Here is a 65,441-nt window from a genome sequence, read left to right on the forward strand (position 1 = left end):
ACTATCTTAGAGCCCCATCCTTGTACAAAAAAGGCCAATGTGAGCTATTTTTATGAGCTACAGGAGAGGGTGTTGGGCATTTTAGTGATTTGAATTCATACCCCATGCTGAAAGACTGTGATGTGCTGCTTTCAGACACTATGGAGAACTGGGATGAGAAGAAACTAGAGGAAGTCGTCAACAAAAAACACGGAGAAGCTGAGAAGAAGAAAGCCAAAACACAAATCGTAAGTCTGTTAATTAGTGAATGAAGACAAGGAGCTAGATATTTGCTGGTCGTCTGTGTTTTCATCAGGTGGTTTAATGAGAGTGTGGGAAACGGACTTGTTTGTGTGGTAAGGTGAAATGCAGGGAGTTCAGGGTGTTTGCTGGATAAAGAAGAAGCAGAGAAAACCAAATCTAGGGAAAAAAATGTGCTTTTTTCCTCTCAGTTTGTTCCCAAGAGTCTTTTGGCTCTAAACAAAATTCCTCAAAGACAGTCCATCTAACAGTTCAGTCAACTAATACCAATAATAATACACGATTTTGTCTGCTTTACTGTTGCTAACTCACACTTGTTTGTCTGCAGGTGTGTAAGTACTTCTTGGAGGCCATAGAAAACAATAAGTACGGCTGGTTCTGGGTGTGTCCCGCAGGGGGCGACAATTGTATGTACCGGCATGCTCTGCCTCCCGGTTTTGTACTGAAAAAAGACAAGAAGAAGGAGGAGACAGAGGAAGAGATCTCGTTGGAGGAACTTATAGAGAGTGAGGTAAGGATAACTACAACAGCGTGCTTTAGGGAACCTTTGAGGTGAGTAACAGCAGCACAGAGTTCAACTATTGAATGAGATGGACTGGAAGGTGTAAAAGTGAGGCTGCTGTCTTGGGTATTGCTGATATGCAAACCGTTTTTACCATAGACAACTTTGCACTTTTCTCCTTTAACTTCAAAAGGCTGGCTCAGCCTGGTGTGGAGGTTCACGTACCAAACCAAACAGAAGCTGTGAAACCTTTATGTGGGTGCTGAATGATTAAATGCCTCAACTAATGCTCCAAGTAGGCAGGTCAATAGGAGAGCGGTAGTCCCAGGGTCCACTGGTCAGTTGTTGCTCGATATGGTCCCATTAGACCAAATTGTCATTGGTTATACAATTACTAGTGTTACTTACAATATAAGAAACAAATCGTCTGGGATTGAGCCATTGTATTTTTTGCAGCTAGAGGAACAGACTGGAACCACTTTGATCCAGACTGATTGACACCATGTTGAAGAAGTCACTGCATTTTGTTAAAACTTTATAGCAGTTTCTGTTGAAATCATGTTGGACAGTTTAACTATTAAAAAAATGCCATCTGAAACAGAAAGCTAAGTTGTCTGTGTTTAGAGCTTCTGCAAACATTCACGTCTCCAGCTTAAAGCTTTACGTGTGAATGTTATCACTACTGGTGTTTCTGTAATGGCACACACATCACAACCAATAGCAGCAGCCTCACCTAGTCCAAGCTGAGTGCAAACATGTATCTGAATCGGTTATGATTTCTTAAGAAAAGTACGTTTCAAATAGTTTAGTCCAGACAGATGAGATTACGTATCATTGCAGACATCTAGACATTTAGTGACAGCAGTGCTAATAAATGTGAGCAAACTATGTGACCTCTGCAGGGTAGTGGAACGATGTTTAAACATGAATACAAAACTGCTTAATATAAATTGGTGTCGCGGTCAGTGCTGCTGTTTTGGATTATTTTTGAATGTGTTACTTAGGATGTTTGCTAACAATTCAACATATGTAATTATGAAAGTAAACTATTTCTACTCAGTATTGAAAAACAGCAAAACTTGCTGTTAAGAGAGGACATAAGCTAAGACTGAGATATTATAATTGAATGCTAAGAAATGTCTCTGTCTTCAGATGTTGTGGCCTCATGCTGTTACCTCAAATTAATTAATTTAAGTGCGGAAACTGAGATTTCTTTCTTTGTCTCTCTCCAGCGTGCAGCTCTGGGTCCAAATGTCACTCGGATAACTCTGGAGACTTTCCTGGCTTGGAAGAAAAGGAAAAGGCAGGAGAAGGTTGGACACATTCAAACATTGTAGTAGCATCAGGTTGTCAGAGCCAAGTCCCCACTTTTTCCCTGATATTATTAAAGACTTGATTCCTCGGGGGGTTTTCAATGACTGAAATCATTAAAGCTTTTTCAAATATTTTTGTCAAGATATACTTGATGCTTTTGTTTTATCAGGTGGACAAAGCAAGGGAGGAAATGGAGAAGAAGAAGGCTGACTTTAAGGCTGGCAAATCTCTGGTGGTGAGTGCAGTGGTTGTGAAATTTCACCTTGGCAGCGGTGCCGAAGCAAAAATGTCCAAACGCAATTTGTATTATTATCTGTATTAATTATCTGCAGGTGAGCGGCCGTGAGGTGTTCGAATTCCGCCCAGAGCTGGTTGATGATGACGATGATGAAGCTGACGACACTAGATATGCCGACGAAGAAGAAGAGGAGGAGGAAGAGGTAATTGTGAAATTTCCAGCAATTGCATAATGCAATAAACTCACAGATTTGGTTGGAGGCAGTTTGAAAGAAGCTCTGTGTTTTAGAATAGACAAAAACCTCCCACAGTCTTGTTTTTCTGTAGTCTGTGAGTTTATATTGATTTCAGCTCTGTGGCTCTCACACTTGAAATGAGATGTCCCCGCACAATAACCTGTGTTTGGTGTCTAATATAGTTTGCGTTGTTGGTATGAAATATAAATGTTTTGATGTTGGCATGCAGTGTGTTGGTGTTACCACTTCAAGCGATTTATTTTAGTTTCTCTGTGAGGTCAGTGTAGTCAGGCAGATATGTTAAGGTACTGATTTATACTGGAGAACAAGCATTCAAATATGAAGCCAGTATTTCAGTATTTTATAGCTGGTGAAAAAAGACTTATAGGTGAATAAATATTAATATTACTGATAGTATTAATGATAGTTGAACCTTCTTACCAGTGATTGGTTGAGCCATGCACATCTGTACCACATATCGAGACAATGTCAGTGTTTTCTTTAGTTAAATCCACACATGCAAGTCTCCCAAAATTCCCTTTTTGACAGTTGTCTTATTGTTGCTTTTCCAATGTAGTCACAATGGTTTATGCTTCCTAGCTAGACTAGTATTCAGATATTTTCTAATTTTATGGAAAAGGAAAAATGTATACATCAAAGATAAGAATTTTAATATTACTTTTTTTTCTTGCAATTTTATTTGGACACTAGAGTTTTTTAAAATTCACATACATTTCCAGCCCTTCCACGTTTTTTCTTTTCTTTCTTTCTTTTTTTAAATTTCAGATTGATACTACAGACATCCAGGACATAGACTTATCTCGCTTTGTTCCACAAGAGGTCGACAACACAGGTATTACTGTAGCATCCATGGACCGGTTCACCTCTAGGAATAAGACAGAGACGACGGAATCAGACGACGGTGAGAGAAAAAACACACTGGTCAAAGTTTATCCCTTTTTTGTAAGAGAACAAACACAGTACTTCTGATGAACAAACGTCAGCTGTGTGAGTAGCATTTTTTTCCCCTCCTGCTTGCAGAGGAACAGCTGAACGGAGCTTGTGGTGGCGCCGAGGCCAACGGGCTTTCAGAGGAAGAGGGCGGAGGGGAGGATGGAGGAGGGGAGGATGAAGAGGAAGAGGAAGTACCGGTAGATGAAAACCTGTTCACGGGAGAAGATCTGGAGGAGCTCGATGAAGAACTCAACACACTGGCGCTGGAAGACTGATGAGGAGGGAGCAGGAGGTAGAAGTCAGATGGACTAAGTGGCAAAGGGATGGACTGATGGATGCATGGAGCTAAACATCAAAGAGACCAGACGTTTGAATGATTTTAAGTTTCAGAGACTCCAGTAATAAAGCCTGACTATATCTTGACATCACTGCCTGTCTCTGCCCTCTGTTTTCACCGTACATCATTCTGTCCTCTGGGTGTCCAAATTTCCACGGCAGGGCCAACTCCACGCATCTCTGCTGAGGAGAACTTTGCTGTGGTTGCACACTTTTTGTTGCTTTACAAACTTGATGGCTTACACTGACATTTGGTAAATTAGGCTTCAAGTGTTTCTCTACTTGATCAGTAAAATATTGAATATATTGATTTAAGGGAAGTGTATCAGATTTAAAATTAAAGAGCTATACCTGTTAGACTGTATTATTAAACCAGACTTCAGTGGCGAAGAAGTTATACAAGTGGAAGGTGAACACAACTCACCTGCTCTCATGCCAAAAAGCTTTAGTTAGGAGATGCACTTTTGTGATTAAAGTAGATTCAAGATTTCAAGATTGTTTTCCCTTCAACAGATCCACTATTTCATTTAGCTGAGGTCACAGCTCTGCTGAAAAAATCTCTTATTTTTAGTAAAAAAAATGTTTGAAGGAAAGGTCCAAACTGAGCTTCTTAAATGTCAGCTCCCTGATCTGAGACCAGATTTGTTCCCAGTGCCAGCCTGGTATTGTAAATAATGTTCTCATGAGTTGCCTAAAAATAAAATAAAATTACTGTACATCCAGTGTCCGTCTCTTTTTGGATGCCATTGCTAAATAGCTTGATGCTGTCCCTTTTCTGTTTAACACCCATATTTCAGTGATTGTTGTCTGCTCCCCTCCTGTTGTGTACCATAAAATAAAAGCAGTGTATTTTCAGTGATTCAGGGTCAGCTTTACCTTTTTAGACCCTCTCTCTGGGCTAGGACCGGGATAACACACAACCAGCGCCAATGCTGAGAAGAAAAAAAGATTTGGAGCTCTGTAAACCAACCACCTCCACTCTCAAAGTCTGTGGCCCCAACCAGTGGTTTTAAAGTTGATTAGTAGAGTTATACTTTATGCCAAACCCACTCAGTTATTTATAATATCTATATGTTGAAATCCAAGCTTGCTCTTAAGCCAGAACAGGAGACTAGATAAAGCGCTAATTAAGAAAACATGTATTTCTGAAAATGCAACCTAAGTAAAAATCCACCCAGGTTTTTAGTGTCAGATATATGCACATGGGTGAATAGCCAAGTCAAACAGGGCTTCCCCCTTTAGAGCATCAGAGGGACACTGCAGGACAAAGACAAGTACAACAGAAGGAAATGAAGACCCAGTATCCAGATGGTCTCTGGGTCATCATCACATATTTTTTTAAAAACTACAAACTGAATGCATGACCTTTTAATTTAGCAAGCTTCTTAGCATAACAGGAGAAATGATGGTTTTATAATTTATTTTTTATTAGCTGTTCAGTTAATATGTTGTAAAAGAAGAGATGAGACAGACAATGTGTTCAACTATATTTTTATTGACAAAAAAAAAAAGTTTCACAGTCATTCAAATCACCACCTTTTAACCGAGACCTGCACAGGCTACAGAGCGTACCATCAGACAAATAAGGAGGACCAGATGTGAACTACAAACTGTCCACATCCAGCTTTATAAAGCCTGTTTTTCACAGCTTATCAGTAAACTGCAGCCTCCTGCCTGCAGATTTTCATAAAGTAAAATGCTGCACACTGCCCGAACCATGAGACTTCTCACGTCAGCGTTTCTTAAATAATCTGTTAAATCAAAGAGCAGTGTCGAGGCTGACATTTTGCACTTAGAAAGCACGAAAGTATGACACTGACCACAAACTACACAATTGCTATTCACAGACTGTTTACGATTAAGACTTCAGTTTATTAGTGTTATAACACTGGAGCGTCCTATCAGTGAGTCGCTGCAAGGTCACTGACCAGGAGTAAGGTCAGACAGGTGTCAAAGGTCGTGTCAGAGGTCGGGAGAAGGTCTTGATATCGGTCTGTCAGGTCAGGTGTCATTGTGTCATGGCAACAGTCGCCTGGGGAACAAGAAGCTGCAGTGTTATTCACAGGAAGAGAAACGACTGTCATCAGAAACTTCTTGACATCTTGTTAGAGTGTCGCTTTTGTGACTCATGAGGAGAGAGCTTCACAGGAGTGCACAGGTGGGTGACGTGAAGGAGCTCTCTTTTAGCTTATAATCAGGCTTTGAAAGCCTTCAACACAATTTGAAGACTCTGATCTGTGTTTTTTTGCTTTACTGACCAGACTTAGTATTGCAAGAACACTTATGTACAACACGTGCTGTGACATTGCTAATATATCAGGAAAAATCCAGAAAGTTGGTGTTTCCTAGTGTTTTATTTCATAAATACTTTGTTGTCTGTGTAGTGCTTCCTAACGTTTTCTTTTTGCACGTCTACCTGCCTCCATGATACCACCTGTTGGATCAGACATCACAGCACTGCAGAACTTTCTTCCTTGTGAACTGATGAAGTAGCACTGGTCCTTTGTAGTTGGTTAGCCTGCCTACACACTGAGCCTTTCTTGTCGCTGAACAGACCCTGACAGGTGATGTAGAAAGCCAAGAGTTACGCTTGTTTCCCACTATTACGCAGCTGAGATTTGAACTCCCAGATTACTTCAAGCCGTCACCTCACACTGTCCCTGATCCTTTCCCTTTTTGTACTTATTGTGTTTATAGGTTTCATTTTTGATCTTTTGTCGACGTTTGTTAAGAGCGTCTTTACTTTGTGGTCAGTCAACACATATACCCGAAGCATCTGACACTAGAGCGCACACACACACACACACACACACACACACACACGTGTTGGATTAAATAAATCAGAATTCCTAATCAAAAATATAAGAAATTATTCTCGTTGGCAGTGTGTCTGATATTTTCTTAAACAAACATGTAAACAGACAAATTACGTGTACAGTGTATATATTTTGTTTCCAAAATACTTCCAATTGCACATACTGGTGAGCCTGCAGTAGAAGACTGCACACTTACCACTGGTTCGTGTCATGTAGGCTTCAGTAGGTACGAGGACGTTTATGAGATTCCTCTCTGGGAGGATCAGCCAGCATCACCTTCATCTTTACCCCGTTAACGACGCGTCCGTGGAGCGCTGCCATGGCCTCGTCCGCACACTGACAGAGATGAACACAGTGATGAAGAAGAGTTTGAAGTTTACTTACATTCTATTCCTTCATTAATAAAACCCACAAGTTTATCCTCAATCTGAGCTTTACCTGTTTATCTGCATACTTCATGTATCCAACTTTCCTCCCTGGAACCAAGTGGACTTCAATGAGGGAGCCAAAGCGACTAGACAGACAGACACAGGGAGGCACAGACGAACAAATAACATTTAATTGTAAAGCAGGAACATTTGCTAATTCTGTCTGTTTGGTTTAATAGCAGCTTTACTCTGTTATTTAAGAGCACTTAGCCTGATGTTATCATCCACAGCAGTTTGCACTGATTGAGCCAAGAGTCGTGATCAAGCAGACCTTTAACCGTCCCGGTAATGCACTGGTTTTTTTTGTTTTGTTTGTTTTTTACTTTTAGTGATTGAGTCAGACCACAGGGCACTTACCAAAAAACATCCTCCAACACATCGGGGGGCAGCGGGGAGGGGCTGAACACGACAAACAGCCGCTCCTTGGTTTTGCTCTCAGGCGGAGCAAGCTTCTTCAGCGACGGCAGGTTGGCGTCGGTCTGAATTCGAGAAACTGACGAGACAACAGAGAAGCCCTGGTACATACCAACACAGAGAACACAGGATCAGTAATTTAAATGTCACATACTGTTCACACACTGCATATCCCTCAGAAAAGGAGATTCTAGGTTTGATCTGTTGAACTACTTTTAATCTTTATGTGAGCACAGATTTTTAAAAGATCAGCTAATAAGAATTAAAATATAGCTTTTTTAGAAATTTTCTTATTATCATTGCTAAAAAAAACCATCTGAAATGTAAATAAAATGTGCAGAGTAACAAGACGATGACCTGACACAATTTTGTAAATCAGATGTTGAATTAATGACTCACAGGTTTCATCACTTGGCTGCTGGATGGTCCGTTCCAGACCGCTGACATCATCTGTGCTGCAACAAACTGCATGGCCATCCGACCTACAGGACTACACACAACAGCAAACATACAGGCTGTTTCCAGCTGTGGACACGATGGGAAAATTAAGTCTGCCTCAAGCACCCAGCACAGAGGTGCACTGGTCGCTTGTAGGGCTTCGTCTACATGTTATAGCTAAATATAATCACAAGGGGGCAGTGTTAAAACTCTGTGCAGCAACTATAATGAGAGCGACTCTTTTTCATGTTTGTGATGTTAAAGACAGAAGGTGTTTAGAAGAAGAGTGTTTAAAACACTGTGTACTGTGTAGTAGTGCATGCTACTTTAATCTCTGATGGCTTTTTGTGCTTCTTCCTGTGTTGCGCTGTATTCTACTGATGTGTAATTTTCATGTTCAAGCCAACTTGAACAGGAAAGGAAACACTGGTCCTACATTGCATAGTTAGAGACGCTGAGGCATAGCATATTGAGAAACAGCAGGGGGAATGACAGCTGTGCATCTCAGCCCCAGTTCACTGTCACTATATAGTCCACAAGCACCAAATTTAATATCCTGGCCAAGTTAACTAGATCCATATTGTTCAGGATCGTCTTCTGCCTGTTCTTCTGATGTCTTTTACTAGAGAGAGTGTGAAGTTCATGAATAATGTGAGTGTGTATCGCTAACAGCTTTGAGATCACGTAATATTTAAAAAGGCAGTCACGGCACTCTGAAAAAACACTGCCCGGTCACTACAACCCACAGGGGACAACTTTCACCTGTGAATATTTAACAACAAATAAAATGTGGCCAAGAAGGCATGCAGACAAGGTCGCAGTTAATTATCAGTGGCATTTTCGTTCCTATCTTTTAATTTATGGATATATTAACTTTAAAGGGTTTTTCTTCTCTGAGGCTCCAGTAATTTGTGACCCTTCTGCAGGCTCAAAGTTAAACATATACTGTTGTGTAGTTATGTGTGCATTGTGTGTATACCTGCCGCGGTCCTCGCCGTCGTCAACAAAATTTACAACCAGTCTGTTTCCAGGTGGATATTCAAAGCCATTTAGCTTTTCTCTGGCATAAAGTGCTGACCCAAGATTGCTGTAGCGAATCAAAGCATGGCCTGGAGGCAGGTGACACACAGCAAAGAAAAGGTCAGAGTGGAATATTTTACAGTCATCAAAATAGAATGGACCACATCAACATCCACAGAGAACCGATACTGCAAACTAGAGTAAAGCTGATGTAGTGTGTAAAATAACCATCAGCTCCATCCAGTTTTTCAAATGTGAGGGTTTGCTCCTTTTAGCCATCTCATATAATCACAAATACAATATTTTTAGTCACTCTGTCACACTAAGAAAACATTCATGATTAAAATCTTGTCACATCTGTAGAGGATTAAATTGATAACATTGGTGGCTCTATGTTCTGTAAGAGCTTACTTTGAGGTTACTGTTCCCAACAATCTGCTCAGTGTTTAGTGATTCCTTGGCCCAACAGGTGAAGTTGGACAGTTACCGTCCCTGAGCCTCATTCTGCAGATGGTTCGTGTTAAAAGGGTTTTTTTTCTCCTCAATGCAACAGATTCTGACTGGTGTAACATGTTGGAGGTATATAAATAACATTGAACTGTTAACCTTTGTTCATTCCATAGGCATCCCTCTGCAGCTCGCAGTACTCCATGCCAGGTATAATGTCAAAAAGAGAAAAAATCTGCTCTTGATTGAGTGCAATGCGCGTGGACACAATGAGACAGCGTGTGAAATCACCGTGGCGGTAATCTATGACTGTGTAGTTCCCAGGGTCGCCTATACAGAGAAGAAGGACACCAGGGTCAGTACCAAGACAGAGGATAATACTAAGACCTTTACCCTTTCCTTCCTGTGGTAGTAAATTCTGATGACAAAGAAACTCATACCCAACGTGTACTGGTTCATGGATTCAGAGCCGCCAGCATAATCATTTCTGGCTGCTGCTCCTCCAGAGCTGTAATCTTCTGTTGCTGTCGATTTGCTTCGAGGCTCAGCCAGAATGGCCCTGTAGGCTAATAACATCATTTCCACAGTTTTAAATCATAAACATAACCTTTACTAAGTGTTAACAGAAGTGAGAAGTCACCACAGCTGTAACCGTTCACCAACCATTCTGTATATTTGATGTTCATACAGCTGCTTCTACCAGGATTAATGAACAAGTAAATGAGTTTGGCAGACCTACCTTTGTCGCAGTTCTCTATGGCGAGGGCAGCTTGGGAGGGTTTGTAGTACCTTACGTAGCCGAGGCCTTTACTTTCTCCTGTAAACTTGTTTTTGATGATCACACAATACTCAATATCCCCATACTCCTGCAAAACAGAAAACAGAAAGAATCTAAATGAGCATTTAGGGGTGTCAGTGAGTTCTAGAGAGCCTCAATTAAGATGGCCTAAAAGAACACACTATATACGCTAAGCATAAGTGGTCTGTATATAGTTAAAGCATGTTTTTTGTTCTTACTTAACAGAAGTTTATGCATTTTTAGGCCATTTGATAGACAAATATAAATATATTTAGCTTAGAGCAAAATACTTTAATCACAGTCCTGGTGTAGGTTCTTTGGTAGATGGCCAAAACCTCTGTGCGTGAGCACAAAAATATTTTTCATAAAGGAAACACAATACTGACATTAAAACACAGGCAAACATAGAGCTGCAGAACCACAAAAGAAGAAGTATTACTTTGAATGTTTCTTTGAGGTCCTCTTCTGAGAAGGATTTGGGGATCATGACAAAAATCCTGGTCAGCTCCTCATCCTCAACATCTCTGTGTCTCGTTGATGACCGTGACTGGGCTATAAATACCTGAAGAGCCAACATTTGCAAACAAAGAGACACAAATTATGCATTAAAATAGCGGACGATACACGTTAATTGTATATTTTCGAAGAAGAATCGCAACTATGATATTTTCTTATGTAAAGTTAAGAATAAGATTTATCCCTCGCCAATAAATATTCCATGTTTTGTCTTCTCAGTTCCAAATATTTAAAATTTAAACAGCATTTTGCACAGAAGAGTGAGATTGTAGATAATTAAGGTTCCGTGAACTGAAAGCAGCTAACGATCACGCCCCTTTAGCTTGCTAGCTATACGCATATTATAAATCGACCGTCTGAACTGAAGCAGACAAAATATAATCTTTTTGGAGACCTAACCATTGACATTACCTTCACAGGTTTAGTCCCTTCCACCAGGACTTTTCCGTGCATTTCTTCCATGGCCAAGCAGGCCTGAGAAGACTTGGCAAACTTTATGTAGGCAATGCCTTTGGACTCCTTTGTCTGCTTGTCTTTGACAACCCAGACCCCCTGAATGTCCCCAAACACGTAGAAGCTTTCCCGCAGCTCATCTTCAGTGATGGACCGACTCGTCACCACGAACAGTCGGCTGTTGGGAGGATCGTCGAGGTTTTCGGGCACCTGTTTGGAGGGATACTCCTCCATCTTCGCTTCCCTGTAAACACTAGTGATGTGTCGGTCGCGAACGAAATGGCTCTTAGATCCGAATCTTTGACGTGAACGACGCGAGACGGCTCCTTATCGCGAGCCATGTTTTTTTTTCCTTCTCTCATCCTCTCTGGAATTTTTTTCCGCTTCACTCCACATGCCAGCCTTGTGTTTTGCGCTGGGAGGAGGGGGGAGGGGCGGTAGTTACACAGTAGCACAGGAACAGAGCTTGAGGGAGAGACAGAGAAAGAAAGCCAGGGACAACAACTCACATTAGAAAGGTATAGTAGTCATCCACAACTATTTTCAGTTGCGGATGATAAAGGATTCAGAAGGTTTATTCATGCAGGCCTATATGACAGAGAATGTGCATCTTCTTTTTGTTTTCACATTTTAATTTATATTTAATTGTGTTGTGGTTTGCAGTGTTTTGTGTTGTTTCATTTTAAATTTGTTTGAAAGGAAAGGGCTGAAAATTTAAATAGTTAAAAGTTGAACTGTGACTAGTTGGTTTTTGTATTATATGATTTATTTATTACATTTTATGTGAAGTGAATAAATAAAAGTATATTTACGGTGGCCCCTAGAGACAAAGCATGTACAAACTTCAAAACACGTACAAACCCTGAAGCGCATACAAACTCCAAAACACGTAAAAACTCAGAAGCACGTAAAAACTCCAAAACACGTACAAAACACAACAAAAGTGCTCCAGAATGCTAGGCGCAGTGTTGAGCTTTTGTTACCTAGAGGCTACACAAGCCAGCAAGTACTAACGACCGGATTTGGTGTGTGGTAGTAACAGGTTAATGAACTTTTTTTTTTAATTATTTGAATATATATGAGTGCTTGTGTATAAATACACAAACAATACACATATGCTTTCAATTGTGTAATTTAAGTGATCTAGGTAGCTCAGTTAACGCTAGAAATGTGTTTTGGAGTTTGTACGTGTTTTGTCTCTAGGGGCCACTGTATATATTTATATATAAACATATATAAATAAAAACCACTTTTTTTTACATTAGTAATTCTTTTTGTGCATAATTTTATATTATTGTTAATAATAAATAAATTAAAGCAACAAAACAACCTGAAGAGCCGGTTGGGAGCCGAAAGAGCCGACTCTTTTTAGTGAGGCGAGCCGAAAGAGCCGGTTCTCTAAAATGATCCGGAAATTCCATCGCTGGTAAACACAGCAGCGTTTCCTTGCAGTTGTTAGTGCTGCCTTCATGTGCTCCGCGGCAATTTTTAAGTAAAATATAACGCTCTCGTTATCTACGTGTTTTGAAAAAGAAACTTTTGGAAAAGTAAATTCCTTCATTAACATTATTTAGATTGAGACTTAAAAATTCACGACTTACCGCTTGTAGTAGCCATTTGCAAGCATTTGAAAACGTTATGAATCAGAGAAGCAATGAAATTGAATCGTGCATAGAGAATGTTTATAAGGCATGAGATTAAATTTTGTTTTAGTACTTTTTGTTTTAAATCTTTAAGTATTTAGAAAGTGAATTGCTTTGTTCGCTGTCAAATGAGAACTTTAGAGAATTAATTGTAGAAATTCCGATAGTTTTAAATGCATCCGCGGCGCTGATGACACGTATTTGCGTTTACTGCCCTCTGCAGCATGGGAAGGAGAAATGCAGGTGTTACAAAATACCCTGGTGTTACGAAAAGATGCTGCAGAGAGGTTTTGTAACTAACACGTTAATTAACATGAGTAATGGGACTTATCACCAAACGAGAAGCCCTGATGGTTTATTAATCCTATTAATCGTGTTCTATAAATACCTGACACAGGATTACACTCATCAGGGATCAGCTGTGAAATAGTTACCTGAGCTCTTACTGTCTGCCTCTGTGTGTGTTTGTGTCAGAGTATTTTTGTTTTTAAAGGTTTTATTATTCATATAATAATCAACTAAGAGTGTTTATATTTCTCTTCTGTACTGTTTTTGAGAAACCACACCTGCGTTCTTGACAAGATAAGGATGATATTTCCTTTTTTGTATGCTTCATGATGTGTATAAATAAAGCCAGACTGCACCAAGGAGGTGTGTGAGTCTCTCCCTGAGTCTCTCACCCGTGCACGTTTAAAACTGCTCTAGGTGTCTGAGTGATATTTCATTGCATCTGAGTACTTGATAATAGAATATCTTTAACAGTTTGTTTAAAGAAATAAGAGGGAGCTAGCCCTTCGTTACAGATGATAGAGTTAGTCACATTCGTGCTGGGGACAGGCGACCAGAAAAGTTGAGGGGTTATATCTATAATGTAAGACCATGATTTTTAAATTAAACACGTGCTGTTAAAATATGATGTGCTGTACAGGTAGATTATTATTTTTGAACGCATCTTAGTTTGCATGTGTGTGCGCGCGCGCGATCGCTGGTGTCTAGGTGTATTTTTAGGCGCTTACGGGTCACGTGCTGAATGACCCTTCTGAGCACAAACGTTTAGATTTTATAGCCACTTTCTGTCATATTCCAGTTTCACATGTTGTGAATGTTGATCGCTATATTTCCTTGTGTTTAATAAAACAAGTCTTTTTTACTATCCTGGGGACACATAGGGTTACCTTGAGAAAACACTCAAGGGTTACCACTTAACCTTTTTATTTATTTATTTTTTTTCATTTTCTTTTGTCTTTCATATTTAATATAAATATCATTTAGGCACATAAATTTCACTTCGCGAGTGAGGGTTCATTTTGGGATAAGGATGTAGAGTGCAAAAGGCAATGTAAGAAACTACAAGTAGAAGACATAAAAAGAAGAAAATATAATTTATTTAATAATTTGTAAACATTATGCGCACATTTTCTATTCGTAATTGGTTTGTGGAGAGTAAATGTACCTAAGTGTGTACGATCATTGAGTGACTTATTAAATTACGTGTCAGTTTTGTTAAATTAAAAGGCTATCTTTGGTTACCAAGTTAAACGTGGAGTACTTTCGGTTGCCAAAATCCTTCACGAAACTTCTCCAGAAAAGCAGGTTCAGTTTGCCCCATAAAGGCTCTGGAGGAAATGCGACAAGATTCTTGGGACCTGTGCTAAAACTCCCTTTCGTGTTCTTGCTCTCAGCCTCGTCGCCTTGCGTGTACACACATAACAAGACTTAGTAAAACCTTACATATAGACACGAAATTAGTGTTTCTGTGTTTAAATTGTATTTTTTTCATAAAAAGTAAACGACTTCTTTATACAAAATTAAAGCTATGACATGGATGAGGATACATATTGATATTTTGCTCTTTTCTATTTATTTTTTATTTATTTATTTTTCTTCTACTGTACCTTTCTGCTGAGTGACTGTCTTCTGCTCGTCAAATACATTTCATTGCGATGTTGACTTTGTGCTAACTTGCATATGACAAATAAAACTGAAAACAAAAAAACATAGAAATGATACTACACGACACGTAATGGTTAAGCGGTAATCTCGCGGCACGTGATTGGCTGTGATGACGTCGAAAGGCGGTGCCTTTAAAGTGAAGTGACCTTCTTTGCGACCGTCACAAACTGCTTGTCGGCCGAGGCTGAGACGGTTACTTACCTACAGTAGAGTATTTTTAACCCGACATCTTCTCATAAAAAGGTAACATTTCATACTTTATAAATGTATTTACAGGGGAATGGAGGTTATATTATAAGTAACAGGATATGAGTCGCAACAGTAGTATGTAGCGGGAGTTAGCGCCCACGTTGGTGAATAGCCGGTTGTGTTCTCATTGCGTAGTCCGCTATGGGGGAATAATAAGGTAATTTAAACGTTATAGACATTTTACTTGGGCTCTTGTGTGATTTGGGAAAATATTTGGGCAACACAGCAGCTTTGAAGTGCAATTTCCGTACGCCGACATTGAAGCATCCTTGACAGCCCCGGTGGGCGACCCATACCCGGCTTATCGTACTACTAGCACGATGGTCGGCCCAAGCTGAGTTCAGGCTGAGCTTGAGTCAGCGATTCGAAGCGTCAAAATCAGGCGAAAATGCCACGTAGACCGCGAATACACGTTGATACTTGTTGTAAAGGGTGTATGCCCTTGATATTACGTGAGGGGGATGTCATTCAGCCGGCTGCCGCCATGTTGGAGGCTACGCGGCAAACGATGTGGTGCGGTTCGTCTCTTAAGAACTAGAATGAGAAAATTAGCCGCTATGTTATGTAATTACTAAAATACTGGCCGTTTAATGATAGCTGATAACTAAAATGTTGATTTGTAGGTAGTTTTAATGAAAAGGGGGCGGTAGAAGGATTTTGGGGGACCGGGGGTCATGTTAGTGGTGTTGCACTAAAATGTTTCCCCCAGTGATGATAGACCATCATTTTTAACCTCGAAACTCAAAGTAGAAGCGACTTTATGGCAGAAACACCGGTCGGATCTCTGCCACTGGTGCTCTAGTAATTACAGCACGTTTTCCGCTAAGCACATTAACCTTGGCTCCCCTCGGTAAACCTTTTGCCTCATGGCGCAATATCATTAAAAAGGTCCTCCTTTACTCGCCAAACCTGGCAACCTGTCCCCCCTGGAGTAACTCGAGCTGAGGCCCTTCGTGGCTAGTCCAACGTGTTTTAAGGGCGGTGTAGTTTCGGCTTCCTGCGCTGCTTCTGTCAGCTTTCCGGGTAATCTCGGCGTCGTGCCAGCGCACAGGGCAATGCGATCACTTACCTGAATGCATTGTAAAGTTAGAGCCAACGATAAAGAAATGGTAAAAGTTATGGAGTTGTGTCCTTAAGTGACCTTCACAAAATGGCGCTGGGGTCAAATTAGAGCTTTAAGCTTCCTAACTGGGCTATGGATAGAAGACTGTCTGGTGTATTTAAAGAGCCCTTCATAATTCTGTATACTTTTACTTTTTAAACTCCTTTTTCATCTCATTCTGTTCTTTTTCCTGTTGGCTTTGTTTCTCCAGTCAACTATGGGAGACGCTGAAAAGGGAAAAAAGGTTTTTGTCCAGAAGTGTGCTCAGTGCCACACAGTAGAGCAGGGTGGCAAGCATAAGGTGGGCCCCAACCTCTGGGGTCTGTTCGGAAGGAAGACCGGACAGGCAGAAGGCTTCACTTACACAGACGCCAACAAGAGCAAAGGTGAGTTCACTGGGTCTCTGAGTAGATTATAAATACATTTGTATGCTAGATATAGAAGGGAGACTGACATTGTCTGAAATCTAAGTTATTTTAAAGGTTTTTAAATTGATTTGCGGGGACTTTCTCTGGAAACTGCCTCGCTTGACTAAGTGTGTAGACAGAGGACAATGACTTGCATCTAAACCTCTATGTTCACAAATGTTTTTGTTTTTTTTATTCAGAAGTCTTTAAAGGGCTATTTCGTGTTTATATGTTGTCTCAGTAGCTTACAAGCTAAAGATTTTTTCTGTCTTTTTTTAAAACCATTTTATTAATTTTAATAAGGCAAAGGATTCCCATTTAAGCATCTATATTAAAAGTAGTCAAGCTTTTTTTTTCTTTTTTTTCTTTAGGGCTTTAAAAGTCTCATATCATCCTCCGTTTTCACATTTTGAGGCTTGCACGTTTTCAGCTCAAATCACACACAGTTTGTACCTGAAGGTGTATCTCTGGTCTTTCTCACTCTTGAAGTAAAGTTAATAAAATGATCTCCTGTGGCCCTTTTTGGAAGAGTGCCACATCTTTCTTGCCACTGCCTTGGATGCTCTGATGGAAAAAAAAAAAACCCAAAACAACATAACAACCTGCTGAGGTCGTTATGTTATGCAGTGCACATTGACTATAATGGTGTTGGATTACTTGAACATTTCTTTCACATTTTGCAAATGACAAAGCCATTTTAGGTTTCATAAAAGGTCTCATGACACTCTTTCACTGTGCACACAGGCCTAAAGATCCCTGCGATTTTTAGCACCCTCGCCATTTGTTTTCTCTATAAATCCTGCTGAAGCTGGGGGCCAACACGCTCAAAGTCCTTTGTGTAAAACTGCCCCTCTGTGGTGCTTTCCTTCCTTCTGTAACTTTCCCCTCCCAACTTCAAACTCAAGAAGGGGCAGGTGTGTGATATCAGTCAAGATAATGGTAGATGCGATAAAGACGTGTTCTCGTAGCTTAGCAACAGTAAGCGCTTGAGAGAAGTACTCTTAAAGGTTATGGGTGTTTTCAAGGACAAAAGGACGGATCTTTAAAATTTCCGCTATTGTCTCAGTGTGACTGTTTTGGCATCGCAGCCTGCTGACACTAACAGATATCCTGTATTTGTGGTGAAGCAGTATGTCATCTGACAAGCCATCAGATACTTAAATATTTGGAGTACACAAACAGTTTGTACAATAAACTATTCAATTGCTACAAGACTGTTTAGAGTTGTAACAAGTCTCTAGTGAGATTCATTCAGAAGAAGCAAGCAAATGAGTGGGAAGTGTTAGGTGACATTTATTTTCACCTCAGTTAATTCGTTTTGAGTCTAAACTAGACTTATATAAATGGCAGCTTTAATTCCTTTTTTTTCTTAAAGATTGCATACAAGCTAAATGCTTTTTATTAATGTGGCCTCTTTAAAGCCACACATTAAACTGGTCACTGATACTTGGCGTCACCTGCTTGCTACTTGACTCATTGATGACCATTTTCCCTCAGGTATCATTTGGGGTGAGGACACTTTGATGGAGTACCTGGAGAACCCCAAGAAGTACATTCCTGGAACCAAAATGATCTTTGCTGGCATCAAAAAGAAGGGAGAGCGCCAAGACCTCATTGCATACCTCAAGTCAGCAACGTCATGAAAAGATCACTGAGATCACAATATTTAATGTAATTTTAATGTTTTTTTTTTCTGCCATTACACATTAAATATGATTTTATGTTTAGCCATTTGGACAGATGGTTAATGTATGTTCTCAGACTGGTGTTTGCTGTAATTTTCACTTCCTGTTAAGGTCAGATGAGTTTTGAGCAGCTGTTCAAGTGACCAAACATAAAACCAGAGTCCTGTTTTTGTTGAGTCTGTACGAGTACATACTAATCACATTATTTAAAAAATCTCTTGGGAGGATGGGTCTTCTCTCATTCTTTTCCATGACAACATGTGTCTGGTATTTTGACTAACAGAGCTATCACCATATACTTTATTTTCAAAACGATGAATAATAAAATTCATCTAATATCAGCTACATGAAAGTGAAACGGCAATGAAGCCTGTGTGGAGTTTTGGTGGAAACTGGTGCTGATTTTGAATCTGCCCTCAGCATTCATATTCAAGTTGTGAGTGTCTGACCTTTGCACAAATGTGATTAAAGACTTCTACCTGCTGTGAATGCTCTTAGTTTGTGGACTGAATTTGGGAAATACCGCTTTTGTTAACACTCCTGAAACTGCCCCTCTGAGCTCCTGTTTTTACCCCCTGCCTGCCATCAGGCTCCTTTGAAGTTTTTAAAGATTTCTTGCTAAAGGTGATGTATTTATCTGCCTCCTTACAGCCAAGAATTGTGGGGTTGTATAAATATTACATTGATGCCTTGAAACCCACCACCATGCGGAGGTACAGTGAAATCAGCTGCCATACAAGCATCACGAGCTAATATTGTGGCGTGACTTTATAATGTAGGGTAACTATTGTGGGCACCATCTGGACTGAAGGAAGATGTTATTTACCTGGTTTCACAGGCAGGACAGAGTTGGTTTAATTTCTTTTACTGTAATTGGTGTTTGACTGTAATGTGGTAGCTGAATGTTGTTACAGATAAGATGGTTAAGGATCAATTAAAAGAAAACGTACAGACATGTAAAAACGACTCTTCATTTCATGGTGTTTGTCAGGAGCTGACAGCTTGTCCCTGCAGCCGGGTGATGTTCTGCTCTTTTAAAAATCCCTCCAGAGTAAAGGCAATAAACATCACTGGTCTTATCAAACCAGTAATTTTTATTAAAGATAAGACCAGACTAATTTTACAGTTGCCTCAGCCGATTTGTTAAACAAATATGAAGCCAAGCATGACCCTAAATGTGGATTTGACATTTTTGTGTTCAGTTCATCTTAAAGCGAATTAAAGACGCCGTGGTGAGCAAATATGTGTAAATCTTATATTATCAGTGTAGTAAGTTACATCTGCTACTGTAATAACACTATTTGGAGTCTTGTTTCCTGTATGTATATGTATATATATATGTATGTGTATATATATATTTATATATATATTTATATATATATATTTATTTATATATATTTATATATATATATTTATTTATATATATAAATAAATAGCAGATTAGACATTGAATATATCCACTTAAAGTAACATTTTGTGGTGCACTCCCTGTCTCTTTAAAGAGAGTTGAACTCTCAGTCATACCCAGAGGGCCGCTCTTGCTGGTAAGGTGTCAGTTTACTGCTCATGAAGTCATTCTAGAAAGACAGTCAGCTGATGGCAGCCCAGGCCTTGCTTTACCTCTGGATCAAAGATCAAGTAAGAGCAGAGACGTGACTGGATTTGTCTTCAAACAATGTCTCTGTATGCTGCCTGGAGACAGAAGGCTGAGTAAATTTAGTGTTTGAACTCTTAGGCTGTAAACTCATTACATTATTTAAGGATCTAGTTTATGGAAAATCTAATTAGAAGAGCCCTTTTCTTTGCCCATATTACACCTCTCCATAAACTATGTTGGTTTTGAAAGAGAAGCTGGGACGCCCAGAACAAGTTGATGAGGATTTGGAGACACCTGCTGGCCCATGAAGATAATACACAACAAAATGCCTTTTATGATACTTCATTGTTGAAAGATAGAGGGGCATAATGTTCTGAACCTCAGATGGAAATAAGGTAAGGCAGAAAATACCAAGCCTCTGAGAGGCTGATAGGTTCAATTTAATGTCACAATAAACCTACACATACAAATACATCTTTAAAAAACAAATAAATGAAAAGCACAAAAGTGATAAAAAATACACTAATTCATCATCAATTCAGGACAGTCATGCTGATAAAAGACAGTATCATTGTAAGGAAGCAGTGATGTGTGAGGGGCAGAGTAGGCAAAGGACTAACAGGGACGTGTACTGTTCAAAACGTGGTTTTTATTTTATCTACAAATATGAAAACAATCATATCAAAAACACAGCAAAGAAAATAAGTTGTTCTAAGAAATAAGTATAAAGGAGTTAGCAAAAAAACCAAAAACCACAACGCATAACAGACTGTAAAAGAAACAGCCATAATAATAGAATAGTATGTAGCTCAATAAAATAGAATTGTTCATCAATATACTTTGAGGTTGTATTATATTTTACAGTGTCCACCAGGGGAGGGTCCAACACTCAATTAAATTCTGTTTCCATGGCACCAACATAACGCCACAACAGCCACCTCAAGTTTCTTTGTGTTGTAATGCAAAGATCCTGCAATATTAGATAATGAGACAATCCTTTATGAGCAGCACTCGCCATGGTGGGAAGGAAAAACAATTCTTTACTAGGAAGAAAATCTGGCAGAACCAGGCTCAGGGAGGGAGCAGCCATCTTCACAACTAGTTGGGGGCCGAGGGGGAAGAAAATACAAAAAACAAGACACAGAGAGACAAGGACACAATGCAAACTGTGAGGCAGAGTGGATAACATGCAGTACTAGCACATAAAGACATGGGGAGTAGAGAAGAAGTGCATAGTACGTGATGGAAAGTCCTCCAGCAGCCTATCTAATCGGTGGTCGGAGTCACTTAATTCAGCTGTAACTATAAATTTTATCAAAAGGAAACCTAAGGAATCTGGTTCCACAGAAGAAATGAAGATTCTTGCTTTTGGAAACTCTAGGAAGCACAAAGTAAGCCCACAGTCTGAGAGCAATGTGCTCCATTGGAATAATGTAGTACAGTGAGATGGTTAAGATAGATGAAATACAGTAATGGGGTCTAATACTGAGGTCAGTAGAAGAGAAGCAGTCTTAAGTATTTTTTTTCTCTAGTTGTTATAAGTTTATTAGCAAGAAATTCAACAACAGTTTTTAAACTGGTCAATGAAAATACACCAACCTTTTGGCCTTTGAGCCATTCCAGATATACTCCACTGCTCTTTAGATGCTCTCTACTTTGAAATGATTGGCTGGACTTTCTTCTAAACCATATCAAGACACGCCCCTCTTCTTCTCTTTGTAGTTTCACTTCATATTTAATGTTGAGAAACATTCTTTTACAAGATATGTGTTGTTGTGCCTCTGCAAATATTTCTGTGCAACTTTTAGAGTAATTGAGACACCTTTCTATTCAGGTTAGCTGACAGTGTGACAGTTTAGTACTACATCAGTGCATTTTGCCCATAGACTGTTTATAGAATATGGGCACAGCTTAAAAGTGAAGCCAGTTTACAGTGCTGGCTATTAGACCAATCCTGGCGTTCACCAGTGCTGCCCCTGAGCCTTTTCAAAGTCCCGTGTCACATCACAAAACTTGCATATCTATGCTGCCAGACAATACCCCATCAGCCTTTCCAGGCTGAGGGATAAAAATGACGGTTCACTATTCTTCTTATGACCAGCAGGGGGCGACTCATGATTGCAAAATGAAGTCCTCTTGTGGTGAAGTCTATACAACCATGGTCTCCTTGGCTCTATGACCTCAGTAAACATTTTTCTCATGAGTTGATCTGCTCTGTTGCCAGTTCATATCTCATTTAATCATTTTGTTAATTTTATGAATTTCAGCCCCTGTTATTGTCAAAAGGAATCTTTAATACACAGTCTATAATTTTAAGCCTGTCATGACCTATGAGAGTATAAGATTGCAACAAGATAGAAGTTGAGGGAACTGTAGGATGAAGTGCCTGAATTAGAGTTTTATGATTTTACATATTTATGAAATCTTTTTTTCTTGAAATAACTAAACTAAAAGTAGCAAGCCTGTTCTGAAAATGTAAGGAGTAGAAAGTAGATATTTGTTTTAAATTATAGGGAGGAAAAGTCTGAAGTTGTCAGTAAAATAAATACTCAAGTAAAGTACAGATAGCCTAAGTGAAAATTCTGATTTGTTACTTCCCACGTCTGCACTTTTAGTCTATGTCAGTGCACGAGCAGCAAACAGACATGGGGCTTTGTAAAAAATATCAGATGAGATAAATTCATTACAAATTCTTCTTTTTCACCAATTTTCTTTAATACTAATTATGATTTTGATTTCTCAATAAAATTATATACATTACACTTTTCTGATGCTTTGTTAATTATTTGATCTACAAACCAACAGTATTTATAAATGTTTATGTATTTACAAAGGTTAAAACAAGTTGCACCAATCTTTAGTCATTTGATCCATCCCAAATATACTCTGCTACGTTTTAGATGCTCTTCGCTGTGAACACTGAAACAACTGCTTGGTTGAGTTTCAGTTTTTCATCTCAAGCATAATAAGACACGCCTCTCTTCTTCTGTTTGTACTTCTGTTTCTTTGTAGTTTTCTTTATCTTTAAGAAAACTTCTCTATGCATGATCAAAGTGGTCATGAAACTAGATGTATAAAGGCCAATTTACAGTATGCAGCCCTGCTAAATAAATGACATGACAATGTCTGTGAAGCTGGATTTAAAAAAAAAAAAAAAAGCACTCAAAGTGTTTAGTACATGTTTGGCCCTTTCTTGTGCCAATACAGAAAGTGGCATCACTGGGTTGGTTGGGTAGTTGGTTTGTTTCAACAATAGACACAAAACAGTTTTTAATGGTAACAAACTAGAGGTAGAACCAATAATTCAGAGGAAAATAACTGCACACATCAGTTTAAAGGTGTCACTTGTACTGCTCCTGGGTGCAACAACTATTAAGAAACAAAGGGTATGCTGTCCACTCTCCCTCTTTCTCTTTTACTTTTATTGTTATGTTACTCATCAGCTTGTTTGTTCACTGTAAATTTCACCAGAATTACCCCACACACACACACACACACACACACACACACACACACACACACACACACACACACACACACACACACTCGTGTACATATCTCTAAACACTTGTATACATGTCTCCGTACAATTTTTTCTATTAATATTTCTGTACAGTGTTACCTGTATATAGAAACTTCATTTGCTTATGTATATAGGACCACTTTGTGTCTTCCTTCTATATCTCATATAGATATCTTATATCTTACCCAAATTTCTAATTCGTGGGATAATAAAGGTTTATTCTATTCTATTCTAAGCAGTAAGTGGTTCTTTGCTGTTTGACTAGCTGCAAAGGGCCGCAATAAACTAAAGGAAAAAAATTCACGAAAAATGTGACGTTTTTCTGGAGAAATAAAAAATGTGATTGAACATAAGCACATGTGACAAGCTAATAGTAAAAAACTAACATTCTTCTCCCACCCCCATTCTCTGCGGCCTGCTGGAGCGGGGGGCTAGGAGGAGGAGTTGGCCGTCCGACTGGGGTCTGGAGTGTGGGGCCTCCCTGCTGCTGCGGAGTCGGGGCGGTCTGCCTCTCCCCACCGCAGGGAAAAGGGTAACACCACCTGGGTCTGGGTGCAGTTCCCCCCTCCAGGGGCAAGGGTACCTAGACCCGGTTCGTAGAGTACGCAAGGTTTGGAGGCCTATCTCCCCCCACCACTCCCCCTGCCAGTGGCGGACTCCCTCAGGTGTCGGTGCGTTGGTGGTTCTTTGTGTCTGGGGGTGGGTGTCCGGGTACACACCGGCTCACTCCTTGGCGGCCACTTATCGGGGCCTGGAGCCTGGGGCTCGCTCGGGCCACTTCGGAGGTGGGGTGCCCCCGGCCTCTCGGCCTGGGGCTCGGATGAATCCCTGGCCAACGGTATCGTACTTAAATCAGACTACTGAACCAGCCACATCAGCCTATTGTGAGGTCTGTTTAAAGTAGACTAAAAATGAACTGCAGGTTCTTGAGAATTGGACTATGAGCACAGAAACACATGTTCGTACATACAGCTGTAGCAAGCTTACAGTAATTTTAAATAGTCTGCAGAGAAATGTGTGATTTACACACCGGGAGGAGATGCACCACAAGGCTGGATAGCTTGGTTGATCTCTGGATTGTGGTGGCATATTCTTTTGAAAATGGTTATTCCTGTTGCGTTGACTGTTAACATTGATTTGCTCACTTGTAGGATGCAGTTTACTGTGTGTGAGATCAATGAGAAGATAATCGCAAGCATGTTTAGTACATTTATCAAGAGTGAACTTTTTCAGCGATAGGAGGTGAATGACATGACAGAAGCTTTGTGCACATGGTGCATGGGTGGACATTTTAAGTACAAAAACAGCAAAAAGGAGGGATTGTTAGAGTGAATTGTTAAAAATTGCCCTTTTTCTAATTTTAATATGAATATTGCATGTTATAGTATTCATATATATCCACATAGTATTCAGTGCCTTTTAATCATAATATATAGTGTGGCAAAAATATTTGATCGTTTTGTTAATATTTTAACGTGTGACATTTATTCAGAGGTAATGTTTGAAGTATTTCTTTCACCCAGAAATCTTTTAGTCACCTTTAGTAACTAAATGTATACCAAATATTATTACTATTACTTATTGCACTTGAATCTCTCAGTACACAGTACAAATTCACACGCTGTGCTGTCACACATTTTCCGAGACAGGATGTGTTTCTATGTTCTGTCTCTGAGAACAAGATACAGTGACCACAGATTGAACCTCACATAAACTTAGGTCACGGTAGGTTTAACCTTCATCTGTAGGTTTCAGTTTTCAAACAACTTGTCTGTGGTGTTGTCGCTGTGTCTGACCACATTAGCACATTATGAACTTTTAAGAAGAACATGCCGCTAAACATCCTGTTCTGATTGGGGAGGGGACCAGAGAAAACTACAGAGTCTGACATTGTTTTGGCAAAGTTACACACCGATTCAATATTGATTTTAGTGACCTCTGATTGGCGTAATCAGGTGTCATTACTGCCGACGTGAATTATGATTTTACTGATTTTACGTTTACCCTTAGCCAGCAGTTTTAAATTTCCTTCAATGTCGCCTGCTCTGGCCCCTGGAAGACAATAGACTATGGTTGCCGGTGTCTCTAGTTTCACATGTCAGCTAGCGGGGACTTCGCTACCTTTGCCTGCTCCAGCTACAGGGGCCTGGCTAGCTATGGGTGTCTCAACGGTGTCTCAAGGGTGCGAAGCCAATTCAGCCTCCAGAGCTGCAAATAGGCTACATTTATTACAAGTATCATTACTGCTAAAGGAGGGTGAGGAGTAATTAAACATCTGACAAAATGAGCAGGAAATTGCAGGAGGGACAGGTGAAGACTAACAGTTTTTATTGTTAATACAGCCCTGATCAAAAGTTTAAGACCACTTAGAAAATGGCAAAAAAAAAAAAAAAAATCATATTTTACATGGTTAAATCTTAACAAGATTCCAAGTAGATGCAATGCAATTTGTTGAAAACAACTCAGCACCATTACAACAGCACCATTACACCTCCTCCATGCTTCACGGTGGGAGCATCTGTTCACTTTTTCTGCGTTGCACAAAGACACTGCAGGTGGAACCAAAGATCTGAAATTTGCACTCATCAGACCAAAGCATAGATTTCCTTGTGTTTCTTGGCCCAAACAAATCTCTTCTGCTTGCTGCTTTTCCTTAGTTGTGGTTTCTTAGCATCTATTTCACCATAAAGGTCTGATTTGCACAGACTCTCTGAAAAGTTGAGCAGTAGAAATATGTCCGCTACTGGAACTCTGTGCAGCATTTGTCTGGGCTCTAATCTGACATGCTATTAACATGCAATTTCTGAGGCTGGTGACTGAGATGAATTTATCCTCAGCAGCAAAGTTGAATCTTGTCAAATAGGGATGTCAGCTGTGCACCAACCTGACTTCTGACAAACACAGGTGATGGTCCCAACCGCATTAGGAAGGCAAGAAAATCCACAAATGAACCCTAACAAGAAAATACGTGTCAGAGAGAAGGTGGCCAATGATAAAGATAAGTAATCTTCTGTGATACACTACTACAATTCAGACCGGTATATCCTGCCTGTCATTCTGTGACAGCTGGGATGGACTCCAGCTCATCAGTCACACTAGATAAGTGAAGGAAAATAGATGGATGGATGAAATATATCTTATATGTAATAAAATGTATTTTGTATTTATGTCGTTAAAAATGACAAGTGATGGAATTTAGCTCAGTTGACTCAAATGCTTCAGTATACCTGTAGTCGTTGCAGTACATCAGTATTTGTCTGTAACATAGTGATGTTACAGACAAATACTGATGTACTGCAACGACTACATTTTTCTAAAATCTTTATTTACTTAGATTTAAATACAAAATGGCATGCTGTTACAAAAGAAAGAACAAACAAACAATCCAACGAAAATTATCATTTTGTATGATTCTGATGAAATCAAGGATACACTGTAGTATTAAACATCCCTTTATGGGATGAGAAAGTCCTGCCATTACATAAGGGTCTTAAGTTAGATGTATAAGGTACTCAGAACAGGAAACAGACAGATTTTTTTAGAAATGGGTCTGACAGGAAACAGATGGCATAAACAAATAAGACCCTTATAAAATATAGAATGCTACAGATTAAGCTACTGAAAAATTAAAAAATCACGTAATCATTTGAAGAAGTAAAATCCAACAACACATAAAAGTAAACACCATATATCTCACATAGGTGAAAACAAAAAAAAAACAGTGACACTGGTTATTTAGCTTAACATTTGACTTATGTAATGTATAACTTTTTAATGCCCTTGATACTTTTATTTTACAGTTTGTACAGTTACTTTGCAGGGAGATTCACAAGGAGCAACTCAGGCAAGCACGGAGATTTGATAGGTGTCTGTGTTTACCAACGTCCAGGAGCACCACGGATTCCTCAGTTAGATAAATAAACTTTTTTTTTAAATGTTCTTTCCATTTCTGTATTTTCTAAATAATCCTCAATGCAATTCCCAGTTTCACTGGTATATGTTGTGTGGTAAATACACAAAACAAATATTTAGCAACTGTTTAAAAATCTTTCACCAGTCATGCAAGAAGAGTCAACAGCCTATTTTCTTGCTGTTCTCCTCTCCATTTCTAAGCGTTGCTTTCAGGTGCCCTTTTTTGTCCTGGTTTGTTCCCAGGTTCTTGAATTAACTTAAACTTGGCAAAGGAATTCAACCACAACAGTTTTTTTTAAAAAAGCACAAACTTTGAAAGGTATCGAAAGTTTGTTAACTTGTAGGATGAAAAGACTGGTGAACACACATACAAACTTTGCATTTTTTAATCAAACAGAAAAAATAAGAAAAGAAAAAGCAGGGCGGACAGATGCAGATCCTGCAAAAAAGTAAGTAAAAGTTAATCAAAGTCCACAACACACCCCTCCTAAGCAGGATACAAATTATAGTCTCCTAGTTGATAAGCATCTAACCCTTTCCACCTCCACCTGCACAACCTCAAAATGTGGACTCTTATCTCTCAGTCTGCAATATTGTCTTGACCATTGGATGAAGGATGATACAACTAAGGAACCTTTGGCTCTTATTTGACATCGGTGTGGCACTGGTGGCTAGTACAACTTCATTTTTTTCACTCTTGTGAAATATGAGAAAGCCACATCCAGACATCTGTGTGCATAAGATTTTTGAGTCCACCAGAATAATCTAATACAATCGTGACATAATGTTAATGAATATATCCCGGACAGGAACTGGGGACCTGCGGGGGAAAAAAAAATTACTTTGGGCGCCACCACCTTAATACTGCAGACACTGCCAGCCCTAAAAATATAAAACTGTGCATACATTAATTCATATTTAGATAAATAGATTTATAATAATAAATAATAATAATGGATTGCATTTATATAGCGCTTTTCAGGACCCCCTGTTTATCTTTTTGCAAGCTTGATGAGATATGTGCATGCCATTTGTTACATTTTTTTTTTTAACATTGATTAGTACTGTACACCAACTACAAATATTTTTGACTTTAAAATGGTGTAAAACACAAGTTTAAACTCTTTTATTTATAATGTAAAGTACTGGCACATATACTTCTTTGAATGTCAATTTTTAAACAAGGTATAGCCAACAAAAATATGTCCCTGTAATAAGACTTAGCAAAATTCAGGTTTCAATATGATTTAGTTTACTGAAGTGTGCAAAATATTGTCCAAAAATGCTCTGCTCATGTGGGTTATAATTATAATGTATTATTATGTATTAAAAAATAAATAGTCTGTAGAATAAAAATTTAGTTTCCAAGGGGCTTTCTGCCAATTAGACACATTGTTTGACATAAAATAACTCACCTATTCTTCTTCAAATATCAGTGGTGTTGGTGTCAGTGGTATTGGTACGGAGAAGAGTGAGCGTGACAGCTGAGTCTGAGCCACAGGGTTGAGCTGTTTGGCCTGGCAGCAGGCCGGCAGATGCAGGAAAAAGTATTTAAGTAGACATATGTACGGGGGGGCAGGGTCAGAGGCTGACTAGATTTTATTCTTTGTTGACAGAAAACAAAACTAACGCAGGGAAACAAATATGCTCATAAGTACCATGTGAAACAAACATTACTTTATGGTGATAATGGATACATTTTCATAATAATAATAATAATAATAATAATAATAATAATGATAATAACTGAAGTTTAGTCATGGCCCAGAATCATCATTACCTTTCTTCCCTTCTCCTCTGCTAGCACAGTTGCGCATAACAAGGTATAAAGCACAATCACTTAATTCTCATTATCACTTGTAGTAATATAAACTCAGAATACAGACAACAAGGTCAGGTTAACATGCATTGTAATTACATGTTTCTTTTCATGCTAGATTTATACAACTAATACTGTGTCTTAATATTCCAATAATACTTTTGTGTAAAAAATATTTGACATGTAAAGAGTTAATGGAAAGACAAAAACAAGTTGTGGATTGTAATTTATTAATCATTTTTATAATCTGTACTGAATGCAGGTTAAAGTGAACAGATACCTGGGGGAACTTGGTGACTCTCACTTTTAGCAGGAGGACTGGATTGCTCTTTCAGGATGTATTTTATGATCAGTAAGATCAAGACCACGATAAAGGCAATTCCAGCCCACTAAAATGAAGAACAGAGAAAGGAAACAAAACATTAAAATCAAATATGTCATAAATGCTGTTCATAAACCACATTTTGTAGAAAGCAAATGACCTCATCTCACATATCAATTCTCACTCTAAAATTTTAAAAAACAGAATTTTACGTACCTGAGAGTAAACGTACCAGTCCTGAGATTTCTTCAGTCTGTCCTGATATGAGGTACCATTTTCTGGTTCACACCATTTCAGTGGGGCAGCTGTGTCAACAGCTACATACTTGCCTGACCAATCAGTCATTGCACAAGTAATGTAGCTGCCATTAAAGAGCAGCAGGATTGTCCACAAAAATGCAGGGATAGATCGGCGTAAGATTGTCTCTTTATTGTCTGTGTCACATGAGAACTTCTGTCCTTGCAATAAAGCCATCAGCACATAGGCCAAACCTCCAGGAATGATGAAGAATGTAGCAACAAAACCACCATTCAAGTATGGCCCTTCACAGGGGCACTCAAATTCCAGCTCCACTAACTTTTCGACGGCCATCATAACAAGTGCAAACAAAACATTTGATGCAATTGGGCCATTTTGAAATATTGTTTTCAATATTTTCAGCCACCCTGCAGGCATAGACAAAACCAAAAATTAAAGTCAGAGAGATAACAAGTTTATAATTCCAAAGATACTTTTTGTGATATATTAATACTAATCATAAACAATTACTCCCACAATGGATTACAAATTGCCTTCAATGTCAACCTGATAATGGAAAAAAAATGTGCACACCGTATAAACTACAAAAAACACTGAGAGAGAAGCTTTATTGATGGTCACATACACACACACACACACACACACACACACACACATACACATATATATATTAGGGGTGCAACAATACTCGTATCAACATTGAACTGTTCGATACAGTGCTTTCGTTTCGCATATGTATCGAATAATACAAATTTTTTTATTTATTTTATCAACTTTTCTTCTGACATGCTCTCTATGTTAAGTGCTCAGTGGATCTGCATTCGACTACTCTGCCTAGGCTGCACTGTCGAGTGCAGATCCACTGAGCGCAGCGCAAGCTAGCAAGACAGAAGCTAAGCTCGTTGCAACATGGCAACTGCCTCAACGCTACCCGAAGTTGAACCTCCACCACCCTCATTCAAATCTGGCGTTTGGAACTATCTTGGTTTTCATGTGAAGCATGACCCTGATGGTAAGTGCGTCATGGACAAAAGTAAAACAGTATGTCGGATGTGCCACTAAAATATATATTTATAATTTTAATAACTGACAAATTAAAAAGGCATGAAAATTTTTTTGTATTGAAAAAATATCGAACCGTGACACCAAAGTACCGAACCGTGAATTTTGTGTATCGTTGCACCCCTAATATATACATATATATACATACATATGTGTGTGTGTGTGTGTGTTTCCACCTTCCATTGTATACTCATTCTTCTGCATTAACTCAAACATTTTCTGTGTCACCAATACTAATTAAAGATGTCTTTCTTTTAGTTGAGACCATAAATTTTTCTATGTCAACAGTAAGGAGTACGGAGTAGATTGTTTGTAAAGTAGGCAAGGAGGAAAAGGAAAAAGCTTTCAGAAAAATAAATAATCAAGTGAACTACTGAAAATTCTGCTTAAGTACAGTAACAAAGTATTTTTACTTTGTTACTTCCTACTTCTGTACTTTTAGTCCATGTCAGTCCATGAGCAGCAAACAGACAAAGAGCTTTGTAAAAAATCTCAGATGAGATAAATATATTACAAATACTTCTTTTTCACCAATTTTGTATAGTACTAATTCTGATTTAATTATTAATTTCTGAATGAAATGATATGCCTTACAGTTTTCTGATGCTTTTTAATTCTTTGACGTTACAACCAGCATTATATTTAAATTCTTAAATATTTATAAAGATTAAGTTGCACCAACCTGGTAATGTTTGATCCATCTCAGATATATTCTACTACTTGTTAGATGCTCTATCCACTGAACACTGACACAGTATACAAAAAACTGAAACTGAGTTTCAGTTTTTCATCTCAGTCATAATAAGACACGCCTCTCTTCTTCTTCTGTTTATAGTTTCTTTTTCTTTTTAGTTTACTGTTATGTAACACAGTTAGGGGAATTGTTGAAAAGATTATATCAATGGGCCAATAGGTTCGACTATAGGAGCACAGTGGTGTGTTTAAATGAGAAACAGAGACAGGAATGTAACTCAAAAGAACCAGCCGACTTTAGTGAAATAACCCATAGGTTTGACAAGCACAGGTTAAAGGCACTTTACAATTGTGGAAAAGAAAACTTACAAAAAATGAAACAAAAGTAAGACACATAAAACTACTACTTTCGCGGCCTCGCAGTTTCACAGATTTTTTTTATGCAATTTTGAGTGCTTTTTTTTTTTTTTTTTTTTACAGCGCATTGTGTTCTGCATCATGATTGGCTGTAGAGCATTGTCAATCAATTGCATGCCGTGTCTCCTGTCCAGTACAAAATGTGTTCAGCTTGTTAAATTTACTTAAATCTTTGATTGCTAGCAGTGTGACTCTGAAATGCTGTACTGTATTTTGTAAGTTTCTCCCCAACAAAGCCTGTTTGAGCTCCCTGGGCTACCAAACAGCCATCATAATTCGTCATGCAATGAGAACAGGACAAATCAACAATTGACAATGACTAATTAATATTAAAATCTGTAACGTAAGGTATTGTTAGGAGTTTAGTCTGTTGCTGTTACTATTTTTACCATTTCTTCTTGGAGCAACTGTAACCCACATAATTTCCTTAGGGATTAATAGAGTATTCTGATTCTGATTCTGATTGTTTCAGGACACATGACCTGCCATTATCCAATGACACATCTGCTTACCTGTGTCTTTTGCTTGTTTCTCCTCCTCTTCTTTTGTGTTTTTTCTAAACTCAGCACCTGATGGCTTTGAATTTTTCTTGTCCATCTTCCATTGGTTTTAATTTTGCACTCCAGTATGAACACCCATCCCCCAACTCGAGGATGGCCACAACATAACCTAATAGACCTACATCTTAGTTCACAGATTCACTTTGTCTAGGGTGCATTTCTGGGATTTCGCACAACCCAGGATTCAAATCATGAATACATAATGGGCTTGGATTTACAACATTATGAATGAAATGTGCTCTATTTGGAAGCAGCAGGTCTCCCTGCCCTTTCGACAGGTTGTGTGTGAGACTTTAAATCATCAAACTATAAACTTTAAATTGTTATTGATCCCTTTACCCAAAGACCTAAAGTGTATATTTATTTTCTTACTCTTCTTATATATATTGTTTGTTTACCTGCACTGCTGTAACTGGAGCCTCGTTGTCTCGTCTCTCTATATGTACTGGACTGTATGTAGCAGAGTTGACAATAAAGTTTACTTTGACTTCAGCAGCAAGCAGGCGCACCAAGGGCTCTTGCGCTCACTTTTCCCATATGGAACTTTGAAAAAACTGCAAATTATAAGTCTGTATCATAATGTCTGGTGTTTTCGTGTTTGTTGGTTTGTTATTATTTTTGTTTTATTTTGTGAGTTGGTTATTAGATGCCGCTCCAGCCAGCCAGAGAATCCCCCACCGCCCCGCTCTCTCCTCCCTGTGCAGCAAGCAGCAGGCGCACCTCGCAAATGGAGGGTGCCCTTACTCCCAGCAAATAGGTGATAGAAAACCGATCGGTGCCTATGCCATTCCCAATATACGCTAGCATGGCGTTGGGGCAGCATGAGAACGAGCATTTTTTTTCTCTTTTTGCCGATGCCCGTGATGACACTCCCAACCACAATGCCGTCCCGGGCAGACGCCCATGTCGCCCATATCAACAACCACTACTGCTTGTTGTTCCTAGAGTATTTAAAAGTAGAATGGGAGGCAGAGCCTTCAGTTTTAGGGCCCCTCTTCTGTGGAACCAGCTTCCAGTTTGGATCCCAACACTCGGGAAACGTAGGTCCACGCTCATCCAATGGTGAGCACAAGAGACCAAACAGAGAATGACACCACAGTCTTCTTTTTTTTTGCCTGTCTCGTTTGGCTCTTTTGCCATCAGAATTATTGTCTAAAGGAAAAGAAAGATGGCCAACAAATTTACTTTACCAAATGGACCAAACCAGCCTTGCCGTATTGGTCTATTTGATTCACCTTTTATTGTTTATTTTATTTTCATTTGTTAAATACGGGACAGACTTGACAGAAAGGGGAGAAAGAATGAGGGAAAAAAAACAGTGTGCAAGAGGAACGGTGATAAAGGGCAAAAAACAAAAGCCAACAAAATAAGCAGACAAAAAATACATATACCTATCAATCACCTGGATCACCTGTTGAGAAAGAAAAAAGAGAAAACAAGCAGAAAAAATGAGCAACATAATAAACAACATCATCACGATGATCTGGGAATATAACAGTAAATACTAAATGTTAAACATTATTGTGCAGCACGTAAGATCAACAGCACACAGTGTGCTTTGAGGTAGGAGCCAAAAAGGGTGTAGTTTGTGTGTGTGAGCACCCGTGTGTACACCTGTGAGCATGGACGTGCTTGTATTTAAAAGGTTCCTTCATGTAATGATCTGATAGAGGGGGTGGGGGGCCACAGCCCCGTCCTCCAGGGCATGAAGCAGGTATGGAGGAGATCAAGACTCCAGACATCCAGAGGCCCTCAGAACACCAGAGACCAAGGAAGACCAACAGAGGGGCAGCCGCGCCACTGTCCCAGAAAGAGCTGAGGAGAGTCCCAGATAAGGGTTCACTCAGCAGCCGCGGAGCAGAAGCCGGGGGGGGGGTTGCAGTGACGTGCCCGTGAGCTCCGCCGGCAGCCAGCTGTGCCAGAGTGACCGAGCCCCAGGCCGAGAGGCCGAGGGCACCCCACCCCCGAAGTGGCCCGAGCGAGCCCCAGGCTCCAGGCCCCGACAAGCAGCCACCAGGAGTGAGCCAGTGTGTACCTGGATGCCCATCCCAAGACACAAATAACCACCAATGCACCGATGTCTCAGGGCGTCTGCCACAGGCAGGGGAAGTGGTGGGGGGAGATAGGCCTCCATACCTTGGAGGGCCTGAGATATCCCCAGAGAGGTGGCATCTGATACCTGACCTGACATATAGACACACATACAAACATCCATTCCTAACGTGGAGACAGACATAAATAGACACTGTACACACAATCACACTCCCCAAGCGTACTCTAAGCCCCCAGGTCTAGGTACCCTTGCCCGATGGACTAGAGGTAGGCCTCCTGAACTGTTGTCAGCCTCTGCCTACCCACAGCGGGTCTCACCTGTTTTGCCGCCCACCGGGTTGGCCGCCAGAACTACGTTTACTGCCAATAGGGCGGGGGTTGGACTAAAGAACTGAGTTTTTCGTTTTTGTTGTTTAGTGGTGTTGTCGGATAGGTTTTGGGGTTTATTGTGCACACATTTTAAGTACAAAAACAGCAAAAAGGAGGGATTGTTAGAGCGAATTGTTAAAAATTGCCCTTTTCTAATGTTAATATGAATATTGCATGTTATAGTATTCATATATATCCACATAGTATTCAGTGCCTTTTAATCATAATATATAGTGTGGCAAAAATATTTGATCGTTTTATTAATATTTTAATGTGTGACATTTATTCAGAGGTAATGTTTGAAGTATTTCTTTCACCCAGAAATCTTTTAGTCACCTTTAGTAACTAAATGTATACCAAATATTATTACTATTACTTATTGCACTTGAATCTCTCAGTACACAGTACAAATTCACACGCTGTGCTGTCACACATTTTCCGAGACAGGATGTGTTTCTATGTTCTGTCTCTGAGAACAAGATACAGTGACCACAGATTGAACCTCACATAAACTTAGGTCACGGTAGGTTTAACCTTCATCTGTAGGTTTCAGTTTTCAAACAACTTGTCTGTGGTGTCGTCGCTGTGTCTGACCACATTAGCACATTATGAACTTTTAACACTAGAATTACTGGCCCTTGTTTTTTCCTGGTGCAAGTCCCTACTACTAGATTTACTAACCCCGTGCAAATTTGCCTAAATTCCCCTGAACCTAACACCTCCTAGCACCCTGCTGAGAGGCCTTCAGCTCTATTGTTCTCCTGGTTTTGTTGTGCAAACATACCCTCCCCCAACCCCCAACCAGGAGAGATTCAGGAGACAGGAGAGAACCAGGAGAAGGTCTTTCCTTCCAATCATTGTCAGACTCAACAACAAAGTACCTGCAGCCTGCAATACACCATGGTAGTTTTTATGTGCAGTATTTCTCATATGCAATATTAGTTCTTGTCAATCCTTGTCACTACATTGCATACCTGTCCATAAACATATATACACAGAGTTGTACATATATTTATATATCCACACCTTACATAATATACATAAAGTCTAGTTATAGATAGTATATATATATATATATATATATATATATTAGGGGTGCAACGATACACAAAATTCACGGTTCGGTTCGGTTCGATACTTTGGTGTCACGGTTCGATATTTTTTCGATACAAAAAAAATGTTCATGCCTTTTTAATTTGTCATTTATTAAAATTATAAATATATATTTTAACTCAAAAGTACAGTTTTTAAATTTAACCCTAACCCTTGTGCATGTTTTTTATTTTGACAGCGAATGCGCACCTGCGGACCACTTATGTGCAGCCCTGGTTATTTAGCTCGTCATATTGCAGCCACAGAAATTATTTTGTCCATGAAACCATAAAGCTGCACTTTCTTTTTGCCTTATAGTCTGATTTGTCATAACTTTTCTGTTTTGTGGTAAGCTTTTCTTTGGCTGTCACTTCTTCACCCTGACCTGTCTTATTTGGCTCAGCAGAACTGAAATATAAATCCTGCTGCTTTTACACACACACTCACATAAGCTCAGCGATTCTCTGCGCGATCAACCTTTCACATGTTTAAGCTTGCTGCGGGAGATTTCACTTGTCATGTTTGCGTAGTAAGCTAACGATTAATAAGACGATCTCAGAGGAATTGGTGCGCAAATTATCATCACTCACAGATCAGTGCTGTCGCTCTCTATACACAGTTCGCACGATTGCAAAGTGAAAGCAAAAAAACAAGCGCAAATTCAAACTTAATTTCAATATGTCACATATTGACAGTGGCTCACCGATGCCAATGACATAATTACCCAGCTACATTTCTGAAAGAATGCAAAAGCATTGACATATATTTTTCCTTCCTACAATAGCCCGACGGGCAGGGAAGAGATAGATTTTGGTAGCCCGACTGAAAAAATCGCTAGCTCCAGGACGTCGGGCTAGCGATATTGCAAGCCCTGTATCTGATTGAGGAATCACTCATCTTTGGAAAAGAGAGTTTATTACAGAGAAATGTCTCTTTCCAAAATAAAAGCTATACTATCCGCTTCTTCTGGGCTATATTCTCAGCAGCATAAGGAGAATCATGTGCTAACAGCTGTCTAAATGACTCGGCTAAAGTTAGTTAGTTGTTTTTGTCTTTGCACTAGGATGATGTCGGCGTAAATGTGCAGTCATATTCGTTGTGTTCCCACTAGTGCTTTCAGGTTAATCTCGTTGAAATGACCTTAACGCCACAACACGGCAAATCTCCGTTAACGAGCTACCGCCGATCGCCCCGTGCATGGGGCTAGACGGCCAACACTTTAACGAGCTAACTGCGCTAACACACTAGTTCCCACCCATGCAATTGAGCATTGCATGGCACATCCAACATACTGAAGATGTGGAGGGTGAAGGTGACGGTGGTACCAGTGGTAATCGGAGCACTAGGTGCGGTGACTCCCAAACTAGGCGAGTGGCTCCAGCCGATCCCGGGAACAACAGTGGAGATCTCTGTCCAGAAAAGCGCAGTCCTAGGAACATCTAAGATACTGCGCAGGACCTCAAGCTCCCAGGCCTCTGGTAGAGGACCCGAGCTTGAAGGATTGACCGCCCACAGGGGCGAGTGGGGAATTATATATATATATATATATATATATATATATATATATATATATATATATATATATATATATATATATATATATATATATATATATATATATATATATATATATATATATATATATATATATATATATATATATATATATATATATATATATATATATCAGCTGGATAGCATAGTGGTTAAACTACACGCCTTTGGAACAGAGGATCGCAAGTTCGATTCCTGCCTGGGGCGTCTGTATCCAGTAAGGGTCCTAAGGCTAGACCCCCTATGCTAAGCAAGCCTACCGCAGACATGAGCGAGACAGATAAATATGAAGGCATGCCGGCTCGGACGTCGCCCGGATCAACAAGGTCCGCGTCAGGTGTTGAGGAACCAGGGCACCCTGACGAAAAGTGGGCTACTGGAACAAGAAGGCATCGGTGGGCAAGGGACGAAAACAGGGCGTTGTTGGAATGCTACTACGCAAGTAACCCCGGCGGAAGGGGCTACATGAATAGGATGAGGGACCTATGGATTCTTCGATACCCAACATCCACAATGACGGCGAAACAACTAGTAGCTCAGTGTTCCAACATTCGAAAGAAGGGACTGCTCTCACAGCTAGAGATTGACGAGGTACAACACAAATGCTACGGCAAGGAGGAGTCAGGACGCCAGGTCAGGGGGGAGATATCATCACCCCCACCCGAGATTGGGTACATAGCCCCAAGTGCGATAGGAGAAGGATCGTTGAGTGCGAGAGGAACTGACCTGAAAAATAGGATCATGGCCAAGCTTGAAACCTGGATCCCCCGTAGCCGGTTACCAAGATTACGTGAAGTACCCTCAGAAGGTCTGCTAGATGATGTTAATACAGCACTACGGACAATACCTACAACCACGGTTACCGACACTAACAAGCTGATCTACAATACGGCAGCAGTGATCAGTGAGATGCTTGGCTACAAGTTGAACAGCCACAAGGGGCAGTACCCTCCATGGAGAAGGAGGCTAGAGGGCAAGATCAAAGTAGCACGGAGGGAGGTTAGCCAACTAACGGAGTTGCAGAAAGGTGCGACAAAGAAGGTGCATAAGAAATACAGCAAGTTGTCCATACCTGAGGCCTTGGAAACTGCCAAGCAAAGACTCACAGCCTTGGCCAGCCGCTTGAGGAGGTACACCAGAGAGATAGAAGGCAGGAGAATAAACCAGCTGTTCTCCACAGAACCAGCAAAGGTGTACTCTCAGTGGCAAGGGAACAATAAGAGAACAGCACCACCAAGGCTGGAGACGGAGCAATACTGGAAGAGCATATGGGAGAAGGATGCAACCCATAACGGCAATGCTCAGTGGCTAGAGGATCTGAGGGCAGACCACAGCGACCTCCCTGAACAGGGTCCAGTAACCATCACAGTGGCAGATATCCAAGAAAGGGTCTCCAGTATGAAGAGTTGGACAGCACCAGGGCCCGACATGGTTCACACCTACTGGCTGAAGAAGCTGACTGCACTCCACGAGCGTCTGGCAGCACAAATGAACCAGCTGCTAGTTAACGAAAGACACCCGGAATGGCTAACTGAAGGCCGGACGGTCCTGATCCCCAAGGACCCCAAGAAGGGACCGGTCCCCTCCAACTACCGACCAATAACCTGCCTCAGTACTACATGGAAGCTCCTGTCAGGTATCATATCGGCTAAGATGAACAGGCACATGGGTCAATACATGAGCGGGACACAGAAAGGAATTGGCAAGAATACCAGAGGTGCAAAACACCAGCTACTGGTAGACAGAACAATCAGCCGAGACTGCAAGACCAGACTGACCAACCTGTGCACTGCCTGGATTGATTACAAGAAGGCCTATGACTCAATGCCCCACAGCTGGATACTGGAATGCCTAGAATTGTACAAGATCAATGGGACCCTAAGAGCCTTCATCAGGAACTCAATGGGGATGTGGCGTACAACACTAGAGGCCAACTCCAAGCCCATAGCACAAGTTACCATCAAGTGCGGGATCTACCAAGGAGATGCTCTGTCCCCACTGCTGTTCTGCATAGGCCTGAACCCCCTCAGTGAGATCATTAACAAGACTGGCTACGGATACCGACTACGGAACGGAGCAGTTGTCAGCCACCTCCTGTACATGGATGACATCAAGCTGTATGCCAAGAGTGAACGAGACATCGATTCACTGATCCACACTACCAGGCTATACAGCAATGACATTGGAATGTCGTTCGGACTGGAGAAGTGTAGTCGGATGGTAACAAAGAGAGGGAAGGTAGTCAGAACTGAGGGGATTGAACTACCAGAAGGCAACATTGCAGACATAGAGGACAGTTACAAGTACCTGGGGATCCCGCAGGCAAATGGGAACCATGAAGAGGCCGCTAGAAAGGCTGCAACCACCAAGTACCTGCAGAGGGTCAGGCAAGTCCTGAGGAGTCAGCTGAATGGTAAGAACAAGATCCGGGCCATCAACACATACGCCCTGCCCGTGATCAGGTACCCTGCTGGGGTAATAAGCTGGCCAAAGGAGGAGATAGAAGCCACTGACATAAAGACAAGAAAGCTCCTTACCATGCATGGAGGGTTTCACCCCAAGTCCAGCACCCTGAGGCTGTACGCTAAGCGGAAGGAAGGGGGCCGGGGACTGGTGAGTGTCAGCACCACAGTCCAGGATGAGACAAGGAACATCCAAGAATACATTGGGAAGATGGCCCCAACTGACCGAGTGCTCAGTGAATACCTCAGGCAGCAGAAACCCAAGAAAGAGGATGGAGACGAGGAACCATCATGGAAGGACAGGCCCCTGCACGGTATGTACCACCGGCAGATAGAGGAGGTGGCTGATATCCAGAAATCCTACCAGTGGCTGGACAAAGCTGGACTGAAAGACAGCACAGAGGCACTAATCATGGCAGCACAAGAACAAGCTCTGAGCACAAGATCCATAGAGGCTGGGGTCTATCACACCAGGCAAGACCCCAGGTGCAGGCTGTGTAAAGATGCCCCAGAGACAATCCAGCACATAACAGCAGGGTGCAAGATGCTAGCAGGCAAGGCATACATGGAACGCCATAACCAAGTAGCCGGCATAGTGTACAGGAACATCTGTGCTGAGTACAACCTGGAAGTCCCGAGGTCAAAATGGGAGATGCCCCCAAGGGTGGTGGAGAATGACCGAGCTAAGATCCTGTGGGACTTCCAGATACAGACGGACAAAATGGTGGTGGCTAACCAACCGGACATAGTGGTGGTAGACAAACAGAAGAAGGCGGCCGTAGTGATCGATGTAGCGGTTCCGAATGACAGCAATGTCAGGAAGAAGGAACACGAGAAGCTGGAGAAATACCAAGGGCTCAGAGAAGAGCTCGAGAGGATGTGGAGGGTGAAGGTAACGGTGGTCCCCGTGGTAATCGGAGCACTAGGTGCGGTGACTCCCAAGCTAGGCGAGTGGCTCCAGCAGATCCCGGGAACAACATCGGAAATCTCTGTCCAGAAGAGCGCAGTCCTGGGAACAGCTAAGATACTGCGCAGGACCCTCAAGCTCCCAGGCCTCTGGTAGAGGACCCGAGCTTGAAGGATAAACCGCCCGCAGGGGCGTGCTGGGTGTTTTTTATATATATATATGTAAGCTTGAAGGATTGAAGGCAAGCAGGAATTCTTTATATATATATATATGGCACGTGTCCATATTTATGTTTCCAGATTGTTTGTATAGTGCACTTTCTATACTGTACTCTTTGTACAGTTTTTATTTTTGCTGCTTTTGTCTTGCACTGTCCACTTTTCTGCAATGAAATGCAGATTTCCTCTTCACCCTCTACACTGCAGACTTCTCCATCAACTCCCCACGCTGCCACCTACAGAAGTTCTCTGACGACTCTGCCATAGTCGGCCTCATCACAGGTGAGGACAACTCAGAGTACGGACAGTGGACTCTGGACTTTGTGGACTGGTGTCAGCAGAACCACCTGCTGATCAACGCGGGGAAAACCAAGGAGTTGGTGGTGGATTTCCGGAGACGCAGACCCAACACACTGACACCGGTGAACATCCAGGGAGTGGACATTGAGATAGTGGACTCTTATAGGTACCTGTGTTCACCTGAATAATAAGCTAGACTGGAGCCACAACACTGATGCTCTTTACAGGAAGGGTCAGAGCAGACTCTACCTGCTGAGGCGGCTGAGGTCATTTGTACTACAGGGAGCACTTTTAAAGACCTTCTATGACTCTTTGGTGGCATCCGTCATTTTCTACAGTGTTGTATGTTGGAGCAGCAGTTTATCAGCAGCTGAGAGGAAGAGGTTGGATAAACTCATTAGGAAGGCCACCTCTGTTCTGGGATGCACCCTGGACCCAGTGCAGGTGGTGGGAGACAGAAGGACTCTGGCCAAAAGAACATCTCTGATGGACAGAGTCTCCCACCCCATGCACGTAAATGTTGCTGAACTGCAGAGCTGCTTCAGTGACAGACTGCTGCATCCTAGATGCATGAAGGAGCGTTTCCGCAGGTCCTTCCTCCCTGCAGCTGTCAGACTGTACAATCAGAACTGCTCCCAACAAACAGATGGTTACATCTGTGCTGTAACTTGGCACTATTTTATCAACCGATTCACACTATAACCAGGGTTTGCCCCTTATCTGTATTTAATTTTATTTAATTTAATAACAGTATGGTACTCAGTTTTTGGTAACCATTGTCCTTGATGTAAATATGTAAAAATTGTGTATGTTTCTGTTCTGTGTCTTGTGTACTGTTTGTTTGTATATGTGTCTTTCTTGCTGCTGTTACACCCAAATTTCCCCTTGTGGGACAATTAAAGGATTATTCTATTCTCTGTTCTATTCTATTTTGCGTTTTGCTGATTACAAATTTGAAGAATGTAACAATGGCACTGACTGTGACACATAGTGAAGAATCAGAATCAGAATCAGAAAGGGGTTTATTGCCAGATGTTGAGGTTTACAACATTAGGAAATTGCTGCGGTGCTTCAGTGCAGACAATAAGAATTAAAGTGCTATGTAGAAAGAAAGATATGTGCATGAGATATACATGAGATATATACATGAGAATAAGAATTATGAGTGCTACGTAGAAAGATATATACATGAGTGCAGGTGGTGATCAGTGCCAAACATATATACATGAGAATAAGAATTATGAGTGCTACGTAGAAAGATATATACATGAGTGCAGGTGGTGATCAGTGCCAGACATGAAATGATGCAGTGACACAGCGTAGGGTCATGTGTTAGTCATGTGGTTATTGTTCATGTGTCCAACAGCAGAGGGGAAGAAACTGTTCTTGTGGCGAGAGGTTCTGGTGCGAATGGACCGGAGCCTCCTGCCTGAGGGGAGCAGGTCAAACAGACTGTGTCCAGGGTGAGAAGGGTCAGCTGAGATCCGGGCTGCACGCCGCAGTGTCCTGGAGGTGTACAGGTCCTGCAGAGATGGGAGTCTGCAGCCAATCACCTTCTCAGCAGAGCGCACAACACGCTGCAGTCTCTGTTTGTCCCTGATAGTGGCTCCAGCGTACCACACGGTGATGGAGGAGGTGAGGATGGACTCGATGATTGCAGTGTAGAATTGCATCATCGTCCGTGTTGGCAGGTTGAATTTCTTCAGCTGCCTCAGGAAGTACATCCTCTGCTGGGCTTTCTTGATGACGGAGGTGATGGTGGGCTCCCACTTCAGGTCCTGGGTGATGGTGGTACCCAGGAAGCGGAATGAGTCCACAGAGGTGATGGGGGTGTCAGTCAGGATGATGGGGGGGAGTGGGGCTGTGTGCTTCCTGAAGTCCACAATAATCTCCACTGTCTTCTGGGCATTCAGCACCAGGTTGTTGTGGCTGCACCAAGACACCAGACGTTCAACCTCCCTCCTGTAGGCAGACTCGTCCCCGTCAGAGATGAGCCCAATGACGGTGGTGTCATCTGCGAACTTGATTAGCTTGACAGACTGGTGGGTGGAGGTGCAGCAGTTGGTGTACAGGGAGAAGAGCAGAGGAGAAAGAACACAGCCCTGAGGGGAGCCGGTGCTGATGGTCCGGGAGTCCGAGACATTCTTCCCCAGCCTCACGTGCTGCTTCCTGTCCGTCAGGAAGTCAGTGATCCACCGGCAGATGGGATCAGGCACATTCATCTGGGAAAGCTTGCCTCGGAGATGGTCTGGAAGGATGGTGTTGAAGGCAGAGCTGAAGTCCACAAACAGGATCCTGGCGTAGGTTCCTGGGGAGTCCAGATGCTGCAGGATGAAGTGTAGGGCCATGTTGATGGCGTCGTCTACAGACCTGTTGGCTCTATATGCAAACTGCAGGGGGTCCAGGAGGGGGGCCGTGAGGGTCTTGAGATGGGAGAGAACTAGGCGCTCAAATGACTTCATGACCACAGATGTCAGAGCCACGGGTCTGTAGTCATTTAGTCCAGTGATCCTAGGTTTCTTGGGGACAGGGATTATGGTAGAGGACTTGAAGCAGGCAGGCACATGACATGCCTGCAGTGAGGAGTTGAAAATGCCAGAAAACACTGGGGCCAGCTCGTTTGCACAGTGTCTGAGGGTGGCAGGAGACACACCGTCTGGGCCGGGAGCTTTCCGAGCATTCAGACTCCTAAATCGCTTCCTCACATCTGCTTCATGAATATGAAGAGTTGTGGTCGGAGGAGGTGGTGTGAAATCCTCTTTTGTGTGGGGTGAGGGGGCGGGTGTTGCAGGTGAACAGTTTGAAGGTGGTGATGGCTCTATGGAGGGGGGAGAGGTGGGGGAATGAGTGTCCAAAGTGCCTCTATTGTTGGGGTCGTTGGAGGTGTGAAGGCTGCCTGATGGCTCGTCAAAACGACAGTAGAAGTCGTTGAGGGTGTTGGCTAAGAGCAAGTCATCAGTGGAGTGGGGGGTTTTAGGCTTGTAGTTTGTGATATTCCTAAAACCTTTCCACACAGAGGCCGAGTCATTCTCTGAGATCTGCTGCTGCATCTTCTCAGAGTGCTGATGTTTGGCAATGTCCACTTCCTTAGTGAACCTGTACTTGGCCTCTCTGTAGCAGTCCCTGTCTCCGCTTCTGAACGCCTTACTCTTTTCCAGCCACAGCTTTTTGAGTTTAGGAGTAAACCAGGGTTTGTCATTGTTATAACTCACCCTGGTGCGTGATGGCACAATGCTGTCCTCACAGAAGTGGATATAGGAGGTGACAGTGTCCGTAAACTCGTCCAAGCTGTTAGAAGCAGCCTTCATTGTGTCCCAGTCTGTGGTCTCCAAACACGTGCGAAGCTCCTCCACAGCCTCGTTGCTCCACAGTTTTTTGGTCCTCACGACAGGTTTGGAGAGCTTCAGCCTCTGTCTGTACGCGGGGATTAGGTGGATCATGACGTGATCAGAAAGTCCGAGTGAAGCGCGCGGCACCGCGCGATAGGCCCCGCTGATCGTGCTGTAGCAGTGGTCTAATGTCCTCTCCTCTCTGGTCGGGCATTTAATATACTGCTTGTATTTCGGAAGCTCATGGCTCAGATTGGCTTTGTTAAAGTCCCCAAGAGCAATGATGAGAGAGTCCGGGTATGTCCGCTCCGTGTGGAGAATCTGCTCTGCGAGTGCGCACTGAGCTGCTTGCGCATCCGCGTCTGGCGGGATGTAAACAGCGGCCAGGATGAATGAAGCAAACTCCCGCGGAGAATAAAACGGTTTGCAGTGAATAAAAAGATATTCCAGAGAGGGAGAGCAGTGCTGAGCAATCACTGTTACATCTGTGCACCAGCCACTATTGATGTAGAAGCAGACACCTCCACCTTTGGTTTTACCGGAGAGAGCGGCCTGCCGGTCCGCGCGCAGCAGATGAAAGCCCTCCAGCTTGAGCGCGCAGTCCGGGATGTCCTCACTGAGCCACGACTCCGTAAAACATAAGACACAGGAGGAGGCAAAGTCTCTGTTCATGCTTCTCATCAGGGCCAGTTCGTCTATCTTATTCCAGAGTGAGCGTACATTAGAAAGGAAGATCCCAGGAAGGGCCGTTCTCAGTCCGCGTTTCCTCAAACGCACGAGTACGCCGGCTCGCTTACCTCTCTTTCGACGTCTCATAAGTCCAATCCAATAAGTCCAATCCACTAAATCACAGATTAGCAATAAAGAATGGACAAAAAAATGTATTTAGTTAAGCTGGTCATTAGCACTGTTGTATAACAACATAAATCACATTTTGTAGAAAGCTAATGAGTTATAAAAAAAAACATTATTTTATGTTATGAACGATTTCTGGACTTTGCCGATAGCTCTTCTGATAAGGTACTGTTACCTGGTTCACACCATTTTTCTTGAGCAGCCTCTTCAGCAGTTACATACCTGCCTGACCAATCAATCATTGCACAAGCATAATATCGGCCATCAAAGAACAGCAGGATCATCCAACAGCAGGGGCGATGCAGACATCTTTGTGTAGATTCACCGTTATTATGCAACAACAATTATCACGTATGAATGTCTAAATTCCTTTTCCACAAACTTCTCCAGGATGATCAGGACAAACACAACATTTAAAGCAAACTATCCATTTTAAAATTTGACACTCTTGACAACTCTGATTTTCTTCCTTCTATGTATATGAAGACAAATAAAAAGATGAAGACAGAATTTAGTTTGAGTTATTTTTGTATTCAACACATTAAACATATAACTAGAACTGCAAAAATACTGAAATGTGATGAAATGCCATTAGTTTTCACACTTTTTATGTCAAAGGAATACCAAACTGCAAGCTAAATTTTTGAGGCACAGGCATTATCTCGTTATACTCACTTTATTTTTGCTATTTAATATAAATGTCTATCTTTTGCTCAGTGCCCAGAGAGGTGTTAAAGTTAAAGGAGTTAAAGTTTAGTCCCACTTTCTATTATCAAAAACTTAATGAGCCACTAGACACTATGGTCTGGACTCCTAAACCATATCCAGACTGACAGTGTGTGATACATTCTGGAATTCACTAAACCATCATGTCAATGGTTAAAAAGTACCATTTAATATCTCTCATAAATTACCCTGTTTCACCAGATGGGGATGCTGTCTCTCCACTGTTTTCCAGCTCCACTATCTCCCAGAGCAGAAGGTTGGCAAACTTTACTACCAAAAGATAACAAAAGCAAACAAACAACAAAAACAGCTAAAAAAAAAATCTATTTCATATAATGAAGCTCACAATGCTTATTAAGTGGGACTTAAGTGCCCTTCAATATGCTTCTACAACCCAGAAGCAAGACTTTTACCCTCCCAGTGACTTGTGATTTATTAATTACTCATCTAACATTATTTAACAATTCCTTTGAAATACAATATAATGATGATGTTCATAATGGTCATTTATTGCTTTACATCTCTCACAAGAACCTCTTGTGATGGGATCACACCACAGTGAGTTAACTGTAAAGAGGAACCTGTATTCATAACTTAACTTGGATTTGATTTCAGCAGTTTCCCAACTACACACCTGTGCAGTTTTGTGACTGCATGTTGCATCATTGTAATGCTACAAGTTTGTTATAAGTAACAGCTTACAGCATCTACTTTCACTTCTAGCTGTGGCGTGGTTATATTTTTTATTTAATTGGTCTTTATTTTTTGTTATTATTATTATTATTATTATTATTATAAGTAGTAGTAGTATACTATTAAAAAGGACATATATTTATCTAATATTTAGATAATAAGCTGAGCCTTGATATCTTGAAGTTAAACAACTTACCACAGATTAAACATGGCTGCCACAGATGGGACAAGAGAAGAGAGGGGAAAAGAAAACATGAAGCTCTTCTTTTTTGCAGTTCCCAAACATTCCTGGACCTTAAATGACCTTAATGGAAATTTTCCAATCAGCTCCTGTCCATGCTGGAAGTTGGCCATGGGAATCAGGACAAATGTATAAAAGTGCCCCTTCCTTAAACTATCTAGCATTTCTCATGTATCTTGATGCCTGTTTTGTCCATCGTTACTGTTCTGTCTTTCATGGGAAGAAATCAAGTCTGCTGGCCCAAAGTGAAAACATGTGCCATAATGATGGCAGATAGATTACACTGTCATAATGACTGGTCATTTCTCTACCAAGCAAACTGTGTGCACATATTATCAATTTGTGTGAACTTAGCAGTATTAAGTGCAATTACAGTTAGAAACACATAGACTAGTCTAAGTATACTATTAGATACTATTAAAATACTTTACTTGTGTATTTATACATTTAACTTTTCCTGCATAGTAACAACACAACACAGGAATCCTTGGTGCTCAGATGACTCTGTTCTTTCTGCTTGTCTGCTGATTTAAATTTTATTACAGAAGCTCAACAGATGTGTGGTGATGTGTTGCTTGAGATATTGAACAAACATTGACCTTGAGGTCTGGAAGTACCAATAACTCCATTTACTTAAATGTCTATTCGAGACTGACTTCAAAAATGAATAAATTGCCTATGTTAAAATAACCAAATTTCATTAACGGGAAAAAAAAAAACCCATATTTACAGCCACCGTTCTACATAGAACTCCTTCTTTCTTGGATTTCTTTTACAACTCACAACACTGATTTTTTTAAGGCTTAATATTTTAATTGTAGCTTTTGTTAGCATTTTTGCAGATGCAATGGAATTACCTGACAAATAATATGGCCTGCTGTGAGGGATAAAAGTGTGTGCTTCAGATTCTGTGAGTGAAATTCTAATTTCAGCGCTAATCAGCAGATATTGCTGTCTTCATGTTGCACCAGTACAGTTTATGAATGCAGGATGTTCCCAGCTCCAAATATGGCTGCCTATGGCTCTAAGAAAAAAAAAAATCAACATGTCAAGCAACTCTGAGTCTTCAAAGACTCTGAGGCTGCAATTTGCATTCCTGACTGAAAGCATCATGTGTGTCCTGTATATACAGTCTATGATGCTTTGTAGCAAACAGGTCTTAACTTTCCACATAATATCCTGCAGAACTAGTCGCTGCATGAACACGAACAGTTTCTGGCTATTGTGGTTCCAAGCACAAACTCTAATGGTTTGCATATGATGCATTTATTTTCAAAATGTATAAAGCATTCACATTATTCAAGTGTAATAATAAATATAAAACAAATTTAAATTGTCATTAACAGCATTGGTCACTGCTTAATACCCAACCTTTTTTGTGTGTGTGTCCAATGACATTACGAACAATTTGAAACAAAACACATCATATACATTATGCTAGACATAGTAGTAGTCCCATGCTTCATTCTATGTGTGTTCATAGCTAAAATGACCATAATATAATGTACTAGAAACCCATCAGTATCATCCAGACTGTCATATTTTAGGAAATGCAAGAAATCTTTGAGAAGAAATGATAAAAGACATGCTGGTGTGAAAAGATAATCTACATGGTATCAAATGTGGCTGAAAACAGAGCGCAGTTCAAACAAGAAGAAAATTTAGCAAAATGTTTTTAAGCGGTTTCACAAAATCACATCGTAAATTTCCAGTGCAAAATGTTAAATGAGTCAGTCATAAGTCCAGCCAATAAGCCACAGAGTTTAGGCTCAGTCTACAGGTAGCATAGAAGTCCCCAGTGTGTCCAGTGCTGGTACTTCCAAAGACATGAGGCTCAATTTTGTATTTCCTGGGCACACTCAAGGACTGCAAACCAGCAAGAACTATAAAAAACACTGCTCATGCAATATTTATGTGATACTGAAATGTAAATGTATTGTTTTAAAGTCTCATTTAATTCAAATGGCACCTAGTAAGAACAAAATTCAACTGATTATAGAGCAGGTGAGCTAGAATAAACATTTCTGCAAAAAAAAAATGTGAAGAAGTAACAGTGAAATAAACACAGTGTAAGTTTGTTATAGGTTTAAGTGAAATACCTGGCAAGCAGGTAAATGCACTAGCATTGGAGGAAATCTTCATCTCTATCTTAAGTTTATCGTCAATGATAGGCGACAAATTTTGGGAGTAAAATCTCAGAAAAATATATATTTAAGAGGTGTTTGCCTTTACATGATGTTAAAAATAAAGCTTTAAATAAATGTGCCTCATGCCTTTTTCTTTGGGCTTTGAAATATAACAAATACGTCACAGTCAGGATTTTAGTGCATTTTTTAGCTTTTCCATTTGGGCCTTTTAAGGTCCTGAAACACATTAGTACTATTAAGGCAGCTGTGACTTGGACCAGATCTCTTCTAGCCTGCATAAGCTGCTGTTAGTCAGGAGATAAAAATCACAAAGAGCATGTTTTTGAAAAGCTTTCAGATACAGTCACTGCTGCTGTTCTCAAAAAAGGCTTTGTCAGCATGCTTGTGACTAAAGTCATGAATTAATTTGTGCCCAACTGAGTCACACCAGTAAATAAAGAAAAGAATAAGACATCTATGCTCTACAGTGCAGACTCCCTCAATGGTGTCACCCAAACTTTGTTTTTTTTTTCACCTTTTATGGCCTTTTTGGTGACTTAAGTCTCAGCATATAAACAGTGCAAGCTTCAGGTGCATGTTTGTTTCAGTTCAAGAAGAAGCCACAATCCAGTTATTCTTGATGGATTTAGCAATCTGTGTAGCACCACAACTCCAGACATTGCTGCCCAGTTGTTCAATCCCTAGTGCAGGGCGATTACTCAGATGTTGGGTAAAGACCATCGTTTAAGTCATAGGTGTCAAACTCTGGCCCGTGGGCCAAATTTGGCCTGCAGCCTAATTACATTTGGCCCGCGAAGCCATACCAAATTACTATCAGAGCTGGCCTACTGGCATTATACAGCTAATATATATATATTGTTTAGTATTAAGCTTTGCTTGTTCCATATTCAGTTTTTCAGCTAAACTTGTCCATAAGAAAAGATTCATTCTTATATCTGGAGGAACAAATATATTTCAATAAATATTAACGTTAGCCCGCGACTTTGTTCCAGTTTTGAATTTTGGCCCACTGTGTATTTGAGTTTGACACCCCTGGTTTAAGTCATTAGGAGCCGTATAATGTTGGAAGGAAGAAGATAAAAGGAATTAGTCATCATTTGCATGATTCCTTAGATAAAATGAATCATGTTATGAAAGCTAAGGTGAACGGACTTATTCAGCTTTAGATTGTCTTTTATGCATGTGTGGTTTTTTTCAGCAGGTTTGTAAATCTATTATCTATTTTTTTTTTTTTCTAAACTGCGAGGTCATCTGCTCTAGTTCGGCTGCTCGTTCCGCTGGCTTTGCTGTATCTTCGCTTGTCCTTATGCAGCAGCACATCTGGGCCACCATTTTGGATCTGAACACAGCCGACGTCCCTGCTCTCGGGGGTATAGCAGTTAGCATCGGGTCTCAGGTATCTCCCATCTTGGATCTGACCGTCATTGGTCTTCTGCCATCCATGCGAATAGCAGCTCATTTGGAGGAAGTTTACCTCTTCCACTGCTGCTGCCATTTTGTTCTGCTCGGTAGCCATGTTTTCAGAGTTTTGTTGGTTTGCTAGTCGGTGGTTGGGGAAGGGGAGGGGTAGGAAGTGTGTGGAGCCAGTCACGCACTGGTTGAAATCTGGGGGTGGTGTCGATGGTGGTGGAGGAGACAAAGAGAGCTGTCGGCTCAGAGAGGTGTTGGCTGCTTTGTTGGCTTTTGTAGAGCACAAGAATCGCCTGCAATAAACAGAGTGAACCAGTGGGAAAATGTAAGATTTCAAGTTATGCTGCCAACCACAACATACCGTGCTGCCCGCTGTGAACACTTCTTTAAGAATTCACTACCACAAAATGGAAAGCATTCCCTGTTTTCCTCATTCCATTTGTTCTAATGGTAAATTCCAGGAAGTACATCTGAATCACTGAAGGCTTAAAATTGTTATTGGAATCGAATCTCTTGAGGGAAATGAAATTTCATGAGAAAGTTGCATTGTTTAATTTTACAAGACTTTAAAATCCATATGAATATGTCTCACTGTTGACCAAAAATCTGAATCATCAGCAATCGTTATCTTTATCTCTTTCTTTAATCAGGTTTAGACTGAATACAGGAGAATAACCTGTGTCTAGTAACATATTAGGATATTATTACCGCATTGCAGTATTTACTCTTACTCTTCAGAAAAAAAGCCACCTTTATTTTTTCATTTTTAGTGGAGTTTTAATGGAGTTAGTGGAGTTTTGTCTAGTTAAAACTCCACTTTTTTCTGGCCACTTTGGGGGTCACAAAACAACAGATTAACACAGTCGTACCTGATATGAAATAAACTGTTACATAATTCACCACTATTTTTGTTTGTGCAAACTGGCAACAAATTACATCTTTGTTAATGACTAAATGCTCAAATAGGTCTTAGTAACTTTATCAACCTTAAGCTTCTTAACTCATTCACTGCCAGCCATTGGCAGTGAATGAGTTAAACCCATTGACTCATTCACTGCAATTGACGGCTATAGACGTCAATGGCAGTGAATGAGTTAAATAGGAAATAAACATAACAATCATTAAATCAAATCATTAATTACCTAAAAAAATAATCATCAATTATCATCATAGTTCAAAAGAATATTCTGAATTCGTTCGTCTATGTCGTCATGTAAAAACCTTTTCTAACTAAAAAACTATACAATGAATTTCTGACCTGCAACAATGTTTCCATGCCAGGTGATGTAGTTCAAGCACACTGAGGACCAGAGAGACAGCTGACACGACCAACATGAACACTATAAAGACATTTTTTTCTGTAGGTCTGGAGACATAGCAGTTAACTGGATGTGGACATGGCCATGCCTAAAAGAGCAAAGGAACAAGAGAATTACTGTTATAGGCCCAAATATTGTGGTTAATAGCATAGAGAGAAATCAAAATTATGTCTGATTTTTACCTTGCAGACGTACAGAGGATTGAGAAAGATTCCATACAGGAAGTACTGAAGACACAGAAACACCACCTGGATGGAAGGACAGGTTTTTTTGTTGTTTTTTTTACAGGTAGACATCATGTTTTAGGCACAATACAAATACGAGTCCTTTAATGTTTACAAATCCTAAACTTTCATGAGCAATTTGGTCCAAACTCTGCAATGCAATTTTTCATTAATTTACTTCTCTTGGCATTTCAGACCCACCTACAGCCTTTGGAGGACAGACATGAGCTTGAACTAGACAGATTTGAAATCTTGACCTGCTATCAAGTTATGTTTAAGTTAAAGGCAGAAATGGTGACATTTACCTCCATGATGCTGCGTATCAGTATACTCAGAACATATGTCTGCAGCAGCGCTCCCCTCAGGCGAATTCGACCTGCTGAGTGACTTTCATTTTTTTCATTTCCATCTCGTTCCCCTTTCCTCTCTTGTTTCTCTCCACCTCCACCTCCTCCTTCACCTCCTCCTGGGTCTTCTTCTCCCCCTCCCTCCTCTCTTCCCTCCTCCTCCCTGTTCCTTCTTTTCTCCTCTCTGCGGACAGTGTGCATAGCGTGGCCCATGTAGATCAGACTGGGAGTGGATACAAACACAATTTGGAGCACCTAGAAAGACATGAATAAGATTTATAATCAAAAGTAAAACAAAAGTTGTTATTTTCATCTGCAGCAGTGTGAGATGTTTCTCAGTATGGACTCCCAGGACTTTATACTTTAAACAATTTAGGTGGGGAGAGAAACAACGAAACTCTCATCCAGAGCAGATCAGGCATCAGTGATTGAAAGTATGAAAAGCAAGAGATGTGTCATTGTTCTGGCCCATTAGCCCAGTTATGTGTTTTCATGAACTTTAGAATCATAATTGATGTTGTAATTGGTTCTCCGTTATAATTGATTGCCATGTTTCTTAGTGTCTTAGTTCTTTGTTTCTCTCTTTCTTCCCCTTAAATCTTCTTTTATCTGATAATCTGTTCTTGCTTGTTCCTTGCTTTTAATTTTACTTCCTTGTGTCAAGTCCTCCTGATTCATTTCAGCTGTCTCTTTTTACCCATTTTCCACGTCCCCCATGTCTATATAGTTTCTAGTGTGTTCCCTTCTGTTGTCTGCTGTGTTTCTGGACTTTGTTATATTATGATCTGTTTTATTATCGGCCACAATAAAGGTTTTGCTCACTTCAAACCCGTCTCATTTGGAGAATGCATTTGGATCCTATTTTCCTGCAGTCTTTGACAGAATGACTCAACTAGCAGTTGAGTGCTTGAACAGCAACAGGTGGCGCTCTCCTTTTTAAATAGGGCTTTTGAACTGAAGCTATGACTCAGTCCTGAGTATTAGTCTGTACTCAGGGGGACAAACTGGGGCAGCTGCCACTGCAGGCTTTGCAGCCTGCTTGAACATATTACTTGAACATTTATTTTTTTAGGTTTACACAAAGGATAGTGACGCAAAATTAAAAGATTAACTCACTAATCTGATATCTGCAAGAGTTTAACTTCCACCATTGAAGATTATTCATTTTCTAGGAAGCTGTTAAATTTAGGTCAGACTAATGCAGTAGAATGCAAAGATTTAAGCTTGATAGACCTGGAAATCTATGTTATAACCTACGTTGTAATTGGAAACTCAACCTTTCATACCATTCAAGTCTTTATGGTATGCATCAACCCAAAGTGTTGCCACATTTCTTGGGAAATGAGTTTCCGTTTTTTTTGGTTCTGAGATTTTGATAAGAGTTTTATTGTTTGATCTGAACTGTTGTTGTGTGTGTGTGTGTGTGGGGTGGGGGGGGGGGGGGGAGGATTCATTTGCAGGGAGGCATTTTTGAAGCAGCCCTTGCTCTCGGCTGCAAGCATAGATAATCTCATTGAATAGCCTGTATGAAATGGAAACATTTCACCATAATTAATCCCTTGAGGACATCAAGTGACTGCAATTTATTTTTCACACTGCACTGAAATAAATGGAAGTAAATAGCTGTAAGGAAGGTGGCAAACCAATCTTAACACGTGATAGATTTAAAATTAAATCTTTTTCTTCAACGACTGCAACGACTATGTTATAACCTACGTTGTAATTGGAAACTTAACCTTTCATACCATTCAAGTCTTTATGGTATGCATCATACCATAAAGACTTATGGTATGATGCCTGAAATGTTTGATGAATGAACAGGGATGTACAGACACAGATATATTCCAACTGACTAATTAGAGTTCATATTGTATTTACAGTTTTAGAAAATGTTTAAAAATCATCAACAGGTATAAAGAAGTTCTTTTGGTTGATGTGATAGAGTAACTCTAATATATTTCTAATAAAATGTCAAGCTTTAAGATGGATTGGCTGACTTCTTTATGATCTTTGATTTCAGTTGGTTAAAACAAAAAGATAATCTTTGACTGCCAATGCATTACCCAGTATCGTATGTGTGCTATGGGGAAGGCTCGGTCATAACAGACGTTCTCACAGCCTGGCTGTTCAGTGTCACAGTTAAAATCTTCCTGTTCATCTCCCCACGATGACTCAGCTGCTGTCCCGAGAACAAGGATTCGGAAGATAAACAGGATGGTCAGCCACACCTGTGGAGAAAAAACATGAAGCAATTATGACCTCCAGTCTTCTTCTTCTTCCAAAGATTAGAACAAAATCAGCATTAGCTCAGAGTAGGTTAATTGGACAAGTGTAATTTAAGTGTTACTATAATTATTTGTTTCTGCTGAATTGCTTCAATTAAAATATCCTTTAATCAAAGTCTAGACTGTGGACATTCCCATTTTTACCCTTTTTAAAACAATAAAGGTATAAACAGCTCTTAAAGGTTACTCCAGCCCAGAGGGGAGGGCCACTATAATGAATGAAAATTGTTATTTTCATCTGCAGTTATTTGTGTTTGGTAGTATATTTATGATATGGAAACTCCACCTCCATCCATGGACAAGCAGGGAGAGCAATAGCAAGACCCTGCACAGAGCAGTGAGAACAATAGGTCAGTGATTAGGTCGGGTGCACCATGAAAGGAGGACTCGGAGTTTAGCTGGATTGTAAAGTGCCATTTAAATAGTTTTCCCTGTATGAGGTTTGCCAGTTGGATGCCTTGACAACTTCTAACTGAGCCATCAGCTGGCTGGCAGTGAGAATAGCTGGTCTGCCAGTACTGACTTCATGGCCACCCTGAACTAAAGTTATTACATACTTTAGGAGCTGGTTATCTTTGTAGTACTTCTAAACAGATTTAAAAATGCCTTAGAAAAAGTACACAAAGTGCTGACTGATTGAATTGACCATTACAATTAGTTATTTAAGAAAGAATCTAAACTAGAAAACTGAGCCGTCTTACAAGTTCAATGATATGTAATGTTTATTGGGGGGGGGGTTTAAAACCAAGAGCGTCATCATTTCCTAAACCTAACCAAGCGAGTGAAACAAAGATTTAAAAGAAACAGTCCCACAAAGAACGTGAATTCCAGTCCTCTTGACCTTGTGCCATGTCTAAATTTGTTATCTTGGTTTATAAATTGTGCTCCTGGATTCCTAAGCTTTGCCAACAGTTCTGTAAACAACTTACTTTGAGGACTACTACTACTTAGCTTCTCTGAAGAAAGAAGATGCACACAGTACATGCACACATTTTACAACAATGGACATGCACTGAAAACCAGAGGTTACTATCGTTACAGTTGTAAGTAACATTAGTTCCATAAAATCTCTGAAAGTGAAGTTATTTGTTTTTGGTTTCTTTTAAGACTTGTTGAGTTGAGTTTCGAATGGTTAAACTAACAGATGTTTGTATGATATTTCATTCTAGTGTTACAAGACTCTGAAACCACAAACCACGCGTCGGGATACACAAAATAAACAGGATGATTTAGAAATACATGAATGTTCTATTTTGAGTGTATATGTTTGTCTGTCATGAACAGAGGATGTCGGACCAGTCTTGTGTGTTAGTATGCAATGTGTGTGTACATATACGTGTCTGTGTTTGCATGTTACCTTGCCAACAGAGGTAGAGTGCTCCTGTACTTCCTCCAGGAAGTTTCCCAGTAGGCTCCAGTCTGCCATGACTGATTACAACTCAAATTCCTTACTCACTGCTAAACTGTGAGCTGGGCAATATCCACCTGAACACACCAACAAAGAGCATGGGAAGGTTTGCATGAGTAACAGGTGGGTCACATGATGCATTCAGGCACATCTTACAAACTAATTTTATAACAAAGTTTAATAAAAAATCTATGAGGTACCAAGAATAATCCTCCCTGAATCAGACAGAATTTTATGTTTTCAATAGATTTTAGGACTTCCTACATTTATGGAGATGTAGCTTCTTTTTTATTACTTCATGAGAATGCTTTTCAACAAAAGCAGGGAATGTACAAGTGAGAAAATGTCTTTATCTTAGAAAAAAGCATGAAAATCTATTAAATTAACATCAACTGTTAACATTTGTTTGGCGCAATTTTTTAATCTTCCTTTAAAAAAACATTTCATCTTGTTTATAAATAGATTTTAGGGCTATGAATGTGAAGAAATGTGAAACGCATAACTGAATGCCATGTAATGACTAAAATTATAGTATAACAGTCTTATATTCAATATATATATACATTTCCTTGTTCTGTATATAAAGCGGATTTAAAATATTTTTCAAAATATTTCAACTTAAATAATTCATCCAGGAGAAATACTGAGAATAGAATATCACTTTGTAGTGTTTTAATCTGGAGAGCTAAAAGACTTGAAATATTTCAGTGGAAGATTTTGTCATGTATGTTATGGTCAGGTGGGCTGATTTAAACACATATCTTGAGAATAACTTGGGGCAATCTTTAAAAAAATGTTTTATATCTTTGTATGATATTCATTTGCACTTCTCATGAATTCGTGATTAACCACAAAACATTTAGAAATATTCTCCAGCTACAGTGATTATGCTGTATGCATGCTGCCTTTAATGCACAATGTTTTATGGTTGGCTGGGGAGAAAAAGATGGGGTTATTCTTCTGGTATTATTTTCTTTCATTTGGGGATTGGGCAAACTGTGTTACTTAAAATATCTCACTGTGTGTGCTTCTCCTTGTTTTCTATTCATGGAGTATTAGTGCACCTTCTAAAATTCCAAATTTGGTGCAATTATTATCTTTTTTCCATGCTCTTGCTCAAAAAACCTTAGTTGATGAGTGGATAAACCATTGAGGAATAGACTGGCTGTTGCTGTGTGTGTGTGTGTGTAGGTGTGTGTGCGTGTGTGTGTGTGTTCGTGTGTGTATGTGTGAGCCTCTCTCCAGCCCGGCCACGACCCCATTAATAAAAATGTCTGTGCCCATGGTTTAGTTTAGCTTCCTCTCTGTTCCCACACTCCCCCTCCGCCTGTCACTGGGGAAGGAAAACTAGAGATCTACTGTAAACACTGCTACCACACACACACACACACACACACACACACACACACACACACACACACACACACATCCAGTCTGTTCCTATGTTTGGTTGAGTCTGTACCAGTATGAATACAAATCTTCCTTCCCAGCAAACATGCCCCCTTGGGGCCAGTGTGGGCAGTCCATTATGGGCCCCAGTACCATGCCAATGCGTGTAGGGGACTAGGCATCTGGACCGAATGGTATGGAGCCCAGAAGTACACACATTCCATACCAGTACCAGGATCAAGAGTGTAGGACCCACATATGCCCCATGTTGCATTACTGTCACCAGCTGGTATGGAATGTTGATTAAAATCTGTGCTTCCTTTAAGCACTCCCTCGTTTACAATGTGCATCAATGCACAATGCTGGAGATTTTCACACCAGGCACCTGGCCTGACACAACCATCAGGTCTTATGTCGCTTGTGCTTGAACCAAGAATCTTTTGCTTGTTAAATACTCAAGTCTCTACGTAATAGAGGCACTTACCCTTAAAGACAAAAACCAAAACTCTCAAATTCTTGGAATATGACCTGATATCTTTCACTTCTTGAGTTATTTTGCAGTATATCAATAAGAACCAGTTTAACTTCTATTTTACTGAGGTTTTGAATCAGTGACCTTCTCTCAGCCTCATTTAATCTTCTCCTCAAGAGTCATTTATTCCTTCATGGTGATTCCTTATCATAAAGAATGTGCTAGCAAACATGCCTGTTTGACCCCACAGTGGGCAGGTGTGGGTGAACTGTGGGGCTGTGTGGGCGCAGAGCAAACCTACATTTATCCCACTTGGGACTCAACTGGGTGTGTTGGGGTTAAAAAAAAGTTAAACATTTCACATTACTTTTTACTTTTCTTAAAAGTAACATGTAACATAGAGTACATTACTTAGTTACTTGAGAAAGTAATTCATTTCATTATTTGTTAAATTATTTTTGCATTACACGTGGCAGTATTTGACTGCCTGGGATGAGATTTTGTGTCACAATTTTTAAAGTTTGAGGAGATTTTGCATTTATCTTTGTTATTTAAATACATGTATGTGTAGATACATACATGACAAGATAATAAAAAGGAAACACAGACAAGGTAACTGATGACGACATACCTAGGTATTTGGATTATGGATTCTGATGTTACACAAAATGTGATTCTGATGAGTACCAGACTCTGTACAGACTTCCAAAACAGGGGGAACAATAAAGAGCATTTCTGGGTGGAGTGGGACTGCTTTACATGCCAAATTTCTCACCCTTCTGTCATTTGATTGATGTCATTTCTCGAACCAGTGGGCAAATGTGACTGTTTTTGTCCCTAACTTGGAACTCATATTAAACTTGTATTAAAAGTCTATTTCAGACGTGTTGTTATGCAAGAAGCACTAATTTCAGATGCGAAACGAAGATGAACTTAAAAATCTGACCAGAAAAAAAAGTTTAAAATCAGATTACAACTTTTTTGGCAACTTATTTATTAAATGCCCATCCCTTCCTGTTTTTGTAAAGCCCAGAAGCTTCGAACAAACCATGTGTGTGTGTCTCTGTGTTGTGTGTGTCTGTGTGCTCCCATTCATATCTTTCACAAGTGATCCCAGCATCATTAATAACAATATTACTTCCTTGTATAGACTTTCTCTTGACCTTTGCATGCATGTGTGTTTCTCTTTGTGTGTGTGAGAGAGAGAGAGACTGGGTGTGTATATGTGGAGTCAGTATTGTTCTGCATCCTGTCTTGATAATGGGCACACAGACACACACACACAAACACACAAATACAAAGGCCCCCTCTTTCTCGAGCTGGTTTACAATAATAAATGATGAATCATTGACATCGGTCAGACATGAGGATGTTTTCAATGCGATAATAAGCTGAATAGAAAGTATTAACAGGTCAACGTGATAAAATTCTGCCACATCCATCAACATCATGGGCGTTCATTTAGAGACAAACTAAATTCCAAACTCAAGTAACAAAAGAAGTTTAATTTGTTAATTATTTTAGAATTTACTCAAAGATTTCTCTATCTTTATGCACACTGGCATGCACACACACACACACACACACACACACACACACACACACACACACACACACACACACAACTTTTATTTGTGGCACTTCTTTGTGATCTTATTTAAGGTTTTGGGGTCTGAAAATGCTGTTTTGTGGTCATTTTTAGCACTGATGTGGTCATTATTAACACTGGAATGCATAAAAACAGAAAAAGATGCTTACACTTTTGATATTAATTAAATATTTAACATCTTAATCTTAAAATGAAGACATTAGCCATACTGTAAACATGTTGCACTAAAACTCTGCCACATACAGATACTTTACCTGATTTAGGATACAGAGAAAGGAAACTTCTAATCCAGTGATAGCCTGATGATTGTAGACTGAAGTTAAACTGATGGATGCTTTCTTCTTGTTGGTGAGGTGCTAGTAAGCCAGGCACTCCTCCTCTTCAGAGTTGATCCTCAGGATGTAGGAGCAGCAGATTTAACAGCTGACAGATGCACGTATTCAGATGATCTGTGATGAATGACGGCCACTCTCCAGCTGTGAGTGTGAGCGTTCCTGCTCAGCCTCAGTCACTGAATGTCAGCGTGAATTTGATGAACCCGACAAACTTCAGGACAGACAGGTTGAGACTGACACAAAGACGGATCGACGGAGAAGGTCAAGTTGATTCAGGGGATTGAAAAAGGAGTCAATCCAGCAGTTTGGAACAATTTGTGTCCAGAGAGATCTGAACTGAAATGAAATGTGTGTGAAGCTGTAGTTTATACCCCCTTCTCTCTCTCCCTCTCTCTCTCTCACTCTCTCCCCCTCTCGCTCCCTCTCCTCCTTCTACATCTCCAGAGGAAGTGGGCCTGGTGCCTCGCTGCCTGCTATTCAACTCTCAAATATAGGTGCATGTGTTTGTTTGTAGTGTTTGGCACTGAAGGAAGTCACATATTGTATTAAGACACAATAGCTAAAAGACCCAGTCCTGCATTCCTTCATGTCACTCTCTTGACATATATCTCTCTGCTTCTCTTAAGCTCTGGTAAGTGACTTAAGCTTAAAGTATAATTCCACAGGATTTATTATGGAATCTCTTTGGAAAACCGCTGGTTAAGTTCCTGCACTGAGACTCTTCCGAAGATAAACACAAGCTGGTTTCAGTTTCTTAAGTCTTTCGTTTTTGTGATTTCAGTGAATTACATTCATTTCATTTACTTATTTGTTTTTAATGGAAACTGAAATTTGCCAAATATAATCAAAAAGTAAAAGTGAACATCTTTGCTCAAAATAAAAAGTAGGCTAAGATGCAACATGTGACTTCAGTTCATGACCCCAGAATGACTGAAGGGTTAGAATGTTGGACAGAATTTCACTTGGGGTTTTTTTAATCAGCATGAAAACACTTTCTAGCAGCTGTGTCTTCTTTTCAGAGAACTTGTGATAGAATAAAAAGCACCATGGCTTCCTCCAGGCTCTTATCAGCGTGTCTTTTCCTCAGTATATCTAAAGCAGTGGTTATACCATGTGACACTTAAAACAATGTGGCGAACAACACTGCACAGCCAGAGGATATAAACGTTACACCAAATGTCTTGTTTTGAACCAGCTGAACTGCCATTAAAAAATTAAGTGATGACATTCGGCTTCATTTCAGTGAATTCATCGACGTTTTCTTAAATTCGGTCTGTGATATGCAAACACATGATTCCTCCACTAATTATGTAGTTTCACAGTTAGGGGATTTTCTTGAATGGAGTGGGTAGATAAAATAAGGTCTCTCGCTTTAAAATTGCCAGATATTGTTCGAACATGCAACTCTGCTCACTGCTCACTTCATTAGGTACACCTGTTTAGCTGCTTGTTGATGCAAATACCTACACAGCCACTCGTGCGAACATGGTCCAGATGATCCTCTGTTCAAACAGATCATCAGAGTGAGGGAAAAAGGTCATTTAAATAACTTTCAATGTAGAATGCTTGTGATGCCAGGGTGGTCTGATGACCTGGGATAACTATTTCTACAGTCTGCAGAGAATGGTTAGAAAAAGAGGAAAGCAGCAGTTATCTGGGTTACAATTTCTTGTTGATTCTAGAGGTCGTAGGAGAATAGTCAGACTTGTTTGAACCGATAGGAAGGCAACAGTACCTCTAGTAATCACTTGTTACAACCAAGGTATGCAGAAGAACATCTCTGAAAGCACAACACATCAAATTTTGAACCTTGGGCTACAGACCACAATGGGTGCGTGGCCATGCCTGTCAGCTAAGAACAGGAAACTGAGGAAGTTATTACATGTAATGTAACTGTAGTGTAGTTTGCTTAAAGGCTACTGCTAGCGTTTTGATTCTTAAACGATTGAATATTTTATTTCCTTATTGCATTTACACTTCAAAAATTCTAAAAGTTGGAATAACTTCTGACACATTTTCAGCTGGAATCCAAAAACCTAGTTGCTGGCTTTTTGTCACATGAAGCAGAGTGATCATTTACTTCTGGGTTTACTTGGGGCGATCGTGGCTCAAGAGTTGGGAGTTCGCCTTGTAATCGGAAGGTTGCTGGTTCGAGCCCCGGCTCGGCCAGTCTCGGTCGTTGTGTCCTTGGGCAAGACACTTCACCCGTTGCCTACTGGTGGTGGTCAGAGGGCCTGGTGGCGCCAGTGTCCGGCAGCCTTGCCTCTGTCAGTGAGCCCCAGGGTGGCTGTGGCTACAATGTAGCTGCCATCACCAGTGTGTGAATGGGTGGATGACTGGATGTGTAAAGTGCTTTGGGGTCTTTAGGGACTAGTAAAGCGCTATATAAATACAGACCATTTGTCCTAAAAAAAAAAAATCTCCATGGGACAAAACAACAGATCCCCCAAAAACTTCCTGTAACGTATGATCTTTTTATCAAAGATCAACTTTTAATGCTTCACAGAGCATGCACACCCTTTGATATAAAAAAAAACTCTTTATTTTGTTCCAAATAGCTTCAGGAGATTAAAGTTCTGCAGAATTTTAAAATAATAAATAGAAAATTTTCTTGTTAAACTTTTTGAACTTGTTGATTTTTTGTTTATTTCCTTGTTTTTGCTCACATGTTTATTGAATAGGCGACCATATTTAACTAATCTAGAATACAATCATGCACATGTGACTGAGATTTCATACCATATTGATACTTTGGTATTGTTATAGATTTTCTGTGCATTGGGTAAACTAGATGAATTGCATGATGTTAGTGTTCTTTTTCATTTATTTATGCAACGTATACCTTAACTTATAACCTACACCTGTTTTGCATCAGTTAAAAGTATGAATAATTCATTTAAGTGTCATCATAAATCAGATTAAGAAGCACTCTGAGAACACAAACCTCCACCATGGCAGCTCACTCTCTGCACACTATTTGCTTTTATGCAAATAGTTTTGTATTTTCTGTATATTCATTTTGCCTTCTTTGTTCTTTTTAAAAGTAACTTAATAAGTTTAAGACGTGAAACAAATGCATTTGAGCATAAATGTTTATTATTATTTTTTATTTATGTGTTTAGACAAATTTAAATGTTTAGCAATAGATACATAGTAGGGAAAATGGATTTGCTAAGTAAATAGTATACGTTTATTTTGTTTTCCAAAAGAAATTAGTACTTTGTACATGTCTTCAAATTTTTATGCATTTAAATCGTGATGAAACCTGTTTCTGTAATGTACACAAAAAGTATCCAATACCAACATGTTTGCGTCAGTCTGAAAGCCTGTTTTCATTTTAAATAGTTCTCTATCCCTTTGACCTTGAGGTAAGTTTATTGACCTTGAAGGAGAGGTCAGAGGTTAAATCTAAGATGAATCATAGTTCCTAAGTTTCTAAAAGGTTTTCTGTCCATTTTCAACCAATAAGTCATCAAGCTGGCCGTGACGACCTTAGTGGATGTAAGGCAAGTTGTAATGGATTATTACAGTAACATGACCCCACTCTACACAATAAACTTTTATCAGAATCAATTCAAAACTTTTTTAGCTATTGTGTTCATGGGACAAAATGACATACATGCAAATGTGGCCAAAAACATGGTGGTGGTAAGAAACTTGCTGTGGAGTTGTGAGATGTGATACATGTTTGTGTCACCTTATTCATAAAGGAATTAAAAGAAAATTAAAAGAATTTAACTAAAAAGACAACTTCAAGCATAATTACACTCTTTTCCACTTTTGGTGCTTTGTCGTTACTCACCCAACAAGCAGTTGTTTTCCTAAATTTTCTCACACAGAAAGTCGACTAATGTGAGGTCATCACAGTTTACCAAGTAAAAGTGATCACCTCACGTTAGCCTCTAGAGAGACAAGGATTTCTTCTTAGCTTGAAAAAGGAGATGTATATATTTAAGAAAAAGAAGAATATCTCTAAAGTGTCAAATTATATGTAGACATATGAAGAAGAGAAAATAATTAAAATGAAAAAAATCAAGACACTGATGCAGAAAATTTAAATTGAATTCCTGTATAGTCAATATTTGAGAAGGTATAAAAACTAGATAGGTGTTATTAGTGGTCCGTATAATGAATGCAGGCCTATTTAAAACTGTAAAATGAACCAATAAACTCTCAGAGACTCAATGATGAAATGCAGAAAGAGTACAGGCAAACATTTACTTCCTATCATCATCTCCTCTCCTCCTCTTTAAATTGTGTCTGTATGTGTGGCTGTGTGTGAACTGCATATTGGTGTGTATCCATTTTGGAGTGTTTTGGATGCATCACACCTCTGCTATCTCTTAGCTAATGGGAACAACGATAACATACCTTCCATTAAAAGAACACACGCACACAGAAAAATGATGTTAACACTCTGGCTGACTGCTCCTAACTATTTTTAAGAAGCACTCCAGTGGTGTGGCAGCGCACACCGGGAGGTTGGGTTTATCTGAACCTCAGCACCTCCTCTGACAAACAGCTGACTGTCACACCCGAGAGAGAGAGGAAGCTCCAAGAGGGATGACAAAGTCGAGCAAAATGTTAACACAGTGCTGGAGCTACAGAGTTTTGTTATCGGAAAGGTCACACTGTGAACAGAAGCCTACAACAATCATTTCCAGAATCAAATATTTAAAAAAACTAAGTGCAATTCAACTAAAAATAGTTTTTTTTCTAATATGGCCAAACTTTTCAGATGAATTAATATTTATTTTCAAACGCTTATCCACTAAAACAGCTGCTGCCTACTGTCTAACCTTGTGTCCTTATCTTAGTCTAGAAACACATGTGACTGTTAAGCTGCTTGCTGCTGTTATATGGGCTGATCAGACCAAGATGATCCAAGTTTGTTCCAGTGTTGTTCACATGATACTGTTCTTAGCTAAAAGCACACACTAAATATCTTATCTTTATCTTGAAGATTGTTTATGACATGATTGATATTTTGTGATTAACATTTGGAACTAATGATGACACCTACTACATAAAGAAGAATGGATCCATCTATGGTCTCATGACTCTCCCCCAGTTACAGTTCTGGCCCCTGGGCACAGTTTTTCTGCATGTAGACAGTTTGTGTTTATGTTTAAGATTAAATATTAGCACATCTACCTCCCGAATCCCATTTATTATTGTTCAGTGTGCTGGTAAGAGTATAAATTTAGTCGTAGGGTTTACACTTATCTATGAGGGCAGGTTGGTAGAAATAGTCTGTGTGGGACTGTTTGTTTCATTCACCATCCTGTTTTTTATGTAATATGTGGATGCCTAGTGTACTGCTTCACACATTTGCCTGACAAGTGA

The 65,441-nt window shown here is 40.2% G+C and overlaps 5 protein-coding genes across 10 annotated transcripts in view; 2 read left to right on the top strand and 3 right to left on the bottom strand.

Moving 5' to 3' along the window:
* Window positions 1-4,541, top strand: part of zc3h15 (zinc finger CCCH-type containing 15) — a 7,541-nt gene extending 3,000 nt beyond the window's left edge. Inside the window, exons 5-11 of the mRNA XM_085296174.1 lie at window positions 136-227; window positions 569-751; window positions 1,975-2,055; window positions 2,226-2,291; window positions 2,389-2,496; window positions 3,316-3,451; window positions 3,571-4,541. Of these exons, the coding sequence (XP_085152300.1) occupies window positions 136-227; window positions 569-751; window positions 1,975-2,055; window positions 2,226-2,291; window positions 2,389-2,496; window positions 3,316-3,451; window positions 3,571-3,758 (854 nt within the window). The 3' untranslated portion in view covers window positions 3,759-4,541. The remainder of the gene's footprint in view (window positions 1-135; window positions 228-568; window positions 752-1,974; window positions 2,056-2,225; window positions 2,292-2,388; window positions 2,497-3,315; window positions 3,452-3,570) is intronic.
* A 752-nt stretch (window positions 4,542-5,293) lies between these two features.
* rbm45 (RNA binding motif protein 45) lies at window positions 5,294-11,572 on the bottom strand. Of its 4 annotated transcripts, none has more exons than XR_014894790.1 (11): window positions 11,109-11,561; window positions 10,621-10,743; window positions 10,122-10,248; window positions 9,823-9,948; window positions 9,542-9,712; window positions 8,895-9,024; window positions 7,877-7,967; window positions 7,421-7,578; window positions 7,074-7,149; window positions 6,240-6,971; window positions 5,294-5,851 (listed from the first exon to the last, which is right to left on the bottom strand). XR_014894790.1 is itself a non-coding variant. In XM_085296175.1 (11 exons), the coding sequence occupies exons 1-10, from the start codon at window positions 11,382-11,384 to the stop codon at window positions 6,855-6,857; spliced, it is 1,395 nt and encodes a 464-aa protein (XP_085152301.1). In that variant the 5' UTR covers window positions 11,385-11,561; the 3' UTR covers window positions 5,294-6,376; window positions 6,832-6,854. The 4 variants fall into 4 exon arrangements, 3 of the variants coding, with proteins under 3 accessions (XP_085152301.1, XP_085152302.1, XP_085152303.1); XM_085296175.1 differs by having other exon boundaries at window positions 5,294-6,376; window positions 6,832-6,971; XM_085296176.1 differs by having other exon boundaries at window positions 6,832-6,971; window positions 11,109-11,558.
* A 3,264-nt stretch (window positions 11,573-14,836) lies between these two features.
* On the top strand, window positions 14,837-19,152 carry LOC146560748 (cytochrome c). 2 transcript variants are annotated; one of them, XM_085296179.1, is made up of 3 exons: window positions 14,837-14,989; window positions 16,309-16,483; window positions 18,002-19,152. In XM_085296179.1, the coding sequence occupies exons 2-3, from the start codon at window positions 16,315-16,317 to the stop codon at window positions 18,145-18,147; spliced, it is 315 nt and encodes a 104-aa protein (XP_085152305.1). In that variant the 5' UTR covers window positions 14,837-14,989; window positions 16,309-16,314; the 3' UTR covers window positions 18,148-19,152. The 2 variants fall into 2 exon arrangements, with proteins under 2 accessions (XP_085152305.1, XP_085152304.1); XM_085296178.1 differs by lacking the exon at window positions 14,837-14,989 and adding an exon at window positions 15,951-16,104.
* Window positions 19,153-26,666: 7,514 nt separating this feature from the next.
* Window positions 26,667-31,429, bottom strand: LOC146560749 (uncharacterized). Of its 2 annotated transcripts, none has more exons than XM_085243144.1 (5): window positions 31,365-31,429; window positions 29,579-30,027; window positions 29,321-29,429; window positions 28,637-28,738; window positions 26,667-28,041 (listed from the first exon to the last, which is right to left on the bottom strand). In XM_085243144.1, exons 1-4 carry the CDS (start codon window positions 31,381-31,383, stop codon window positions 28,647-28,649), a joined length of 669 nt encoding a protein of 222 aa, XP_085099270.1. In that variant the 5' UTR covers window positions 31,384-31,429; the 3' UTR covers window positions 26,667-28,041; window positions 28,637-28,646. The 2 variants fall into 2 exon arrangements, with proteins under 2 accessions (XP_085099270.1, XP_085099271.1); XM_085243145.1 differs by having other exon boundaries at window positions 27,642-27,660.
* Window positions 31,430-48,400: 16,971 nt separating this feature from the next.
* LOC146560750 (gap junction alpha-5 protein-like) lies at window positions 48,401-60,469 on the bottom strand. The gene is made up of 7 exons (XM_085296180.1): window positions 60,015-60,469; window positions 56,240-56,367; window positions 54,661-54,825; window positions 52,556-52,852; window positions 52,209-52,274; window positions 51,966-52,114; window positions 48,401-51,000 (listed from the first exon to the last, which is right to left on the bottom strand). The coding sequence occupies exons 2-7, from the start codon at window positions 56,306-56,308 to the stop codon at window positions 50,532-50,534; spliced, it is 1,215 nt and encodes a 404-aa protein (XP_085152306.1). The 5' UTR covers window positions 56,309-56,367; window positions 60,015-60,469; the 3' UTR covers window positions 48,401-50,531.
* Between the last annotated feature and the right edge of the window lie 4,972 nt (window positions 60,470-65,441).

The sequence above is a fragment of the Mchenga conophoros genome, linkage group LG13 (assembly GCF_057382185.1).
Source record: "Mchenga conophoros isolate Kocher_MC1m ecotype Shallow Benthic linkage group LG13, M_conophoros_male_GT1.1, whole genome shotgun sequence".
NCBI lineage: Eukaryota > Metazoa > Chordata > Actinopteri > Cichliformes > Cichlidae > Mchenga > Mchenga conophoros.

Bases quoted from the DNA above. Each gene is read 5' to 3' on its own strand.
- rbm45 (XM_085296175.1), bottom strand. From the start codon at position 11,384: ATGGAGGAGTATCCCTCCAAACAGGTGCCCGAAAACCTCGACGATCCT. The intron at 9,713-9,822 runs GTATGAGTTTCT...TTCTCTGTATAG, and splicing joins CATGAACCAGTACACGTTGG to GCGACCCTGGGAACTACACA. The intron at 7,968-8,894 runs GTATACACACAA...TGTTGTGTGTAG, and splicing joins GACGGCGAGGACCGCGGCAG to TCCTGTAGGTCGGATGGCCA.
- LOC146560748 (XM_085296178.1), top strand. From the start codon at position 16,069: ATGCATTGTAAAGTTAGAGCCAACGATAAAGAAATG. The intron at 16,105-16,308 runs GTAAAAGTTATG...TTGTTTCTCCAG, and splicing joins GAGCCAACGATAAAGAAATG to TCAACTATGGGAGACGCTGA. The intron at 16,484-18,001 runs GTGAGTTCACTG...ATTTTCCCTCAG, and splicing joins AGACGCCAACAAGAGCAAAG to GTATCATTTGGGGTGAGGAC.
- LOC146560749 (XM_085243144.1), bottom strand. The intron at 29,430-29,578 runs GTACGTAAAATT...TCTTCATTTTAG, and splicing joins ACTGGTACGTTTACTCTCAG to TGGGCTGGAATTGCCTTTAT. The intron at 28,739-29,320 runs GTATCTGTTCAC...GCCTGCTGCCAG, and splicing joins GAGTCACCAAGTTCCCCCAG to GCCAAACAGCTCAACCCTGT.
- LOC146560750 (XM_085296180.1), bottom strand. From the start codon at position 56,308: ATGGCAGACTGGAGCCTACTGGGAAACTTCCTGGAGGAAGTACAGGAG. The intron at 54,826-56,239 runs GTAACATGCAAA...TTTTCTCCACAG, and splicing joins ACTCTACCTCTGTTGGCAAG to GTGTGGCTGACCATCCTGTT. The intron at 52,275-52,555 runs GTAAATGTCACC...CCTTCCATCCAG, and splicing joins TGATACGCAGCATCATGGAG to GTGGTGTTTCTGTGTCTTCA.